Source organism: Jatropha curcas, chromosome 2 (assembly GCF_041381405.1).
Source record: "Jatropha curcas cultivar XTBG-Jc1 chromosome 2, XTBG_Jcur_1.0, whole genome shotgun sequence".
NCBI classification, from domain to species: domain Eukaryota; kingdom Viridiplantae; phylum Streptophyta; class Magnoliopsida; order Malpighiales; family Euphorbiaceae; genus Jatropha; species Jatropha curcas.
Window position 1 is genome coordinate 11,729,826 of NC_143152.1, and position 67,197 is coordinate 11,797,022.

General features: G+C 32.2%; 2 protein-coding genes across 3 annotated transcripts; one reads left to right on the forward strand and one right to left on the reverse strand.

Moving 5' to 3' along the window:
* The first annotated feature begins 28,392 nt into the window (after positions 1-28,392).
* LOC149498247 (putative F-box protein At1g67623) lies at positions 28,393-56,849 on the forward strand. The gene is given in 3 exon segments (XM_089717268.1): positions 28,393-28,470; positions 55,931-56,151; positions 56,153-56,849. Coding segments are annotated over 3 exon segments (681 nt in total). The 3' UTR covers positions 56,535-56,849.
* Positions 56,850-56,865: 16 nt separating this feature from the next.
* On the reverse strand, positions 56,866-59,162 carry SPO11-2 (sporulation 11-2). 2 transcript variants are annotated; one of them, XM_089718202.1, is made up of 11 exons: positions 58,922-59,162; positions 58,737-58,820; positions 58,536-58,665; positions 58,316-58,453; positions 58,147-58,235; positions 57,904-58,032; positions 57,718-57,812; positions 57,536-57,598; positions 57,367-57,443; positions 57,141-57,268; positions 56,866-57,041 (listed from the first exon to the last, which is right to left on the reverse strand). In XM_089718202.1, exons 1-11 carry the CDS (start codon positions 59,000-59,002, stop codon positions 56,907-56,909), a joined length of 1,149 nt encoding a protein of 382 aa, XP_089574328.1. In that variant the 5' UTR covers positions 59,003-59,162; the 3' UTR covers positions 56,866-56,906. The 2 variants fall into 2 exon arrangements, with proteins under 2 accessions (XP_089574328.1, XP_089574329.1); XM_089718203.1 differs by lacking the exon at positions 58,316-58,453 and having other exon boundaries at positions 58,922-59,159.
* Positions 59,163-67,197: the final 8,035 nt, after the last annotated feature.

The following is a 67,197-nucleotide window of genomic DNA, read 5'->3' on the forward strand; positions in this document are numbered from 1 at the left end:
AAAGCATCATAATTCACTATTCACTAATTCTCTAAATGCTCTAAAAATATTCATTACTTACTTTCTACCCATAAAAATCATGCATACATACTCTAAAAATATTAAAGAAAATATTAAACATATATAATAATTTTTTCGGACCAAAATAATACCGACTCCCGGACCGGTAGTACTATTCACAGACCGGTTGTACTATTCATAGACCGGTAAATCACTATCCATTCATAGTTAATTATACTCAATATCTTCCTCGGGTCTAAATAAAATATTATCCCCCTCTCTGTAGCACCATTCATGACCCGATAAAATAATATCATTTTAAGATTTGAAAATTTTGGGGCGTTACAATGGACTTCTAGATTTACAAATTAATTTTTTATTAAGCAAATCTTGGATTTCATGTTTACAATGCTCTATCAATTCAGGATTCATCTGAATTGGTCGGGCTTTTGTTTTAATAGTTCGTTCATCAAAGTTATGTTCATATGGTAAATCAACTACATGCTGTTTACGATTCCAAAATGCATTGGGATGATCAGCACAAAGTTTATTTTCCATATATTCTTTTAAATTTTAAATTTTATTTTTTATAATTTCAGTTGCTAATTGCGTTTTGATTCTGTTTAAACACACATTATTTTTTATATCTTTTAAATTTTCTTCTTTAGATTTTATCAAAGAGTTAATTTCTAATATTTTAATCGAATGGGCTTTTAATAAATTTAGTTGCTTCTTTTTAGGTTTTTCTGTGAATTCTAATATGGCTTTACTATTTCTTATTTTAAATTTAATATAATCTTCTTTAACTGAATATGGTGTTATTAGGTTTATGAAAGGAGTTCCTAATATTACCATATAATTTATTTGAGGTGATAGTAAAAATACTGTATTTATTTCTAAATCTTGATTTACTATCATTGCATCGGTTTTACCAATAATTTCTAATTTAGATTTATTTGCTGTACTTAACTTTTCATTAGTTTTTGACCAATATCTTTTAGGTATTATATCTGATTTTATGCAATTTAAATCTGCACCTGTATCAAACAATGCAATAGCCTCTATAAGAAAATCATTTATTTTAATGTTTATTTTTACCAAATATTTTCGTGAAGTTATTTCCTGCAATAGATTTAGGAAATTACTGTCTATATCTTCATCCAATTGGTTTATTTCCTCTTTTATATCATTTTCTGGTTCTTCAGAAGAGGAACTAGAGACTAGTTGGGATTCTAATAATTTTATGAGTTGATCATGGAGTTGAAATTGTCGTTTTAATTCACTTACTTCATGCTTTAGAGTCTTAACTTCTTTTTGTAATTCTTTATTGGAGATTTCTACTTCTATTTTCTTATTTTTATGTTTATTTAGTATAGTGGTTAAATCATAAGTATTATGTTGAAGTTTAGGAGTTATATCGGCTTTTACTGGTTTTTCTTCTTCGAAGCTCTTGATTAGTTTTTGAAGGAGTTTAGCCTTAGTTTCTTTATCTTCTAAAGTATTTACTATTTCTAGTAAAGTACTTTGATCTTTAGTTAACATATTGATAGAATGTTCAAATGAACTAGTTGTTGAATCTAATTCATCAATTTGATTGTCACTTTCTATAACCTCAGAGTCTGAAGTATCAGAATCAAGATATAGTTCGTGAATTTTATTTAACACTTCATCCTCTAAATGTAGTTCATTCAATTTTTTATTGAATTTACAAAATTTAGATGTATGACCTTTTTTACCACAATTGTAACAAGTTAAATCTTTAAAAGAAGTTTTACTTGAAGATTTATATGGCTGTTTTCTTTTTTGTTTCTTAGTGGGTTGAGATTTTTCTTTATGATAAAATTTATCTTTACTCGGTGTAGACCTATATTGCTTTCTATATTCTTTATTTTTATAATGTTTTTTAGTTTTAGGTGTTCTTGAACACTGTCCATCGCACCTTTGAGAAGTTGTTATACTATAATCAAACTGTTTACAAAATGATCCTAGTTCTTTTTTAGTTTTATGCATTTCATATTTTAATGTTCTTTTTGTATTATACTAATTAACTGTCCATAAGTTAATTTACTATAAGGTATAGGTTGACCATATTGTTGTTTAATATAATTTCTAACTTTTTCACCCAAAAAATAAGGTAAGCCAGCCAAGAACTTTTCTTTCCAAAAGCCTTTATTTGAATCTTCTCTTAACATTAAACGAGTGAGGAAAGTGGTTTTATAATTTTGAAAATCACTTAATTGTTTACATTTAAGATTACTTAATAATTCTGCATTTTTATCTTTTAAATGAGACGGATCTCTTATAAAATGTAATGAAATAGTGAGAATTAAAGATGACACAGCATCCTGAATTACTTCACCATTCTCATCATATATAGGTTCTCCTTCATCATTTACTTGAATTGAATTTAATATCTCTAAATGTTGTTGGTCAGTTAGGTGATAATCCCACCAACCTTTTAATTGGCCTGTGAATCCTGCTATAATAATCTCTGCTATAGCTCTATCTGAAATAATAGATTGAGTTTTATATGCATTAGCAGCCATAGTCATCTGCTGTAGAATACTCAATATATTATATTCAGAAAGTCCATCTATATTCCATTCATATATTGTTGTTGCATTATATTTAAATTGAGATATAGTATTAGGTTTATCAATTATTCCTAGGTCTGGTGCCCTATTTACTATTTCTCTGTGTTATAGGATTTATTTCAAATTTTTTAATATCTTCTGAGTCAGGTTCACTATCCTCAGAATTAGTGTTTTCTTCTAAGAGGTTTATATTGCTTGAAGCTTGAGGGGTGTCTGGAGCTACTTGTTGTGTAGTCTCAGAACGAACCTCAATTTTACTTAACTGATCTTTTAATTTATTTACAAATTCGTTTTTACTAGACTGTGAAATTTGATAAGGTTTAAAGATGTGAGATTTAATCTTCTCTTTACCTTTTACATTTTCCTTTACAATTGATTTATCTTCTAGTATATTCTTAATTCTTTTTAATTGTGTATTTAGACAAATTAGACTAGCATTACTAAAATTATTTTGTTCAATTACTTTTTTATTTGCATCATTTTCTTGAGCAATTTTATATGGTGCACAGATAATTTCATTATCTTGATATTTTAATTTACTAATGGTTTTAGGAGGAAAATCACTTTTTATTGTTTGTTCATTTACTATCCACTCTGGTCTTTTATCTCGAATAGTTATTGGATTTACACTTTTATCAGATTTATTTTCTTTAATTAATTTATACCAATCAAAGAATTTAATATCAGTTTGGGTATTTAATTTATATTCTAAATATTCATATTTCAATTCTTCAAAAGTATATGTTTTTAATATCTTTTTCATTTTAATTAAATTTTTTGTTTTAGATATTTCTTTTATTAAACTTTTTTCAATATCATCTTTACTAAGAACATTTAATTCCCTGTTTATATCACTAATATTTTCAGTTATAGCTGAGGCTGTTGGTGATTCTGGAGATGCATTTACTAAATTGGATTGTTGGTTTAAGTAATTATCAACGGGATTATAAACTGCCTATGGAATAGAATTACTATAATCAACACCTTTCATTTTAAGAGATTGATTTAAATTTGGTATGTCTGAGGTAGAATACCTCGGTTTTACTAAAGTTTGAATGATTGGTTTAGGCTCATTTTCTTTATATTTTGCACAAATAATAGAAGGTATAGATGAAGTAGGTTTATCATTTTCATCTGTGGTTACAGAGGAAGATGATCCTGTATACCTCATACTTTGACTTCTATTGAATTTTAATGTAATTTTACCATCTTCAAATTATTCAATTTTTTGTAAATTTATATTTGGTTTTACTTTTTCTGTTACTGGAGGAGGTACAACCCCTTCCAAAATCCATTCATCGGGTAGTGTGATGTCTTTCCATTGAATGGTTTTAGGTATTACTGTATTGGTTTTAGTTAAGTCGGTTTGAAGAAATCTAGTTTCCCCGATTTTAGGTTGTAATTTATATTTAGTACCAAAAGCTGAATTCATTGCTTTATAATGAATTTTATAAATTAAAGCGATAGGAATTGATCCCTGTTTCATTTTATAATTATGTGTTTTAATTTCCAAAACTATACTTTCTAAAATATTTAGATCATTTAATGAAACTGTCATATCTGGGTATACTTCAAAAGAAATAGGCCCTTCACTAAGACTAGTTTCAACAGATCCTAACAAAGAATCTTGAAAATTTAAAAATCTAGTATCCCTTACTACTGCAAGGATGCTAGTGTTTAATCCTTCTCTTGTTAAAGGTTTTATTCCTACTTGTATTAATCCGATATGAATATATTTATATTTTTTACTTTTATGATGTTGTAACGTTTTAGAAGACAAAAGAGTTATCCTTTCAAAAGGTTTACTTAATTGAAAATCTCGTTCTTCAGTTTTAATTACATAATCAGTTTTAAATAAATTAAATTTTGAAACTTTATAAATCTGTTCTTTATCAACTTTAGGTATTTCCCATTCATCAATTGCTTTACTAAAATCTTGTAAAATTAATTCATTTCTATTTATGAACCTTTTTATTTCTGAAGAATCTGAGTCTTCCGATTTAACAATTACTATTACCTATATTAATAAACGATCTATTTGGACTGCTCATAGATGGTTTTCGGTATGCCTACTGAACCCGTTTGATAGCCGAGTGTTGAAGGCTAAGTTAGGGTATAACCAGGCAGTGGCCGCGACCTGTTGAGATTCTAAAATGGATCCTTTATTATGTAGATCTAATAGTAGTATTAAATATATATATATATATATATATATATATATATATATATATATATATTATGATATGACAAAATTCTAATTAGAATGATATTAAAAGAAAACTTCCTAATTAGAATAAGATTGAATTTGTAATATTAAATTTAATAATTTAATATTAATGATATTAAATTCCTCGTCAACCAATAAAATAAAAGTCTTAAATCGGATAATTTGCTATTTAGAATTAGATTAAACTTCCTAATAGAATTTAAATTCAAATGGTAAATTAACATAACCACTCAAAATTGAACTACCTTTATTTTTCAACCAATTAAAATTAAGCTACCTTTTTTTTTCAACTAATAAAATTCAAGTTTTATAATTAGAATATAACTAAATTATCCTTGATGATATTTTTAACTAACTAATAAAATCAAAAGTCCGTAGGGGCAATTTAGAAACTTAATGTTTCCCCATTTGTACTTTTATTAGCGATGAAATTTTTATTCGTTGCTAAAGTAAATTAACTAACACTGCATATATTAATTGTCAAGATAATACAAATTTCAATTAACTAATACAAACTGTATTTATAAATGTCAATGATGTTTATTCCTATTTTTTTCAAATTAATGAATTTATTTATTCAAAAATAAGTAATCTCTATTTATTTAATCAATAAAATTAAAATTCTTAAAGTTTTATGTTCTTATCATATACATCTTATATAATATATAATTTTATCTAATAGAATGCATATTTAAATAGGAAGTTTATATCCTTAATAATTAAATTAGCTTTATTTTTCAACCAATAAAATTAAAATCTTTAAAATTTTATATTCTTACCATATATATCTTTATATAATATATAAAATAATTTATTATTTTATTCGATAAAATTTATATTTAAATAGGAAATTAAAATCTTTAATAATTGAATTCGCTTTATTTTTCAATCAACAAAATTAAAATATTTAGGATTAGATTAAAATTCCTATAATCGTTAGAACATACTTAATAAATATAAATAAAAATTATTCTATTAATTTGTAAATAGAAAAAGTTAAGATTATACATACCGCAAGAAGAAGACATGATTGCAAACTTAATAATTTCAAATTCGTAAAGTTCGATGTAATAATTCTTAATAGTTAAAAACAACAAATTTGTAATTGAAACATTCTGTAATTTTATTTTTAAAACTTTTAAATTTTAATTAAATAAAAAAATCTAAAATTTTGATTGCATGGGCTGCAAATACCAAACAATTTTAATCCGAGTCCAAATTTGCAATTTGGGCCCAAGCCCAAAGCATATTATCAAAACTCCTAATCGAGAATCTTCTAAACTTCTCAAAGATTAATATTGGACATTAAATATTAAATCAATTATTAAAATTATATATATATACCTACTATTTAAATTAATTATCCTAAACTTAAATATTATTATTATTATTAAGAAAATTGAAGAAATATTATAGAACCTAACTAAAACAATAAAATAAAAAAATAAATCAAACCGATAAATCGATAAGCTTCTAATAATTGAACCAAACCTTTGGGAATAAACCAAATCAGTTAAAGAAAATTAAGGAAGAGAGAGAAAACCAACAGCAAAAAAACACTTCTCTCCTCTCTATTGCTGACAGCCCCTTTCCCTCTCCTTCCCTTTTTCCAGCCAAATGGCCATTGGTGCCGGCGGGTAAAGGCTTTAAACTCAAGAGTGTGACGAGACGAACGCGCTTGTGGCCACATTTCGCGCGATAGAGGCCTGGATCGGGAGGTATAGCGAGTAAGGTTTGTTACCATCGCAGCATCGACTTCCGGTGAGTTTATGCCGTTTTTAGCGACTCCTTGTCGAGAATGATCGCAAACGATTATTGAAATATCCCGAATTTTATTTTCGAAACTTTTGAATTTTTATTAAATTAAAAATCAGAAATTTTGACTGTGTGGGCTGCGAATATAATACAGTCTCGATTCGAGCCCAAATTTGCCAGTTGAGCCCAAGCCTAAAAATATATTATCGAAAATTTCGATTTGAGAACACTTAAAATTTTTGAGAAATAATACGGAACTCCAGCTATTGATGTGTTATAAAAATATATGTGGGTGTAACTACCATATAAATTAATTATCTTAAAATCAAATATCATTATTATTATTGTTTTTATTATTATTGAGTAAAATAACGAAATGGTCTGAAACCTAAGTAAAATAATTAAAATAAATCAAATTGGACCCGAAAATTTATTTTATTTTTTTTCGAAAACCACACGAAAAATTCGAAAACCAAGTAAATTGCGCCAAATCATTGAATTAGACCGAATCGGTTCGAATCGAACCGGAATGGTCTAGAAGCTCCAGATTGTTCCTTCCTTCCTTTTTCTTTTCTTCTCCTTCTTCTTCCTCCAACACGCGCGACAACCTTCTCTTCTCCCTATGCATTGGGTTTCTGACCACCGCACGACGAGCACGAGGTGGCAGACAACTCACCTTGTGCCACTGACTAAGTTTCCAGCCTCCTCTCATGCGAACGGAGCTCCAGCGGCACGATCCGACCTGTTTTCGCAAACCGCACCCTGCTCTTCGATTTTCCGGAGAAATCTCATCGTTCAGTGGATATCAGGCGTCGAGAAAGGACCCAATCGACTCCTAGTCACCTCCAGAACATTTCCCCTTCGTTAATTTTGAAGATGGAGCCCGTGAAGTGGAAGGGGAAATGTTCTGGAGGTGACTAGGAGCCAGTGAAGACGGCGGTGAAGTGGCTGTCTAGCCGCTTTATTCAATTAGAGGGCTAATCTCACTAAACTAACGCCAAAAATAGAATCCTTGGTGAATTTTGAGTCGAATGGTATGACCGTTGCAAATTTCTGGGCAAATTTGATTTTTCCGGCCACTGTGTACGGCGGCGGCGATACTCCGGCGAGGCACCAAGAGACATAATCTTCCTCTCCTCGCGTGGATCCTCGAATCGTCACGCGAATTTCGATCGGTATGTCTTAGGACCTATTTTCTGATTTGTATTATAAACTCCGAAATTAAAACTATTAATTGATTAAATTGAATTTGCATAAATAATTAATCAACTATAATCCTTGCTAGGACTTAGTTAACTGGTATAATGTAGTTGCAAATTAATTTTTAACATTGTTAAATAAATTACATGAATTAATATTATAATTAGGTGATTTGAGGGGGAGATAAATTAGAATTAATTAATTAGTTAATTAGATGATCATTAGTCTAAGACTAGTTGGTTGTACATAAGAAAAGTAAGATGAGTTTTAGTCGGTTAATGGTTAGATGCGAATTTTGATAAATTAAGGTTCGGGAGGCCTAACCACTTTTTATATTGACATAATAATCGAATTTAAATAAGTAGTAGATATAATTAGTTATTGCTAAAGTAAGTTTTAATAGCTTAACAAATTAGTTACCATAAAGCTATTAATTTAGTTCACTTATGATTTATTAAATAATATTATATGGATATTATTGGAATTGGTTTGTAAATTTATTGCTGAAGTTTAAGGAGGATGGGTACTTAAATTGATTGATTACCCGACGGATGGGCTGTGTGAATTGAGTGAATGAGTAGATGAATGAATACTGATTATGGTGGACGGGGTTATATATTTCGGATTTGCCCGAAGGATGGGCTTTGAAAACGTACTGTTGTTGAGGTTTAGTCAAATTTTAGGAAAGGTGTTGCCAAAATTTCGATAGAACCTAAACTAGTCTTAATTAATAACATAATTAATAAGTTTATTTAGATTAATTCTATAACTTGATACATAATAAATAAAGTGCTCTAATTATTTTATTATTATCATTATTATTCAGTTAATTATTCAATTATTTATTTATTTTCATTATTATTGTTTATTATTATTATTATTATTTATTTTATCATTGTTGTTTATTGTTAATACTATTTATTTATTTATTTGCATTTGAGTATGGATGTCTAATTTTGCATTGCATTACGATGTTTAATTGATCAATATGTCTGCATTTAATTGCAATGCTTGATTAGTTGCGATGTGACAATGTTTTTCCATATTTGTGTGGAGTTGGAATGAAGTGGGTTACCATGGGTTTGTGTCACGACCCGTTTCCGTGGGCCGGACCGGCACTAGGGCCCAGGTAAGCTTAAGGCTTCCGAGGCCCGTAGTAAGCCTGAAATACTCAAAATTTCCTATCTCAATAGAATTTTAACATTCAGCCCATATGATTATGAAAAATAAACCTCAAGATTTTATTATTTCTCGGCCCAAGTTTATCTTCTACAACATTCCATAGTTCGGGCCCAAGTCACAATACATCACATTTCTAATATAGGCTTACAGAATTGTTTTGGCTATATTAATACATGCCTAAATATATGTAAGTCCTACAACTGCGGAGTCACTAACTCTTTAGTATACATAGTTTTTATACACATAATTACATAGCAAAATAATTATGGAACTAGGAAAAATTTCTCTATTGCCCTGGGCCGAAGAAGCATAGCCTAAATCGGATTAAAGGAAAAACCTACTTCCTGAAAAATCAAACAAGACATGTGAGTTTTCTAAGGAGTAATAATTTTTGCACCACACACGTAGTCACACAAATGTATACACATATTAATCTAGTCGTCCGACTAGTTTTATGCTCACGCAGCCAGTCACACAAATGGCAAATCACCAGCACTCACAATCATTAACATCTTCATATAATCACATCACGTGGAAATTAGTCAGTGGAGTCACCGAACCCCCGATGAGCCGTCCTCCCACATGGCTCATCCTCTCACATGTGCACCAGGGAGCCGATCCCCCATACTGGCCGACCGGTCTAATCCTCACTTGACCAGCCCTCTCATTGTTTTTCTATCCTCTCTTTTCTTTTTAATACCAACAGGAGGCAACCCGGTCGTCTCCATCAAATCTAGATCATCAGGCGCTCACAACAGGAGGCCACCCTGCGGGCTGCGATCAAATCTAGATTATCAGGTGCGCCCAATAAAGAAGCCAACCTGTGGTTAACAGTAACGGTAACAGTAGGTGCACACGGGGCCACCGATCTCCCATTTACCCGGCTAACAGAAACAGAATCGGGATCCATATAACAGAATCAGAATATAAAAGAAATCAGAATCAGGATCCGTATAACAGAAACAGTCTCACAAACCCATGGTGACCCACTTCATCCTAATTCCACACAAACAAAGCACAGCAATATCACAACACAATTAATCAAGTATTGCAATTAAATGCAAGCATATTAATCAATTAAACATTGTAATGCAATGCAAATAACTAAATTAATAAATAGTTTTAACAATAAACAATAATGGTAAAATAAATAACAATAATAACAATAATAATGGAAATAAATAAATAAATAAATATGTAAATCATTAAATGAGTAATAAAGATAATAAATAATCAGAGCACTATATTTATTATGCACCAAGTTATAGAACTAATCTAACTAAACTTATTAATTATGTTGTTAATTAAAATTAATCTAAGTTCTATCGAAATTTCGGCAGCACCTCCTCTAAAAATTGGACTATCTACCTGCTCAAATATCACAATATTATCATATCTTTATCGATCAATGCACACAGCCCATCCGTCGGGCAATCAAACAAATTTATTTCCCTTCCTCCACCCAAAGCAATCACATTAATATTTAATCGTCAATGCCAAACTTTAACTTGCTATATAATGTTAAGAAAATAATAAAAAAAAAAAGCAAATTAGTGAAAATAGCTATTTGCTTAACATCAATTCTACTAGTTAAAACTATCCAACTGTATACTGTTAACAATCATATACACCGATAACTTATATATTCCTTGTCATAATTAACTGGGGTCTCATGATTCAGTTTATTGACCTGTAAATCATTATCCTCATCAAACAAAACCATATGTACTAACTCATTTAACCGTGTATCAATTATAATTAAAAATTTTTACACATCAAAATAGTAAGAAAATCTTAAAAGTACACTCGTTATATAAATTTGTCCTTCTGAAACAACACAAGATCTCAAGGTAGTTGCTGCCGATATACAAAAATTCAGAGTTCTCCTATACTGAAATCATAGATTACCCACCAATTAACCAATCCCTTGCAAAAATTAAACTTACAACCCCTTATGTACTATATCCAGCAATACTTTATAGGAATAATTAAAAATAGTTGCTGCCATTTCAAGAAAATTCTCATTTTTGTTCTATCTCGATCATTAAACCTTTACATTAACAACAAGTTATGAAAGACATAGTTCTACCACCAAATATGGACTTAACTCAACAAAAACTGTAATCTTCTTTAGCTAAAGGCTGCCACTTTAAATTCAATACTCAATTCTAATCTAAAGCTACATGACTCACTTCAAAACACGCACTAGAATGTGTTTTAATTATAGTTAGTAAATAAAATCAACCTTTTCCTAAAATTTGCATAAATAGAATATATAGGGATTTAATCCTTACTCTAGCTTCGCTAATACATGAAATTCCATATCCTAGCACAAACACAAATGATGCAAAAAGGAAGTTAGAGAATGAACTTACCTAGCTGTAAAACGAGCTGAAAATTGGAATTTTTCGGTTAAAATGACCGAAATTTGCTCTACTACCCAAGATCTGATTCTGCTGGCATTAGCTTGGCTGGAGCTGAAGAGGATCGTGGTCGGTGAGGTCGCTAGAGGGAATGGAAGAGCTCAACCGGTCGATCCTTGGCTGGTTTCGCTGGAGGAGCAGAGAAACGATGAGTCGACTGTCCCAAACGCAGCAAATCGTGATCTTAGCTCATCATTTTACTGCGACAACCGGAAACAGAAGAGAGAATGCGAGAAAGGAAGAGACCGAAGCTTCATCGCTGATCGCTGGTATTGGAGTCGCTAGAAAATCGAGTGAGCTGCGACGTGATTTTCCGATCGGACGAAATCGCATGTTCCCTGCGATAGCTGCACTCGCCAAAGACGAAAGGAGAGAGAGAGGAAGAGAGGCTGGAATCCGCTGTGGCGTGGAGGCAACAGCAAGGCATGGCGCTGGTCTCCGGTGATCGAAAAACGATAGGAGAAGCGGGCCAGGTGAGGTCGCGCGCCGAAGAAGAGGAGGAGAAGAAAAGAAAAAGAAAAAAGAAAAAAAGAAAAAAAGAAACAAAGAGGAGGCGTTTCTAGAGGGTTCAAGGCCATTCCGGTTCGATTCGAACCGGTTTGGTCCAAATCAATGGTTTGACCCGATTTAACTGTTCTCAAATCGAAAATTCCGACAATATACTTAGGCTTGGGCCCAACTCGCAAAATTTTGGACTCAAGTTAAGATTGTTTGGTGTTTATAGCCCAAATAGTTGAGAATCAAGATTTTTTATTTAATAAAAATTCGAAAGTTTCAAAAATAAAAATTCAGGGTGTTTCAGTTTGTGAGGGGGTCTATGAGACCGTTGGTCGTATGGGAGATCGACACTCCCGTGTGCACCTGATGATATGATATGGATAAACCACAAGGTGGCCTCCTGTTGGTATGGAAAAGAAAAGAGAGAATGAAAAAACCATGAGAGGACTGGTCAAGTGAGGATTAGACCGGTTGGCCAGATATGGGGATTGGCTCCTTGGTGCACACGTTATGAGAGGGTGGGCCATGTGTGAGGACGACTCATTGGGGGTTTAGATGATGCCACAGACCAATTTCCACGTGAGGTGATTATGTGAAGATGTTAATAATTGTGAGTGCTGGTAATATGCCATTTGTGTGACTGGCTGCGTGAGCATATAACTAGTCAAATGACTAGATTGATATGTTTACACATTTGTGTGAATGCGTGTGTTGTGCAATAATTATTACTCTTTAGAAAACTCACATGTCTTGTTTGACTTCTCAGGAAGTAATTTTCTCTTTAATTCGATTTAAGCTCGGTTTCTTTGCTGCAGGGCTAGAAAGAAATTTTCTTTGTTCAATAATTATTTTGCTATGTAACCATGTGTGTAAGAATCCATGTATATCTAACAATTAGTGACTCTGCAGTTGTAGAATTTATATACTTTTAGTCGTGTATTAATATAGATGAAATAATTATGAGAGCCCGTATTATAAATGTGATGTATTGTAAATTGGATTCGATCTGTGAAATGTTTAAGATGTTAAATTTGGGCCGAGGTATAAAATAATTATGAGATTTATTTTGCATAGCAATATGGGCTGAATGTTTGAAATTTATATTGAAAAAGTGGAATTTTAGTGATTCAGGCTTACTACGGGCCTCGGGGGCCTTAAGCTTACCTGGGCCCTAGTGCCGGTCCGGCCCATGGAAATGGGTCGTGACAATTACCCATTTCCTTGCGATTATTTTTCCTCCATAAACTCCAGCGATTAGCTCCTTCTCGCGAATACACCATGAACAGCGGCGAGGAAGAGGCTGTCGATACGATTCCAGCCGAAGGGCTTCTTCTTTCTATAAATTCATGCCGGATATGGACTCCAAGAGAAAATTCAAATGATCTGGTGGCCTTTCCGCTGAAACCAGTTTTCGGCCATTGTGCACGATGGTCCGGAGACCAGCCGGCGACGCTCTGGCAAGGTCCCAAGAGACAGAATCTTCCTCTCTTTGTGATGATCACGAATCCTCGATTTGATTTTTAATCTGTAATCCCTAACTTCCTACACTGTATTTTCTTGTAAAAATTCAATTAGAATTGGTTAATTCAAGTTAGTCAAGAATTAGAACTTAGTAAGTTAAATTAGAAAAGATAAAGCATGTTTAAGCAATCTGGATTCAAATTGCTTAATGAATAATAGAGATTTTTATTTAAAAATATGGTTTACAAGCTTGTTAAGTAGAAAGCAGAAATTCTTAAAATTTAAAGTTATTATCTTTTTAACAAAGGAAATTATACGGAGTTAACTTATCAAACTTAATAAAAAAATTAGTTAATTTAAAAGCAATTATAGGATTATGGAATGCGAATACTAATTACCTTAATAGATTTATTAAGTTAATCTAGCTAAACTCTAATTTATTTAGTTTAATCTAACAAAATTAGATGATATAGACTGCCATGTTAACTAGTTGAACTTTAATTACATAATTTACTAATGTATAAGTGTATTACTCGTTGACTCGGATGTCAATACCGAATAAATCGAGAAATAAATTATATACATAAACTGTGGCGAATTGGGGCATTGATAGTGAAGTGAATATTATGATTAAAGTCTATGGGTGTGAATTGATAAGTGATATATAAATATATACACCTAAATTTACAAGTGTATATATATATAAAATTGAATATGCATAATTTTGATGTCACTGTAATTAACAAATGACAAACATGAGATTGTTTGATGTTGTAATGATGGAGGATCGGCTTATTGAGTTATTTTGCCCGATGGATGGGCTGTGTAAATTGAATAAATAATATTGAATGTTGCTATTATTTGAACAAGTGGATAACCCTATTTTAGGGGGGATTTTCGGTAGCAGAAACCTAAAGGATGAGTTCATACAGCTTTATTTTAAGTAATTAGAATTTATGAGAATTGCTTAGCAAAAGACTTAAAATGAACTTAGATTAGCTTATATAACATATGAATTAGGATAGGGGATTTAGGATTAAGAAAATCAAAGTAAGAGACTTATGATAATCTTGAATGTCCAGATTAAACGATCAGGAAGATATAGATACAATATTATTAAAAGAAAATTTAAAATCTATATATAATTGTTGGACTTCATTAATGATAAAGTTCATTCTAATTCTTTCTTTAGATATGATTACAGGTCCCAAGGAACCAAGTGTCAGATGGTAAGATACCGGAGAAGGAACATAACCTCTTGCTAAGCTATAAGATGTGAGTAGTGTTAGATAATTCACATCATCCACTTGCATTTGCATCCATGCATACACGGCTAAATGCTAGACATTCATTACTTATTAAATTGTTATTTTGTGTTGCATTATTTGTTACTATTGGAAATGGTTTGATTAGTTGTGATGTGCTTCATGTCTGCTTTACTTATATGGAATTAGAATGAAGTGGGTCACCACAGGTTTGTGAGGGCGGCCTTCGATGCCGTCGGCCATATATGGGGAGATCAGTGCGCCCCGTATGCATCTGATGATATATGATATGGAAAACCACAGGGTGGCCTCCTGTTGGTATGGAAAAGAAAAGAGGGTGTAAAAAAAATGAGAGGGCTGGTCAAGTGAGGATTAGACCGGTCGGCCATGTATGGAGGATCGACTCCCTGGTGCACACATTTGAGAGGGCGGGCCATGTGGGAGGACATCTTGTCGAGGGTTTCAGTGACACCACTGACTAATTTCCACATGATGTAACTATGTGAAGGTGTTAATATTTGTGGTTGTTGTTATTCTGTCATTTGTGTGATTGACTGCATGATCATATAACTAGCCAGACGACTAGATTGATTTATTTATGCATTTGTGTGATTGTGTGGGGTGAGAGGGTTAACTAACCTACTCACTGATTTTAGGCAGTCATCCCTACCTTAATATTTTCTTTTTCCAAGTTACAAGTCTTCTAGTATCTCGTGATTCTTTGCCACCCGAAAATTATAGGAAATGTTAAAAACGAAATCTTGATTAATTTTTTTTAGTGTATTGAAGCAAAATCTTAAATTCTTAGATTGTTCCGCAATTATGATAGTCATGCATAATAAAATTTAAAAATTTTTGATATATGACTTATTAAAGTTTCTATCATATGATACGAGCCAAGCGAGCCTAAGACTTACGATATTTTGAATGTTGATGATATTAGGCCTGAGGCCATTTCTATTGAATAAGAAGTTTGTTGGGTATACTTTTGGCTTACTACAGGCTTTCGTGGCTTTGAGCCTACCCAGATCCTAGTTCCGGTCCGGCTCAAGGTAACGAGTCATGACAAAGATGGTATCAAAGCAAAAGTAGGGCCTTAGTACGTAATTGCAGAGCATAGGGCTTTCTTCTCGTCTAGCACATTTTTCCTTCTACTTCTAAGCTAGCATTAAGGTCTAGAAGGATTAAGATTTTGTAGTTGGCTAACCCCTCCTAATGTTGGGATCGGCCGTAACTAACAACGGAGGAGTACCTTAGGTCAAATTCTATTTTGTTGCTGGTAGACTCACCATGCACTAAAACGATTACGAATCTATAATCGTATAGAAATGAGGAAAGGTAATGGTAAAACTTAAGTGTTTTTATAAATAAATAATATCTAAGGTTCCCCCATAAAGCTTTGAAAACACAGGAAAAATATGAAGGAAGTGTAGTGGCCTGATCAATTTGTGCACCCTCTTTCCAATGGTGACTGTGTCTTTAGCTTAGCAAATTTGCAAAAAAAAAAAGGGATGATGTGAACAAAAGTCCTTCCATGAAATAAATAACACAAGAGTTATTACCATTAGATAGGGGGAGAGAACAAATGTGTATGCGAATGATAGGGATTTTCATAAACTATTGAATATGTCCTTAATTTTATAATAAACAGTTAGAACTAGATTACTTAAAGTTCCATATGATGATGCAAAAATTTAAAAAAAAAAAAAAGGAACCAGTGAATAGATTGATGTTTTAAAGAATTTAGACTTTATCGTATGAGTATAAACCTAACATTCTAAAACAGTGTCTCTTTCGCTCATCGAATTCCTACAGTTGGATGTGCTCCAAATCTTAGTCTAATGGACATAATACTTTTAAATTATGAATTATTTGACTATTTGACATCTTTATGATCTTTAATGATACTTGGTTTGATTTTTAAATTAAATTTATATGCATTTACAAATTTTATATTACTATTGTAGTGTTTGGGTCAAATTCTTTTGGATTTGACTCTTGTGGTATATCTAATGCTTTAAAGTATAAATAGAAAAACTTTAGACTTTGTGAACTGGCTTTTAATTTTGCAATATAGCATTATATCACAATTTCATTTTATTATTTTAAAATCCAATACTTGATTTAAAAATATGCAAGACCAATTTTATAAAATTTTTAGAAAATAGGTTTTGATATTCGAAGCAATTGTTATTTCTTGACTTTTTAAATGACTGATAATTGAAAAAGGGATTTTTAAAATGTTAAAAATATCTTTGAGTGATTTAAAACTGATGTGTCTACCTATTTAAAAATCTTTATGATTCCTTGGGTTAAAAGTTTTACAAAATCTAGTTTCTTTTAATAAAAATATCATGCTTTTGAAATTATAAAATAATTTAAGCATTTAAAATTACGATTGCGTTTGTTTCAATTAAAAAAAAGAAAAAAAAAAGAAAGAAAAAAAGTTTTGATGACAATTGCTTTCTTGAGTACATGTTAAATTAAAATAAATTTGGAATAGAGGAACAACTTTAATATATCGAAAAATCTGTACATATAATATTATAACCATATTCTTATCTTATTTTAACTACCTGATTTTAATAATGTTATAGCTCGACATTACTCTTTTTATTTTTATTTCGAAGGCACACCAAACGTAGGAAATATTGAAGAGCTAGAGGGCAAATAAAAAGTCAAGGTCACGAAAGGGAAGATTGATAATAGTCAATGAATATCAATAGTTATAGAATAGTAAATTGTTAGGGATTAATGGGATATACAGATGAGTGGTAAGATAGGAAGAAAATACCTAGTCCTAAGGATATCTAGGAACACAAAATGGTGTCAGGTAAAAGAATGGTAAGTTGGGTAATTAAGTTGAATCGTCAATAGAATTATGGAACTAGTGCATACAATCAAAGGATAGTTGGCATAATCGAAGAATTAATAAGGTGAAAGTTTAGTATGTAGTAAGTGTATTAGACAAGATAGAATTAAGATACTAGTACATGTAGAATGTTTAATTAATAGGCCAGGCTAAGTTCATGGATCTAGTATAATAAGATGAATGTTGAAGATGATGAATAACCTTAAATCATAGATGGAGAATGAATTAATGAACATATGGAAAATGAATTTTGATTAGATAACTGTGGTTCCTTTTGGCTGGTAGCAATAGATTAGAGAAACTCCTTAAGTTTTGCTTGAATGGAACTTGTATTGATGTTGTAAATAGGTTCTCTTCATTTGGCAACAATTATGTTATAATTTAAGTTAGAACAGGTTGTGAACAGACAGTCTACTCCAATTATTTGCCAACTCTCATAAATTAGTTGATTTTATGTAATGAAGAATTTAGGGTGAATAAAATGATTATAGTTTGGAAATCGATGTGATACGATTGTGATAGTAGCTAGCTTTAATCTAAGGTACCGTTTATATGCAAATTTGAGAAAAATCTTTGATTTAAATTGTTAACCTTAAGTACAACTAAAATTGATAAGTATGTTTAGTTATTTCAGTTTTCATTGAGAAATTAGACTAATTTCGATATAGCAGCAGCTAATCTAATCATTTGTTAAAAATTAATGCATTGATCTGAGATATATGAGAAGGTAAATTAAATTTTTGTTAGTAAATGAATTAACTAGTGTGTATAGTATGGAATTGAATTAAGAATCTTGATTTTCTGAGGTTGGCAGCAACCATTTTAATTGATTATTGAATTATAGCTTATTGTCACGTAGATAGGTTTTTCCTTTGCCTATCCGCGCGGCACTCAATCACCTTTGAGACTTTAGGATGCACTAAGTAAGCCTTAGAGTCGTGTTGGAGCGAAAATGTAAGCTAAGTAGAGAGGAGAACACAAGAGAGCTTGTAAGAGCTTTGTTGTAGATCTCTTATTACTCAAATGCTTGGATGATTTACAAATGAGGGGAGGTGAGGTATTTATAGGAATTTCCACCTCCTTAACATGTGGTTACAATTCTTTACAAGAAATGTGTGGTGGAGGTTTAGTGGATCATTCTAGATTTAGAGATATTTTACCATCCACCTTACACTTGTGTAGAATAATCTAGAATATTATAGATTATACACCTAAATACCTTGTGGGCTAGAGTTTTCTTCATGGATCCAGAAGCTTCTTGAACTTGGTAGCTCTTTCTTGGCCTTGCTAGACTAATCCAGAAGCTAGACTCGAGCTTCCTTTCCCACGAATTCTAATGGTTTCCAGAACCTTCCGCGTAACACTCTCCCCCACTCAATCTCGCGATGCCCTTGTCGCGTTATACTCCTTTATCTTTTCGCTGAACTGCCAAAGAATATCTTCATGCTCCCAACTAGCTTCAGACTCGAGCAAGTTCTTCCACTTGATCAAGTACTCACGATAGTTTAGCACTCCGCATCGCCGTACTACTCGTGAATTGAGAATGCTATCAACCTCTTTGTCAAATTCGATAACGACAGCAGTTTGTGCTCGAGTAGACTCACCCCTACTTGGATCCTCATCATCCGCATGATAAGGTTTTAACATGCTAACATGGAAGACATTATGAATCTTTCACTTGGGAGGCAGTTGAACTTGATAAGCAACCTTCCCTACTCGTTTGATGATGGGGAATGGTCCCTCGTACTTCCTCACTAACCCTTTATGCACCTTGCACAATGATTTGAATTGGTTAGGAAGGAGTTTGATCAGCACCTTGTCTCCCTCGGCATACTCTTTTGGTCGCCGCTTAGTGTCGGCCCATTTCTTCATTCATCGAGCAACCTTATCGAGACAAGCACGAGTCTCGTCAGCTTCTTCATGCCATTCCCTCGCAAACTTGTGAGCTATTGGATTTGTGCCGGCATATGAAGCTGCGATTGCATTGGGAATGAGGGACTGCTGTCCCATAATGATCTCAAAGGGACTTTTACCCGTGGATTCACTTCTTTAGAGATTATATGAGAATTGAGCAATGTCAAGTAACTTAGCCCAATCTTGCTAATGGGCACTGACATAATGTCGAAGGTATAACTCCAACAACGTGTTAATACGCTCTGTTTGCCCATCACTTTGGGGATGGAAGCTAATTGAGAAGTTTAAGTCTGTCCCCATCAGCTTGAACAACTCTCGCCAGAACTTGCCAGTCAAGTGGGGGTCTTGATCACTTACGATATTCTAAGGAAGTCCCTATAACGGTCTTAAAGAACATACGGGCTGCTTCATCAATCTTACAATCGGCTGATACGGGAATAAAGGTATTATACTTGCTAAATTGATCAACAACCACCATGATGCTACCATATCCCTCAGACTTTGGTAGTGCGACGATGAAATCCATCGAGACACTCTCCCAAGGTCGCTTCGCTATGGGAAGTGGTTTAAGTAGACTCGTGGGAGGTTGCTGTTCTACCTTGTCTTGTTGACAGACAAGGCAAGTCTTGACATATGTCTCGACGTCATCTTGCATCCTCAGCCAGTAGTAGTGAGCTCTTACTAAGGCTAAAGTATGAGTCTCACCTAGATGTCCAGTCGATTTTGAATCGTGGGATTCCTTAAGAGTTTCTTTATGAAGATTCTCCCATTTCGGCATAAAGACTCGATTACCATAGGAATAAAGTACTCCATCCTATTTCCAAAATCTTCGAGTCTTGCCTTCTTTTGCTAGTTTGAGCAAGTTCCTGGCAAAGGTGTCGTGCTGCATGCCTTCTCAGATACGCTCCAGGAAGTCACTTTGTGGGGTGCTAGCACTAATGTTGGCTAACTTTTCCTTGCGACTCATCAACAACGTCGGCCTTCGCTGGCTTGTACTTAAGCCAATAATCGAACTCTGCCAAGAAGTCTTGCCATCGAGCTTGCTTGGGACTCAACTTCTTTTGAGTTTGAAAGTAGCTGGTAGCTACGTTGTCCGTCTTGACCACAAACTTACTGCCAAGCAAGTAGTGTCACCATGTTCATAGGCAATGAACTATGACCGTCATTTCTTTCTCTTGGACGGTATACCGACATTCAGTATCATTCAACTTTCGACTTTCATAGGCAATGGGATGGCCTTCTTGCATTAGTACCTCGCCGATAGCATAATCTGAGGCATCAGTGTGTACCTCCAAAGGCTTTGTGTAATTGGGCAACACCATGATGGGCTCTTCGGACACTATCTGCTTTAATTTTTCGAAGGCATCTTGGCACTGTGATGCCCAATGCCATGAACAATTCTTCTTGAGTAAATTTATTAAGGGTGCCGCGATGGCTGAATATCCTTTTATGAAGCGGCGATAGTAGTTTACCAGGCCTAAGAAGGATCTTAGCTCAGGGACGTTTGATGGAGGTTGCCATTCTTGAATAGCCTTCACCTTTGCTGGATCCATCATTAGCTTGCCTTCCTTGATCCGATGCCCAAGAAATTCCACTTCTTATTGAGCAAAGCAACACTTTTCCACCTTTACATAGAGTTCGTTTTCCTGGAGAACTTGGAAGACTTGTTTGAGATGTTGCACGTGCTCTTTAAGGGTAGTACTGTATACCACAATATTGTCCAAGTATACCACCACGAACTTATCAAGGAATGGGTGGAACAGCTTGTTCATGAGAATGCAGAATGTTGCTGGGGCATTGGTTAGACCGAAAGACATCACCATGAACTCAAATACACCATATCGAGTTACGCAAGTCGTCTTTGGCTCATCTCCTGCCGCTATGTGTACTTGTTAGTAACCCGACCGCAGGTCCATCTTTGAGAACCATCTTGCATTCCCCAATTGATCAAAGAGATCAGCTATCAAGGTATCGGGTATTTGTTTTTGATAGTGATCTTGTTCAAGGCTCGATAATCTATGCACATTCGTAAAGAGCCATCCTTCTTCTTTTGGAAGAGGACTGGTGCGCCATAAGGAGCTTTAGAGGGATGGATGTACCCTAAATCAATGAGGTCTTAGAGTTTTTTTCTTAGTTCTTCCAACTCCGGAGGAGACATGCGATAAGGATCCATGGCTGGTGGCTTGGCCCCAGGCTCGAGCTCAATTTGTTGATCAATCTCCCTTCTAGGAGGGAGCTTTTTCGGCAACTGGGGAGGCATGACACCCTTGTACTCATCCAAAACCATTTACACACATTCAGGCAAAGACTGTTTAGGATTTGTTACTTCTTCACCCTCATTTAGTTCCCTTATTGATGCTATAAATTTTTTGGCTTTGCTTAAGCCCCGCTTAAATTACATAGCCAAGATTGTAGATGGTGATTTCTCTATGCACTTCAATGGGACAATGCACGGCTTCTCTCCTTCAAGTATAATTAGGGAACTTGAGTAAGGGAAAAGGAGTGTGCATACCTTTTGGAAGAATGTTAGTCCTAATACTATGTCAAAATCGTCCATGGGCATGACAGTGAAGTCTAGCTTACCACACCATGAGCCAATTTTAACTGTTACAACCTTTGCAAATCCGGCAATTGGCTTCACTTTGGAATTTACACTCTTGATTGTGCCACTGCCTCCAATGATATCCAGGCCTAGTCGCTTGGCCTCCTCGATATCAATAAAGTTGTGCGTAGCCCCTGTGTCTAGCATGATGCTAGCTGATTTTTCATTAACGACTACATCGGTATGTAGCAGTCCCTTCATCTTGGGGATGCTAGGAGGAAGGGTTCTTATTATGGAGCTCAAGTATTGCAGGAATCCCAAGTTGGCTTGGGTTTCTTCTGCCTCTTACTTTTTATATTCGACATGCATCACATTTATTGCCTTCTTATTGGGGCAATCTTTTGTCCAATGCGTCCCATCACAGATGAAGCAAGGTTTCGGAGGTTTGGAATCATACCTCTTGGACAGCTTATCATATTTTCCGCTGGAAGATTTGGATGAACCGTCCTCCTTGTGACTCTGATCCTTTTTCTGACTATGCTTCTCTCCCCCACTCTTACCAGGATTGGGCTTCTTATTCTTGATTTGGGTGGAGTAGTCGGTTAAAGTTTCAGCCATGGCAATGGCATCGTTAAGTGTTTGCATGTCATGCGGTTCTAACTCTACCTTTGCCCAATCTCTTAGCCCATCCTTAAAGTAGAAGAGAGCGTCTTTGTCGGATAGATCGTCGATCTCCAACATAAGGGTAGTAAACTCCTTGATGTAATAGGAGATGCTACCACTTTGTCGTAGATGACGTAGTCTATCCCTTGATTCACTTTCTGCATTGTGAGGTACGAAGTGCTTTTGAAATTCTGCCTTGAATTGCTCCCACATATTGATAGCACAAATGCCTTTCTCATGCTCCGCATGCTTCCTTCACCATCATAGTTGAGCAGCATCCTGAAGGAACATGGGGGCATTGCCAATCTTGGCAGCATCATCCAATTCCCCCATGGCCTCAAAGTACTGGTCACGGCCAAAGAGAAAGTGCTCCACCATCGAGGTGCTATGAGTACCGTTGTACGTCGCAAGCTTGGGCACCTTCAAACCAGGTACCGAAGCACCGGTGGTAACACTGGTTGAGGCAGGACTACTCATACGATGGTGCACCCGACATTCGGAATGGATAGCATCTACTTCACTACGTAGGGCACTAATTTCAGATCTGGTGAATGTTCGTACCTCGGTCATCCTACCAACAAGGGCTTGAAGTTCCTCTCGTAGGGCTCTGCCAAGCTCGGTAATCATGCCTTTGGCGGCCTGAGTGATCTATTCATTCTCCTGAACAATATTGTCAATTTGTTCGGAGAGTTCTCCCACAATAGCTTCTTGAGTCGACAAGGATCGCTCAAGAGCTACAATTTTCTGCTCCACAGGATCTGTAACAGACTGATTTTTCTTTTAGTGTCGGTAATAGTGATTTACCGGTCTGTGAATAGTACCATCAGTCCGGGACTTGGTATTATTTTAGTCCGGAAAAATTACTATGCTTAGTTAATATTTTATTTACTATTTTTGGAGCATGTTTACATGATTTAGGTGGGTAGAAAATATTTAATGAATATTTTTGGAGAGTTTATGTATTAAATGCATAATATTTCTAGTGTAGTATATTAAGAAATAAATGAGGAATTATTTTAGTAGAGTTAATTTAATTAATTGGTGGAGTTAAATAAGAAGTAGAAGAGAATTATTTGAGGAATATTTAGAGCCATTGGATGAGATTACTTAGGACTTGATCTTAGCCACACATTTTGCATGATTTTAGGAAGTCAAATTTGACTTTGGCACTTAAAGTAAACACCACAACATTTTTGTCTTTCTTCTCTTCTCTTCTCCATGCCATTTCCATTTTCTTCCTTCTTCTTTCATTTTCTTCATTTTCTTACCTCCAAATTTACCACCAAACTACCTAATTAAACCATAGAATAGGACTTAATGCTTAAGAATTTAGGAGTAGAAGTTGAGATTTGTGATTAAAAGCAAAGAGAAGTGAAGTTATCATTGAAGCAAGTAAGTTGTGGTTTTTGAGTTTTGTGAATTGTTAAGTAGAATTCATGGTTTAAACATGTTATTGATGCATTAAATCATGCTCCAACTATTTCTTTTGTCAAGTTTTGCTTGTAATGTTGATTTTTTATGCTTTGAAGAGGTTGGAGAACCATCCTCAAAGGGGAAAGAGAAAGCCAAGGAGTAAGGCTTTCCAAGCTTATTCAAGCTTGTTAATAAGGTTAGTGCAATCATAATTTCACTTGTTTAAGTTGTTTTACATGGTTAGGGTTTTGAATATATTTTGGGAACTTTGTATGTTTTGTTGAAATTGCTGAATTTTAATGTGAGATGTGTTCTGCCGTGGGATTGGAACTCATTTTTGACCCCTTTATACTTCCCATTTGTTTCTGACTTCTTCATGAAAGTTGTATCTCTATTTCTCAGCTTTCCAAAACATATTCTTATGTCTAATTCCAATACTTGTAGCTCAACTTATGATTGAAATACCAAAACTGGTTCTGTTATGATGTCTTACCTGTATATCCGAAATTATTGTCCATTTTGACCACTCAAATGGCAAAATAACGTTTTATGTTCTTCATAAAAGTTATAGCTTTACTTCTTATCTTTCCAACCCATCCTCTTGTGTCCAAATTGGATATACATAGCTCAACTTATGGCTGAAACACCCAAACTGACTCTGTTGTGTCGGGCCACATGCATTACTAAATTGAGTGCCCATTTTGACCACTATAATGATACGATTAGGTTCTGAGTTCTTCATAAACGTTGTTTCCCTGTGTCTTGAGAATTCTCTAGTTCTAGATTGGTTTCATTTGAGTGTTTGGTGAAGTAGGAATTCAAGAAACATTGGACTTGGTTCTACTGAATCAGGTCTGATCTGTTGGTCTGTGTTCTGAGCTTTTGTTTGTTATCTTACTCTGTGATCTGGGCTGTGGTCCCTTCTGAACATTTGTAGCATTTTGTCTTATCTTTCTAATGAATCTAATTTCATTCAATTTGGAGACCCATAACTCAAATTATGTGTTAAAAACGCAGCAGAGGTCAAGTTTTGGAAATGCTGAAAAGTTCTTGATTTATGTACTTTTATACCATATTAAGTATATATACATTTATAGTGTTTTGAGTAAAACTTTTGAACTGATGAGTACTAAATGAAGAGGTTTCGATTAAGAATTATTGCTTTTGTGAAAGAATGATTTTGATTTGGGCTCTACTATGCATGATTGAGACGTGGTATGATGAGATGGATTTTCTTATTGTAAAGCTATGATCATATGCTAGGGTTATCAGCCCTTATAAATAGGCGGACATGCTTATTTGTGTGATGGGGTGGTGCTTTCATAGGCCACGGTGGTACTTTCATAGGCCACGATTGTGTGATGGGGGTGGTGCTTTTATAGGCCACGGTGGTGCTTTCATAAGTCACGAGTATGTGATGGGGGTGGCGCTAATATAGGCCACGATCAAATCTGCTTATGTTCATTCTGCATGAGTACAAGCCTCAACAAAAAATGAAATTTTATTGTTGCTATAAAAGAATGAAGACATATTTGTATTCATAATCTTCTCATTGATTTCAAAGTATTTGAATTAAATGAATGCGATTTCGGTATTTATATAGTTGAGTAATTTCAGATTTGACTTGGCTTTTCTATTTAATTTAATTGCTTGGTTATTTAGCACCACTGAGTCTTCCACTCAACGCGTTGATTTTTATCACGCGCAGGTTAGGAGCGGAGGGTGTTCTTCAAGACCAGAGGACAAGCATCAGAGTAGAGATCACATTTTGGGTAGGATATTTTGTAAATGGTGATTTTTGGCATGTATATAAAGATTGTATTATGGAGGTTGTATATAATAAGTTTATAATGTATTAAGAGTTATGATTATTGAAGGAAATAACATTTTATTATATTTTTGGTGTATGATGATTATATATTCCTTGAAAAGAATGTGTTTAGACTATGATGCATATGTTGATGGATATTTAGAAGTGCTTGTGGTATGTTATGTTGAATTGGAGTTTTGGGGTTTGGAGAAAATTGGAAGTGTGTATATTTTCTCTGTGTGGCAAGTTAATTTTTAGGGGAAACTCTTGCAAAATTTTCGTAGGAATTTCCTTAAATATTATTTTCGTTAACAAAAAAAAAAACAAAACAAAATGTTAATTACTTGCCTCCTTATGAAAATTTAACCACTTCTAATTTGTGATCTAGCTTTAATAAGTGACATAAGATGGTGCTCTGGCACCGATTGTGGCATCCGCCGTCTAGTTCTCCGGGATTGGCCGGTGGGTGTTACAGGATCCATGGGAGGGGTTCGTGCCTTTGACTTCCCCCGCTTAGGACGAGCACGCACCTGCTCAGTGCCTTGAATGGCTTCAGCTTGCTTGGGTTGTTGTTCTTCAGTAACAACCACTTGAGCTTCCTCACTTGCCACAGGTTGAGATAAAAGGTTTGGTACCTAGGATGAAACCTGCTCTGATACCACCTGTCACGTAGATAGGTTTTTCCTTTGCCTATCCGCGCGGCACTCAATCACCCTTGAGACTTTAGGATGCACTAAGTAAGCCTTGGAGTTGTGTTGGAGCAAAATGTAAGCTAAGTAGAGAGGAGAACACAAGAGAGCTTGTAAGAGCTTTGTTGTAGATCTCTTATTACTCAAATGCTTGGATGATTTACAAATGAGGAGGGTGAGGTATTTAGGAATTTCCACCTCCTTAACATGTGGTTATAATTCTTTATAAGAAATGTGTGGTGGAGGTTTAGTGGATCATTCTAGATTTAGAGATATTTTACCATCCACCTTACACAAGTATAGAATAATCTAGAATATTATAGATTATACACCTAAATACCTTGTGGGCTAGAGTTTTTTCATGGATCTAGAAGCTTCTTGAACTTGGTAGCTCTTTTTTGGCCTTGCTAGACCTTTCCCACGAATTCTAGTGGCTTCCAGAACCTTCTGCGTAACATTATGGTATGAATATATGATATTATGAATCAAGTTTTGGTTGGAAAAGGAGTTACTGGGCAAGAAATGTATGGGTTTTGATTAGAAAATTCAAATTTCTTAGCTTGATAGCATCTAGTTAGAAAAAAAATTTTTATGAGATATATCAATTGAATCTATATATTGAGTCTATAGATGTATTATGTGCAAGTGACAAGTATTATTGATAATAATAACTAAGGATGAGAATTGATAAAAATCATGGGATATAGCTTAAGATGACAAAGAATGTGAATAAATGTAATTTTTTGATGTAAAGCAATTAAAATAAGAAAATTTTATTATTTAGTGCATTTTTTGCAAGTTACTTATTTTATTGGATAGAAAATGAATGTTATATTTATGTCCTTAGTAGAACATAAAGGTATTTGGGGTATTTTATTTGTTAATAAGCTAGCTGGGCTTTAATTTACTGTTCATTTGGAATTTTAGCGAAATCTTATTTAATCTTACTATATGAGAAGTGCAGTAGTTGTATGGGAATCTCCATGGCTTTTATTTAAGTAAGTTAAGAAATAAAATTATAAATCAATTTCTTGTAAGATAAGAAAGGAAGTGATACTTTTATTGCTAGATTTGGTTTGAGATTTGAGGTTTGTTGGTGCGAGGTAATAGCTAGGTTGGAGAATTTCATAAATTTTTTCTTGGGTTGAATTAATAATACTGCTGTAAACTCATTCCCTTCATTTGGTAGCAATCTTAGTATTGTTTAATGATGGATTTTCCAGACTTAATGGGCTTGATAACATAGTATTTATGCCTAAGTACCTCATTTACCCCATCAAGATTTCCACTTTTCCTTATTCTACCTAAAGATGAAGGAGCAATTAACCTATCTCCAAACCTTTTTTTGTCGACTGAGCTAGTGTAGTGGCAGCAATGTCGTCTCAAGAACTTTGAAGTTGCTTAATACTAGTAGTATCTAAGTAGTGTTTAGACATGTAGAGTAGAATTTGTTACAAACATAGATGGAATGTAATTATGAACTAAGCTAGTAGTGTATGGGCATTGACGGGATATAGAGAACTTAAGTAATTTAATGAGGAGTTTGAGCAAATATTGCCTCGTTAAGCTATATAGTATTTAATCGGGTGGTATTATGAATTGAACTGATTTATGTATATATATAACCCTATTATTAGAAATCTTGATTGTTTGCTTCTAAGCACTTGGCATAGATAGATGCAAAATAGTCAAGTTATAAAGTTTTAAGTTTAGAAAATTCTTAAATATTAAGCTCTCTTAGTGTAGGATAAGAGAAAATACTTTCAAAGATTAAGTCAGGTCTCATTCCACTTGGTCCAAACCCTTTTTCTTGGTTTAAAAAATTAGAAATATTTGCCTCAAATGGCATTCCTGTTTCATTGTAAGATTAGTGTTTTCGTTAATATGTATGCATTAAATGTTTTGGGATATAAGTTAAAGGAGAAATGTAAACAAGGTCTTAGGGAGCTATTAGAATGGAAGGTATAGGTTAAACGGAAAGCCTTGTAGACTGAATCGATCAAAGAAAATTGTTTTAGAACGGTTGGTTTGAAGTATAATTGTCCTCTCAAGGTCATTAGAGGAAGCTTCCATAGAAAAGAAACATGATGGTTGGTGATAAAAAACAATTAGAATACCACACCTCCTCCCTTCGCTCAGTCTATATTATTTACTCTTGAGCCATCTCTTTTATATATGAAGTATCTCTTATTATAATCTTAGGATCACCTATGTCTCCGTTCTTATTCCTCTTTATTGGATTTCAATCCGAGGACGAATTGTCTTAAGGGGGGAGACTGAAACATCCCGTAATTTTATTTTCAAAACTTTTGAATTTTAATTAAATAAAAAATCTAGAATTTCAATTGCATGGGCTGCAAATACCAAACAATTTTAATCCGAATCCAAATTTGCAAGTTAGGCCCAAGCCCAAAGCATATTATCGAAACTCCTAACCAAGAATCTTCTAAACTTCTAAAAGATTAATATTGGACATTAAATATTAAATGAGTTACTAATATATATATATATATATATATATATATATACCTACAATTTAAATTAATTATCCTAAACTCAAATATTATTATTATTATTATTATTATTAAGTAAATCGAAGAAATATTCGAGAACCTAACTAAACCAATAAAATAATCAAACCAGTAAACCTAGAAGCTTCTAATAATTGAACCAAACCTTTGGGAATGAACCAAATCAGTTAAAGAAAATTAAGAGAGAGAAAACCAACAAAAAAAAAACACTTCTCTCCTCGCCATCGCCGACAACCCCTTTCCGTCTCCTTCCCTTTTTTCGGCCAAATGGCCATTGTTGCCTGCGAGTAAAGGCTCTAAATTCAAGAGCTCGACAAGACAAACGCGCTTGTCGCCACATTTCATGCAATAGAGGCCTGGATCAGGAGATATAGCGAGCAAGGTCTGGTACCGTCTTGTAAAAATTCAATTAGAATTGGTTAATTCAAGTTAGTCAAGAATTAGAACTTAGTAAGTTAAATTAGAAAAGATAAAGCATGTTTAAGCAATCCAAATTCAAAGTGCTTAATGAATAATAGAGATTTTTATTTTAAAAAAATATGGTTTACAAGCTTATTATGTAGAAAGCAGAAATTCTTAAAATTTAAAGTTATTATCTATTTAATGTAGGAAATTATACAGAGTTAACTTCTCGAACTTAATCAAGAAATTAGTTAATTTAAAAGCAATTATAGGATTATGGAATGCGAATACTAATTACCTTAATAGATTTATTAAGTTAATCTAGCTAAACTCTAATTTAGTTTAGTTTAATCTAACCAAATTAGATGATATAGACTGCCATGTTAACTAGTTGAACTTTAATGACATAATTTACTAATGTATAAGTGTATTACTCGTTGACTCGGATGTCAATACTGAATAAATCGAGAAATAAATTATATATGTAAACTGTGGCGAACTGGGGCATTGATGGTGAAGTGAATATTAGGATTCAAGTCTATGGGTGTGAATTGATAAGTGATATATAAATATATACACCTAAATTTACAAGTATACATATATATGTGTATATATATTAAATATGCATAATTTTGATGTGACTGTAATTAACAAATGACAAATGTGAGATTGTTTGATGTTGTAATGATGGAGGATGGGCTTATTGAGTTATTTTGCCTGATGGATGGGCTGTGTAAATTGAATAAATAATATTAAATGTTGCTATTGTTTGAACAGGTAGATAACTCTATTTTAGGGGGGATTTTCTGTAGCAGAAACCTAAAGGATGAGTTCATATAGCCTTATTATCAATAATTAGAATTTATGAGAATTGCTTAGCAAAAGACTTATAATGAACTTAGATTAGCTTATATAACACATGAATTAGGATAGGTGATTTAGGATTAGAAAAATCAAAATAAGAGACCTATGATAATCTTGAATGTCCAGATTAAATGATCAGGAAGACATAGGTACAATACCATTAAAAGATAAATTTAAAATCTATATATAATAGTTGGAATTCATTAATGATAAAGTTCATTTTAATTCTTTCTTTAGATATGATTACGGGTCCCAAGGAACATAATCTCTTGCTAAGCTATAAGCTGCTAGTAGTGTTAGATAATTCGCATCATCCACCTACATTTGCATCCATGCATACACGGCTAAATGCTAGACATGCATTATTTATTAAATTGTTATTTTGGGTTGCATTATTTATTACTATTGGAAATAATTTGATTAGTTGTGATGTGCTTCATGTATGTTTTGCTTGTGTGGAATTAGAATGAAGTAGTTACCAGGGTTTGTGAGGGCAGTCTTCGATACTGTCAACCATGCATGGGGAGATCGGTGCCCCCATGTGCATCTGATGAGATATGATATGGAAAACCATAAGGTAACCTCCTGTTGGTATGGAAAAGAAAAGATGATGTAAAAAAATGAGAGGGCTGGTCAAGTGAGGATTAAACCAGTTGGCCATGTATGGGGATCGACTCCCTAGTGCACACTTTTGAAAGGGCAAGCCATGTGGGAGGACGGCTCGTTGGTGACGCCACAGACCAATTTTCATGTGATGTGACTATTTGAATGTGTTAATATTTGTGATTACTGTTGTTCTGTCATTTGTGTGATTGACTACATGATCATATAACTAGTTGAGCGACTAGATTGATTTATTTATGCATTTGTGTGATTGTGTGGGGTGAGAGGGTTAACTAACCTACTCACTGAGTTTATGCGCTCATCCTTGCCTTAATATTTTCTTTTTTCAGGTTACAAGTCTTCCAGCATCTCGTGATTCTTTTCCACTCGACATCTAGAGGAAATGTTAAAAACGAAATCTTGATTAATTTTATTTAATATATTGAAGCGAAATCTTAAATTCTTAGATTGTTCTGCAATTATAATTGTCATATATATTAAAATTTAAAAAATTTTGATGTATTAATTATTAAAGTTTCTATCAGGTAATATATGATACAGGTCAAGCTTGCCCAAGACTTATGATATTTTGAATGTTGATGATATTAGGCCTAAGACCATTTCTATTGAACATAAAATTTGCTAGGTATACTTTTGACTTACTACAGGCTTTGGTGGCTCTAAGCCTATCCAGCTCCTAGTGCCGGTCCGACCCAAGGTAACGGGTCGTGACAGTGATAGTCAATAGTAACAAATTCTTAATAATCTAAACTCAAAAGAAATTAGAACCAAACGTACATATAGTGGTATGATAAGACAAAATCCTTAGAATAGCATTAAAGGAAAAATTCCTAATTAGAGTGAGATTAAATTTATAATATTAATATAATAAAAATAATAAATTCATATCATAATCAGAATAGGATTAAAGTCAAATTCCTAATTAGAATGAGATTAAATTTATAATATTAATAAAAATAGCTACCAATAAAGGATTAATAAATTTAATATGTTATATTATAATATATTTAATTATAAGATATTAAATCATAGTATTTTTATATATATAGGAATTTCAAAAATTTTCTAATTAGAATATGACTAAATTATTTCTAATGATATTTTTAATCAATCAACTAACAAAATTAAGAGTATTATAATTAGAGTAAGAATAAATTATTCTTTAATCAACTAATAAAATTAAAAGTCTGCAGGGGCGTTTGCAACCCAATATTCACCCCTCATTCGCATATATATATATATATATATATATAATTTGAAATTCCTATACATGCAAAAAAAATTATGATTTATTATATTATAATTTGAATATTGAAATTCTCATGACTATCTTACTTCCATCAAAATACTTGAAACTAAAAAAATAAAAAATATTATCTTAACAAATATTAATCTTACGATCCAAATAAAAATTTAAAGTTTTATTAATAAAATATAAAATAAAAGGGAGGAAGAAAAGAAAAAAAGAAGTGCAAGCATACCAAAGGATGTGACGGAGAAGTGGTATGTAGAGAAAATAGGTTCTAAATTTTGGTTACAATTTTAGCAACGGACAAAAATTCCATTGACTAATCTGTTGTAGAGCCTAACTCTCAGCAACCGTGAAAAGTCAATTTATGATGTAACTTTAGAAGCAGAATAAAATTCTGTTGCTGACACATTTGTAGAACCCTTTCTCAACTCTTAGATAATGAAAAAATAATGAAAAAAGATTTGTTAATTAATAAAAATAATATGATTAAGTGAATTAATATAATCAGAACTATAAGTAAAAAATATTATATTAATTTGTAAATTGAGAGAGAGTTAAGGTTATATTTACTGCGATTGCAAACTCAATAATTTTCAAATTAGCAAAAACTTGATATAACAATTCTTGATAGCCAAAAGCAATAAATTCTTTATAGTCAAAAGTAATTAAAACTAAACATATATATAGTGGTATAATAGGACGAATTCCTAATTAGAATATGATTAAATTTTTAATATTAATATAATAAAAATAACATTTTGATATCATAATTAGAATAGGATTAGTAACGATATTTTTATCAATTTATAAACTTAGTAGGGGCATTTTTGAAACTCAATGTTTCCGCCTTATTCTTACTTTTATATATATCATAGAGATTATAGATGTGTGGGAAAAAAGTGGAATAATGGAATTTTTGATGGCTCCTTTAATAAAATTTCAATATCCTAAAATAATGTTAAATTATATTTTAGTGGTTGATTGGATATAATTTATTAAATTATTTTTTAAATAAATATATATAGATAATTAAGCATTTCAAAATTTTAAGTTTTATCTTTTTTAGAAATTTTATTTTTTAATAAATATGTTGTGGGTCCCGTATATGTATGGCACAACCCAAGAGGGGGTGAATTGGGTTTTTTTAAAAAATAAAATAAAATTTAACTTTTAAAACAAAACTTAGAATTCTAAGTGCAGCGGAAAAATTAATGAACTTATGAAAAATAAGTTATAATTTAAAACTTCCTCACAATGTTCTATTCAGGAAAAATAGAAAGACTATGCAGAGTGCAGCTATTAGTTAGAACTGCTTCACAATGTCTTATTCAATATCAGAACTGCTTTATGATGGAAAGCTATTGTAATTAGAACTTTCTCATAAAGTTTAGCAAATCAGAAACGACTATGTGAGAGACAATTATTGAAATCAGAACTGCTTCACAAAGCTTTTAATCAAGTTTAGAAGACTGATTAGAAATCCAAATAGTGAAATATACTGAAAATAGAAGAATTGTTTAGAACTTGGTATATTCACTTCAGCAAAATTCTAGAGTTCTAATGTTCAGAGAAGATAAGACTTATTTCAGTTTTCGAACATCATACCATAAACAACTTTAGCATTTCTAGAGTATAAGTAGAAGTGTGAGTAAAATAGTATCAAGCAAAACTTCAGAAATTAAAAAGATCAACACGGTGATTTATAGTGGTTCGGCACTAACTCGCCTACATCCACTCCCCAAGACTCATATTGAAATCCTCAACTATGTTATCTCTTTTCAAGGGTAAGAGACAAACCAACAGTACAAGGCAATAGATCAACAATTAGATCTACCCTTTATCCCACTAGATTTTCCAAAGGTTCCAGCTAACCTCAACCCTTTATGTTTTTGGCAGAGTACAGAAACTCAATTCAAAACATTAGAATCTCTCTCAAGAAGAAGGTCGCTTGATAATCTCTTTCACAATAGCTTCTCACCTAAGCTATTACACAAATGTTTATCAAATAGAAACCTATCTACTAAAGATTACAGAACCTAAATAGACAGACAAAAATGCAAATATAAGCACAGGAAAAACATTTTTTCAGATTAGAAAATTGTTTAGAAAATAAAACTGTTTTTCAAAAGAAGTTGTTATAAAAATTCTTTTCTCTTTTAAAGATAAAAACGTAAAGTATAAAGATGAAAAGAAATAAGGGTATAGAGAGTAAGTTTTGAGAGATAAAAGATATGATCACATACTCTTAAAACGAAAACTCTTTTTTCCACGTTTTTCAAAAATGAAAATGCCTTTTTATAGAGAGGTCTATGACTCTCATTTTTAGAAAGTGAAGATATCTTTTTGAAATCAGAATATTGAATTTCCTTATTTAGAAGCTACGTATATCTTTGTTACCAAAAATTTTAAGCCAACATTCTATCTTTTTGGTAAGAAAATAAGAGACAATCTCTCTTTCCTTAAAATAAAGATTTTCGAAAATAAATACTTGAATAAATCTTTTTCAAAGGATTTATTTACCAAAAACAAATTAAGATATAATCTTCCTTCGTTTAGGTAAGAAAATAAAATCAAGATTTTTGGATCTTTCAAAAAGGTTTTGTTTCCGAAAATGAAGTGCATAAGATCTTTATTCGATTTATTCTTATTACCAAAATTGCTAGAGATAAAGTCTCTTTAATTTAAGTAATTCAAATATTTCAAATCTTAAGAGAATTCGAAAAATAGTTTTTAACGTAAAATCAAGGAACGAAAATATTTATTTTGAAGAACTATTTTCGAAAAATAATTTTGATGAGAGAAAATTGGTTTTTGTGCTTATAATTGAATGCTCTCTCTATCCTACAATGAATTCTAAAAAAAATCTAACCACTAGGGTCTTCGAATGTCTTCATAATCTTTGGATTTGTAGGACTTGCCTTGTTCATTTACTTTCTATAAGTATGCTGCATAAAATATTATTAGCACAAATAATATAATTTAAATTTATTTGTTTTATTTTAATCATCAAAATTTCGAGATTAGAATTTGACCCTTGAGCCAACAATCTCCCCCTTTTTGATGATGACAAAACCAATAAATTTAGCAAATATAAAACATGTGCTCGCCCTAAAATTTTATGCATAGAAAAATATAAGTTCTAAGTTTCCCAAAGGATCTTAATATGAAGCGAATTTAGAACATGTATTATGCTCCCCCTGAATAGATGCAATATAAGTATTTATGAAATTTAGAGCAAGGAAAACATTTTAGAAACTGATATTAGAACTAGCAAAAAAATAGACAAGATATTCTAAGTTCTAATAATCCGAGCATATGGTCAGAGCATAAGAATATAATAGAAACTGATATTAGGAATAAAACAAAAGATCTTATGTCTAACTTGCAGAGCAGACGTTAGAATAAGAATCTAAGTTCTAAAACATTCAGTTCATCATGTAAAATATATAGTCTACCAAAATAGAACATATATAGAATATATATATATAACACAAATTAGAAAATAGTAAGCAATAGGATATAAGTACTAAGGTTACCACACATCAGCAGAGTACGTACTTAATCATCAAAGTATCTTGTGTTCTCCCCCTTTTTGTCATCATACAAAAGGGTTAGTAAAGATCAGAGCATAAAGAAAATAAACAGAATTCAAACGATATAACCTACAAAGACAAAGAAAAAAAAATATTGTTCACAACACAAAAAATCAGAGAGGCTTGGGGTCAGTTCTAAGTCTCTTAGAACTTCTTAGATTCTGGGCAGGAGTGGTTTCAGTAGAGCTTTTTGGTCGTTTAGAAGAAGGGTGAAATGGAGGCTTTCATCCATGAGCCTTATGTTTACCCGCAGTGTGCTTGACTTTCTTTGGTTTCTCTGAGGCAAGAGTGTAAGGTGTTCCCTTAACTTTCAGAGTAGCTAGCTTCCTTTCATTAACATCTTTCATTCTTTCCAAGGACTCAATGAGAGACTGATTATGGTCAATTATAGTCTTGCAATGTTTTATTGCCTCATCAAGTTCCTTATTATGCTCTTCTATAAGCTCTTTTTCCATTCTTCCTAGCATAGCTTCTCTACTCCTTTGAGCTGATAAGAACTCAGATTCTTTTTTAATTTTGACCTCAGTTGATCTGTCTTCATCACTCAATTCCAGTTTTTCTGTCTCAGCATTACTAGTTTCTTCTATTTTCTTTCCTTTCTCTACCTTTTCAGACTCCTTTTTCTTTTCTGTTTCTCCCCCTTTTTTTGATTCTACTTTCTCTTCAGCTATTTTCTCTTTTTCTGTCTCTTCCTTCTTTTTCTCAACCTCTTCTTTTTCTTTCTTTCCTTTCTTAGCTTCTTCTTTTTCTTTCTTTTCTTTCTCAGCTTCTTCTTTTTCTTTTTCTTCTTCTCCTTCTTCATCTTTCATTTTTAACGACCCACTGTCTAGCTTTGAAACATTGCAACAAAAACTTTCATTTAAATCAACATCCAGAAATTCAAACACTGGTGTAAGTATCATTCCATAGGGCAGTTTCTTAGGGTTATTCTACATTTTGTCAAAGATGGTATGACACAGGTTGAAAGGTTTCTTCTCAACTATGTGCCACATAATGCACAGTTTAACCTGATTCACATATGTAAGTGAAGCACTTTTGGGATAAATACAATGCACAATCAGTTTGTATAGCCATTTCATGCTATCCGTCAAATTTGAGCATTCAATAGTGCCCTGTTTGTCTACAGAACCCCTCTTGACAATTTTCTTCACAAACTCTTCCTTTTTGTACTCACTAACCCTAGAAATATCCTTAATCTTTGTTACCCTAGACCCAGTATTTGGCAAATTAAAAATTTTGCTCAAGTCAGCGTAAGAGAACGCTTTGATTTCAGCCTCAAGTTTTACAGAGATCGACTCTGTTCCACTAACCTTAAGAGAACCGTAAAACTCTTTGACTAAACTCTCATAACATAGTCTGTTTAACGACAGAAAATCCATCCAACCTTGAAACTCAAAGAGTTCCTTGAAATTAAACTCAGCACTCCCAAAAAATTTCCAGTCAATGACATATGAACGCATGAGAGGATATGGTGAAAGAACAGATTTACCTTTGTCGCAAGCCCTAGCTACTTGTTTCTTTGAAGTAGCAGTTTCCGCTTTTTCTTCCTTTGGTTCCTCATCTGGCTTTTTCTATTTTGACTCCTTTTGCTCATATTTCTTTGATAGTCTTTTTAGGAGTTGGAGTTCTTGTTCAGTTAAAGAGTCGGACGAGGAGGTGAAACTAGATTCGGCCATTGTTGAGGTTTTTGACACAAAGAACAACTTAGGGTTTCGTTAACAAGAGAGCAAAAGGGAAATATAGAGCAGTTAATAGAGAGATAGGAACGTTTAAGTAGCGAAATAGATTTTAGGGAAAAATAAAACGAAAATAAAAGACAGTTTTTAAAGAAATTCAAATCAACAAATAAAATAAAATAAAACCGCCAAAAACTAAGGACACAAAACATAATAAAACAAACACACACAATAAATTGACTGTTTTTGAAATTTGGTCTAAAGCAAGATTCTGATAGTGACATTAGAAAGTCATATCAGAGCAATATGCATTTCTTTTTAGACAAAAACATTTTTCACACATGTACAGAATAAAGTATTAGAACATAGCAGGTCTTTCATTTTTGAATATAGAAAGCAGTTTAGAACATACTTACAGAGTTCTAAAGTTAAGAGTTTAGAACTAGCATACCGAGTTCTCTTCTAATTAAGCAGAATTGAATTTCATTCAAAGGTTTAGTAAAGATATCTGCCAATTGTTTTTCTTTAGGAATGAACTCAATCACTCTGTCACCTTTTTGTACTTGATCACTTATGAAGTGATGTCTGAGTTCTATGTGCTTGGTTCTAGAATGCTGAACTGGATTTTTAGATAAATTGATGGCGCTGATGTTGTCACACTTTATTGGCACTGTTTCTAATTTCAGTCCATAGTCTGCCAGTTGTTGTTTGATCCATAAAACTTGTGCAACACAGCTTCCAGCAGCAACGTATTATGCTTCTGCAGTAGAAAGAGCAACAGATGTTTGTTTCTTACTAAACCATGACACAAGGGCGCTACCCAGAAATTGGCAAGTTCCAGACATGCTTTTTCTATCTATTCTACTTCCTGCAAAATCAAAATCACTGTACCCAACAAGATCAAATGTATCGCCTTTACTTTAGAATACCACAGACCCATATTAGAAGTTCCACAAAGATATCTTAAAATCCTTTTTACAACAATTAAATGAGATTCTTTGGGACATGATTGAAATCTAGCACATAGACAAACACTAAAGTGTATGTCTGGTCTGCTTGCCGTTAAATATAATAAAAAACCAATCATACTTCTAAATAACTTGATATCCACATCCTTACATTTTTTCATCTTTTTCTAATTTTGAGGATGGACTCATTGGTGTACTACATACCTTGGCATTTTCCATTTTGAATCGTTTCAACAATTCTCTAGTATATTTTTCTTGATTTATGAAAATTCCATTTTCACATAGTTTGATTTGAAGTCCAAGGAAGAAGTTTAATTCTCCCATCATACTCATTTAGAACTCACCCTGCATAATCTTAGAAAATTCCTTACAAAGGAGATTATTAGTAGATCCAAAGATTATGTCTTCAACATAAATTTGTACAACTAGAACGTCATGTGCTTTATTTTTGATAAATAGTGTTGCATCAACCTTTCCTCTTGAAAAACCATTTTCTAATAGAAACTTACTTAATCTTTCATACCAAGCTCTAAGAGCTTGCTTCAAACCATAAAGAGCTTTAATAAGTTTGTAAACATGATTAGGTTTATCGAAAATTTCAAAACCAGGAGGTTGTTCTACATACACTTCTTCATTTAGAAAACCATTTAGAAAAGCACTTTTCACATCCATTTGATACAACATGAAGTTTTTAAAACATGCAAATGCACAAAGCATTCTAATGGCCTCAAGTCTAGCAACCGAGGCAAAGGTCTCATCAAAATCGATGCCTTCCTCTTGGTTATACCCTTGACCCACTAATCTTGCTTTATTTCTCACAACATTACCTTGTTCATCAAGCTTATTTCTAAACACCCATTTTGTTCCAATAACAGAATGGTTTTTAGGTCTAGAAACAAGTTTCCAAACTTGGTTTATCTCAAATTGATTTAGCTCTTCTTGCATAGCAAGAATCCAACTTTCATCATTTTGAGCATCTTTTAAATTTTTAGGTTCTAATTGAGAAACGAAAGCAACATTAACAAAATATCTTTTATATTGAGCTATAGTCATCATCCTTTCTGAAGGATTATCCATAATATCTTCTTGGGGATGATACTTATGGAATCGCCATTCTTTTGGTAATTGAGAATCTTCGTTTTCTATTTCTGGAATTTGATTTTCAACAATATTCTAATCTTCATGTTCAACTTCTGGTTCAGCCTGATTATCAGTATTCTGCTCACTTTCTAGCTGTTCTAGTTGTTCTGATTGTTCATTCTGCTTTTCATGATTAGAATCTACAGCATCATCACTTTCTAAAATTCTAAATGTAGAGTCAGATTCATCAAACCCAACACGAGTAGATTCTTCTACAACTAGAGTCTTTTTATTAAACACTCTATATGCTTTACTACTACTAGAATATCCTAGAAAAATACCTTCATAAGATTTAGCATCAAATTTAGCAAGATCATTTTTCTTGTTATCTAGAATAAAGCATTTGCACCCAAAAATGTGAAAATAACCAATATTTGGTTTTCTACCTTTGTATAGCTCATATGGAGTCTTTTTAAGTTTAGATCTTACCAAAAGGCCTGTTTAGAATATAACAGACAGTGTTAACTGCTTCTGCCCAGAAATACTTTGGTAGTCTAGAATCACTTAGCATGGTTCTGGCCATTTCTTGAAGTGTTCTATTCTTGCGTTTCACTACTCAATTTTTTTGAGGTGTTCTAGGTGCTGAGAAGTATGGAAGATTCCTGACTCATTGCAAAAAGCATTGAATTTCTGATTTTCAAATTCTCCTCCATGATCACTTCTAATTACTGAGATGTTGTATCCTTTCTCATTTTGTATTCTCTTACAAAGATGAACAAACACGTCATATGACTCATCCTTATTTCTAAAGAAGAGTGTCCAGGTGAATCTAGAGTAATCATCTACAATAGCAAATGCATAGAATTTTCCTCCAAGACTAAAAGGGGTAATTGGATCGAATGGATCAAAGTGTAGCAATTCTAAAGGTCTAGAAGTAGAAACCATTCCCTTGGATTTAAAAGATGTTCTGGTCTGTTTGCCCATTTGACAAGTATCACAAATATGATCTTTTTCAAATTTCAATTTTGGCAGACCTCGAACCAAATCTTTCTTAGATAGTTTAGAAATGAGGTGCATGCTTGCATGACCAAGTCTTCTATGCCATAACCAACTAGAATTATCAATAGAAACTAAATAGATATCTTGGTTGTGCATATTAGAGAGATCTACTAGGTATATATTTCCAAACCTTTTTCCAACAAATAAAGTTCTATTATCATGCATGTTCTGAACTTCACAATGAGAAGGTTCAAAGATCACTCGTCTATTTTTATCACAAATCTGACTAACACTTAACAAGTTATAATCTACTAAGCATACATCTTCTATTGAAGGATTAGAACCTACGACACCAATACCAACGATTTTACCTTTTGCTTTGTCTCCAAAACTTACTGTACCTCCCTTTTTCTTTTCTAATCTGGTGAACTTCTTTCTATCACCAGTCATATGCCTAGAGCAAGCGCTGTCCATGTACCACATTTCTGTTTCAGCTCACTCCATAGGCACACTTGAAAAGATCAGGCAGATTTAGGTACCCAACTCATATTGGGTCCTGGAGGGTTAGTGGTAACAGGTGCATTTAGCTTATTATGATTTTTCTTTCTGTTAAGACTTTGATGTTCTAAAGTCACAACATTAGAAATAGCATTTTTCTTATTAGAAACATGATTCAGTTTAGAAATGCCATCATAGCTAGAACTTGTCTTTTCTTTAGAAAATGATTCTGAAATTGATTTTAGAATTCTAATCTCAGTTTTTAAAGATTCATTTTCAGAATTCAGATTTTTACATTTTTCTTCAAGATGTGTCAGATTTTCAGAAAATCTATTATTACAATTTTTAAGATCTTTAATCTCTGTGATAAGATCTTTACATGTAACTTCTTGATAAAAAGCATCTTTCAAATGATTACTTTCATATTTTAATTTTCAGATATCTTTCTTTAGAACTTTATGCTTTCTAATAAGCTTTTCAAACTCATTGCAAAGATTATTGTAAGTATCTAGAAGATCATTTTCTGATTCAGGTTCAGAAATACTTACAGTGCTTTCTTCATGCTTCTGGACCGTTGCATCTGCTTGATTTCAACTTTCTGTGGTGAAGTTAAAGTGTTGATTTCTTTGGAGTCAGAATCAATAGTAGCCATTAAGCAAATATTAGCTATTTCTTCTTGATCACTTTGGCTATCAGAATTAGAATTGTCTGAATCACTCCAAGCAGCTACAAATGCCTACTTCAGCTTCTCTTTCGTTGACTTCTTTTTCAGTTTAGGACAATTGGGTTTGATATGTCCAGCTTTGTTGCATTCATAACAAACCACTTCAGAAGGTTCTTTCTTAGGTAAGTTACTATTTTTAGGTGGAAAATTCTTTTTCATAAACTTTTTCTGTGGCCTTCCACTCTTTCTATAGAACTTCTTGAATCTTTTAGCAACAAGTGCTAAATCATCACTATCAAGATCAGAAGAACTTTCTTCACTAGAAATACTTTCAAAGCTAGTCCTTTCTTTTTCTTATCTTCTATAGTCACAGAAGATTTCATTTCTTCTGAAACAAGAGCTCCTATAAGGTAATCATAAGTGACAAGAGTCTCTTTGTAATTCATAACAGTTCCTATAGAATCCCATTTTTTAGGTAGAATTCTAAGGATTTTTTTAACAAGCTCATCTTCTGAAATTTCCTTTACGAGAGTTCTCAAAGGATTAATTATATTAGTAAATCTAGAATTTAACTCTGCAATAGTTTCTCCTTCCTTCATACTAAACATTTCATATTCTCTCCAAAGGATATTTATTCTGGATTCCTTTACTCTATCTGTACCCTCATAGGTAACTCTAAGTTTTTCCCAAACTTCTGTAGCAGATTTACATCCAAACACTTTGTTGTATTCTATTGCGTCTAAAGCACAATGAAGAATATTAATAGCTTTTGCATTTATAGCAATATCATTCCAATCAGTATCTGTATATTTTTCTTCTGTTTTTCTAATACTCTCATTTTCTACAATTTTCATGGGAATACGAGGACCAATAATAACATTACTCCAGTAGTTTATATCAACTGATTTCATGAAATTTTCCATTCTGGTTTTCCAATAAGAGTAATTAGTTACATTGAACAAAGGAGGTCTAGAAACAATTGACCTTCTAACAAAGTAAAAGGAAGTGGGGTTGCCATGGGATCTTATCTCTTAAGCTGTTAAGCTTCGGTAAGTCAAGAGCCAAAGCTCTGATACCAGATTGTGGGTCCTGTATATGTATGGCACAACCCAAGAGGGGGGCTGAATTGGGTTTTCAAAAAAAAAAATAAAATTTAACTTTTAAAACAAAACTCAGAATTCTAAGTGCAACTGAAAAATTAATGAACTTGTGAAAAATAAGTTATAGTTTAGAACTTCCTCACAATGTTCTATTGAGGAAAAATAGAAAGACTATGCAGAGTGTAGCTATTAGTTAGAACTACTTCACAATGTCTTATTCAATATTAGAACTGCTTTATGACGAAAAGCTATTGTAATTAGAACTTTCTCATAAAGTTTAGCAAATCAGAAACGACTATGTGAGAGACAGTTATTAAAATCAGAACTGCTTCACAAAGCTTTTAATCAAGTTTAGAAGACTGATTAGAAATCCAAATAGTGAAATATACTGAAAATAGAAGAACTGTTTAGAACTTGGTATATTCACTTCAGCAGAATTCTAGAGTTCTAATGTTCAGAGAAAATAAGACTTGGTTCAGTTTTCGAACATCAAAACCATAAACAACTTTAACATTTCTAGAGTATAAATAGAAGTGTGAGTAAAATAATATCAAGCAAAACTTCAGAAATTAAAAAGATCAACACAGTGATTTATAGTGGTTCGGCACTAACTCGCCTACATCCATTCCCCAAGACTCATTTTGAGATCCTCAACTATGTTATCTCTTTTCAAGGGTAAGAGACAAACCAACAGTACAAGGCAATAGATCAACACCTAGATCTACCCTTTATCCCACTAGATTTTTCAAAGGTTCTAGCTAACCTCAACCCTTTCTGTTTTTAGCAGAGTACAGAAACTCAATTCAAGACATTAGAATCTCTCTCACGGAGAAGGTCACTTGATAACCTCTTTCACAATAGCTTCTCACCTATGCTATTACACAAATGTTTATCAAATAGAAATCTGTCTACTAAAGATTACATAATCTAAATAGAAAGACAGAAATACAAATATAAGCACAGGAAAAACAGTTTTTCAGATTAGAAAATCGTTTAGAAAACAGAACTGTTTTTCAAAAGAAGTTGTTATAAAAAAAAAATTCTTTTCTCTTTTAAAGATAAAAACGTAAAGTATAAAGATGAAAAGAAATAAGGGGGTAGAGAGTAAGTTTTGAGAGATAAAAGATATGATCAATAGGTGAATACTCTTAAAACGAAAACTCTTTCTTCCATGTTTTTTCAAGAATGAAAACGCCTTTTTATAGAGAGGTCTATGACTCTCGTTTTTAGAAAGTGAATATCTCTTTTTGAAATCAGAATATTGATTTTCCTTATTTAGAAGATACGAAAATCTTTATTACCAAAAATTTTAAGCCAACATTCTATCTTTTTGGTAAGAAATAAGAGACAATCTCTCTTTCCTTAAAATAAAGATTTTCGAAAATAAATACTTGAATAAATATTTTTTGAAGGATTTATTTACTAAAAACGAATTAAGATATAATCTTCCTTCGTTTAGGTAAGAAAATAAAATTAAAATTTTTGAATCTTTCAAAAAGGTTTTGTTTTCGAAAATGAAGTGCATAAGATCTTTATTCGATTTATTCTTATTACTAAAATTGCTAGAGACAAAGTCTCTTTAATTTAAGTAATTCAAATATTTCAAATCTTAAGAGAATTCGAAAATTAGTTTTTAACGTAAAATCAAGGAACGAAAATATTTATTTTGAAGAACTATTTTCGAAAAATAATTTTGATGAGAGAAAATTGGTTTTTGTGCTTATAATTGAATGCTCTCTCTATCCTACAATGAATCCTAAAAAAAATCTAACCACTAGGGTCTTCGAATGTCTTCATAATCTTTGGATTTGTAGGACTTGCCTTGTTCATTATTTACTTTCCATATGTATTCTGCATAAAATATTATTAGCACAAATAATATAATTTAAATTTATTTGTTTTGTTTTAATCATCAAAATTCCGAGATTAGAATTTGACCCTTGAGCCAACATATGTATGATAATGAGACATTTAAAAATTTTTATATTTTATTTTTCAAATTTATTGTTTAAATATTTGATTCTGTTTTATGCTTAATTTAATATATTTTATTTAGGAGAGAGATAAAAAAGAAAAAAAAATTTATAATATTCTATTTTATGTTTGTATGATTTGATTGGATATATATTTTAAATAATAATTTTTTTAAATAGAATATATATTTGTATAAGGCTTTTAAAATAGAATATATATTTGTATAAGGCTTTTAAAATTTTAAAATTTTTTACTTTTTAAAATTAATTTTTAAATAAAGTGAACATATGTTTGTGTGGGATAACGAACATGAGTTTTGGATATACTTTTGGATATCCTTAGTAAAATTTTAGAAATCCTAAAATATACTTTTGGATAATTAATAATAATTTGAATTTATTAAATAACATGAGTTTTTAATAATTGATAAATTATGATATTAAATTATTAATCAATTAACTTTTTTTAATAATTTTTATTAATTGATTTAAAAAGTTCATATTCGAGTAAATCTTGGTTACATCGATTAGTTCTCAATTTGATAATAAATTAATTACCAAATCAATTAACAATCGTAACTTTTTTTTTTAAAACTTTAATTTCTATAATACATGTAATTATTTATTTTATCGTAATACTGGAGTATGTCACTATTTTTTTTTTTTAACATTTGTGTGAACAAAATTATTATATAAAATAATGTAAATATTTCAACTATATAAGAAAAAACTATAAAAAATAATGTAAGAATTTTTAATATCAAAGTAAATTTATTTTCTCAAAAAATGTAACGTGGTTAAATTATTAACATATGATATTTTCTTTTAAAAGAAAAGCAGTACGAACATATTATTTTTTGATAGATATTGAGATATTGAAAATTTTTATATTTTATTTTATAATTTTTTTTAAATATTTAATTTTATTTTTATTATGATTTAAAATATTTTAATTAGGAGAAAGATTAAAAAAAAATAAAAAAGTATATCTTTTATAACACATTTTCAAATGAATATAAGTCTTTCAAAATTTTTAAATTTTGACTTTTAAAATTTTTTTTAAATAAGATGAACAAATGTGTGCAGGATGACGAACAGTTGAAAATTTTAATTTTAAAAATATATTTAATATTTTATTATTATATCTATGTATCTATATATATTAAAACATATTTATTAGGTGATATTGTATTATAATGAATCTATCTATCTATCTATATATAAAAGCAGAGCAGTTTGCATTATATGGAAGCTAAGTGTAACCCTCTGAAATTACCAAGTATGAAGAGGACAATAATTATTTAGCACGGTTGTAAGAAGATAATGTGTAATGACAGTAACTGTAAGAAAATAAATTGTTTTATATTTTTAGATAATGTCTTTATCATGTTAATATCTATTAGTTACATCACATCAACATAATGCATTACATTAAAATTTAATTAAAATACAAATAACCCAAGCCATAAAATAAGAAATACTTAATTTATACCAGGAGGTAGATTGCATGGACATAGGACACGAGATACAGAACGTACGAGATATATGATAATAAATAAACAATCATTTATAATAAATAAAAAATAAAAATAAAAAAAATACTTAATTTTTTATTTTAATATAATTTGTTTAAATTAAAATTAAATTAAAATATATATAACCCAAACTATAAAATAAAAAATCTTTAATTTCTTATTTTAATGATTACCTTGATGTATGAGGTAGTATTATATACAGAAGCTAGGTTGCACAAACATGGGATACGAGATATGTGACATCCTACCCCGAGTCGAGTCTTAGCATAGAGTTGAGTAGTCGAGTTGAGTCGAGTTGAACCAAACCCGGTTGGGGTAGAATGAGATTATAAGTGGACTTAATTGATTGAGAGAAAAAGATAAAGCACATGGGTGAGGATTGATTTGCATTAAAAGATTGAGCTTGGGTATTAAGTTGTAGCCTGTTTACAATTGAGGTACCATTTAGGAAGTTTTCCATAAAATCCTTTGATTTTTGATGGCCTACCCGTAATACTCATTTTCACTTTCCCATTTTCATGTTTATCTTCATCTTCTTCCTTTCCTCTTCCACCTTACTTTCAATTTTCATGGTAGTTAAGCCTTAACTTCAACTTTTCTTCTATCCAAGTAAGTAAACCTTCTTGAAGTTCATAGTTGAATCATTTGGTGCTGTTATATTAGAATTCATAAGAATTCTTATTTATAGGTGAAGGGAGTTCTAAGAGGGTAGAGAAAAGAAGTTAAAGAGGAGCTCAAGCTTTTGGAGTAAAGGTTTGATATCTCTTGTTATTTTTCATTTTCTTTGTATGAGATTTGTGTGGTGTGTTGCTATTGAGACAATCTTGCTTTATGTTGAGTGGGAGGACTGGTAATGGTGAGAAAACAGGGGAAAACAGGGGAAGTATTGAATAAATGAAGTAAATAGTGAGTTATGTTGAAACAGGTTTTGCTGGAAATTTTATCAGTAACTTCATCTTGATTTTGACCCCATTTAATGATGGAATTAGGAAGTGTCATAGAAGAGTTATTTGTTCCTCTATGTGTTAGGTTTACATGGGTTTTTGAATCATCCAAATTGGAGTTGTATATTGAGAGATATGACCAAAAGAGTACAGATAGTGCAGGCTGGAAGCGCGCGCGAATTGCATGACGAGTTCGCGTTGCCTTCTCGCGCTCGCGAATTTGAACTACGCGCTCGCGACTTTCACCTGAAACTCTCTGACTCTTATTTGGCACATCTCGTGCTCGCGACTTTGAAGTACGCGCTCGCGACTTGTGCTCGCAAACTCTCTGACTTTCATTTGGCACATCTCGCGCTCGCGACTGTGAAGTGCGCGCTCGCGTACTTGGCCTTTGGCCTGTAAGCGCTCGCGACCTTCATCGCGCGCTCGCGAATTTGGCCTGGGAACTCACTGTCTCTCATTTGGCACTTCTTGCGCTCGCGACTTTCAAGTACGCGGTCGCGACTTGTGCCCGATAACTCACTGTCTCTCATTTTGCATTCTACGCGCTCGCGACTTTGAAGTACGCGCTCGCGACTTGTGTTTTCATGCATTTTTGGACTTCTTTTTCAATGCAATTGTATTCCTTTGCTTCACTTATATGCCTCCAATCATTTTAACATCAAATGCAACATTAGAACATGTATCAAAACAACATGCAAGCATGCAAATGATGTGAAATCAAATATACATTATGAATTATGAAGTTATGAACTATTAATGTGATGTTGTGTTATATTATTGACATACCAACATTATGCTCCATTGAGGTTAGGTAGAAACCATGTAGATAAGGCTATGTCGCGACATAGGATAGCAGATCTGCACCCCATACAGTTTGATACTCCGGCTACAGGCCGTTGAGTGGATATGATTATATATGGGCCATAGCAGCCAAGCATACAGTATTCATCCAGTTTCATACAGTTTTTCTTATCACTTCGGTTTCACTATAACCTTATGGAGCCATACAGATATCTTGACATAACATTCCATGAATCATACATTATTACAAACAGTACAAAAGATAATTAAGGTATCATGAAAGTATCATGATGTGTGTGCTTATATGTGCCATATGTGTTTACATGGTTCTTTCTATACATGTATGTGCTAAATTGTTTCTTTAATTGTTGAGATATCCACTGAGCATTATTTGCTCAGCGAGTTACCTGTTTAACTCGCAGGTTTTGAGATTGGACCATAGAGAGTCGGCTTACATCTACTGCAGTTCATCTGTAGAAGACTCAGTCTTCAGGGTAGCTACTCATTTTAATATGTATCTTTGTCTACCCTTTTTATGGCATGTACAGGGCACTCAGTTGGGCCCATTTCATTTTATAAACTAGTATCATGTTTTGTAAATATAAATTACATTCTTATTGTAAACAACATCAGCATGATATTATATTCAATATACATTATAATTTCAGCATGTCAGGCCATACAGTCAACCAGTTTGTAGCGTCTCGGTTCGGTTCATTCGGGTTTACGGGTGGACCGGGAAGGGATGTTACAAGATACGGAAACATACGAGATATGATAATAAATAAACGATCATTTATAATAAATAATAAACATAAAATAAAAAATACTTAATTTCTTATTTCAATATAATTAGTTAAATTCTCAAAATTAATATCACTGTTGAAAAATCTATATCTATCATCTATATAATATATAAAAGCATGGTAGTTTGCTTTATATGGAAGCCATGTGTAAGTAACACAGTTTGCCACTTAAACGGGACACGAGATACAGAACGTACGGGATACGATAATTTTTAAAAAAGGTAGGATATTTACTTGCTTAAAACACACTATACTAAATAAGTACTGCATTAACATTTCAAATAAATAAATAATCATTTATAATAAACATAAAATAAAAAAACCCTAAATTTCTTATTTCAATGACATAAAAGCAAGTTAAAAAAACACTTCTTTTTTATTGGTAATAAAAAAATCTTAGTTGATTAGCTTGGTGTATGGAGTAGTCTCATATACCCAAGAGCTAGGTTGCACAAACACAGGACACGAGATGTGACATCCCGACTTAGCAAAGCTATCCTAAGAGGCCGGGTAGAGCGAAGCTCCTGGCTAGCTTCTAGGGTGGCAGGCTAGCTAAGATAGTGGAATGTGGGACATAGGAATGAATCGAATCATATATCGAAAAGGGGGAAACTAATCATAAGAGGCGCCTTTTGGTGGCATGGCTGGAGAGTTGGAAGAACTCCAGGGTTAAGCGTGCTCGCTTAACGGAAATCCTAGGATGGGTGACCTCCTGGGAAGTTTCTCATTTCACCTGCGGGACAAAACAGTGTGGGTCTTGCCAATCTTGTATGGGGGATTTGGCTTGATCCAAAGCGGACAATTCCTCTGGTGATTAGAGTCGGGCGTGACACAAGATACAAGAACGTACAAGATACAATAATTTTTTAAAAATGTAGGACATCCACACGCTTATGACACATTACAGATTCGTTAATATTTCAAATAAATAAACAATCATTTATAATAAACATAAAATAAAAATACTAAATTTCTTATTTCAATAGTTAATAGTATTCACAATGTGTGTGTGCATTTTTTGCTTGAGTTCATACTAGAGCTGTCATTAATAGTATGTGTGCATTTTTTTATGCAAATCATACTAGAGGTGTCAAAATGGGTCACGACATGCGAACACAATTCACCTAATACGCGAAATAAATGAGTAAGGATTGAGGTCAAATGAGTTCAATTCATAAATGAGTCACTGACTCATTTATGACACAAATATAAACATGTTGTGTCGCGGGTTAACTTCACGGGTTAAACGAGTGACCCGTTTATTTGAGAATAAAGAAGTAATTTTAGTGTTAGTTATAAATACTCCAACTAAAACCTATTTAAATTTTATTGTTGAATTGCTTTTTTATTTTAATTATAAATCTTGAAGAATTTATGCATTTTACGTGTGAAAATTTATTTTTAAATATGATTGGAGTTAAATAGGTTAAAAGTTAATAATACTATAAGTAGGTTAAATGAGTCGTGTATAGGTCAGTATATTCACTTAACATATTTATGATATTAAGTAGATTACACGAGTTGTATATGAGTCAACACGACCCACTTAACCTGTTTATGATATTAAGCGGGTTATGTGACATCCTACTGAGTCGAGTCATTTCATAGAGGTGAGTTGAGTCGGGCTGAACCAAACCCGGTTGGGGTAGAATGGGATTAGAAGTGGATTTATTTGCACGAAGTAAAAAGATCAAAGTTTAGGACTTGCTTGCATCAAAATATAAAGCTTGGGTATTAAGTTGTAACCTGTTGACAATTGAGGTACCATTTGGTAAGTTTCACATAAAATGCATTGATATTTTGATGGCCTACCCGTGATTACCATTTCACTTTCCCATTTTCATCTTTATCTTCATCTTCTTCATCTCCTTCCTTTCCCTTCCTTTCTCCATCCATTTTCATGGTAGTTAAGCATTAAGGCAACCTCAATTTTCTCCAAGTAAGTAGAATTTCTTGAAGCTCTATGTTATTCAACCTCTAATTGAGTTATATTGTAGATAATTCATAAGAATTCTTATGTATAGGAGAAGTGAGCTCAAAGGTAGCAGAAAAAGGAAGCTAAGAAGAGCTCAAGCTTTTTGGAGTGAAGGTTTCATATCTCTTGTCATTTACCATTTTCTTTGCATGAGAACTTGTGTGGTGTGTTGCTAATGAGACAATATGTTGCTTAATGTTGAGTGAGAGGACTGGAAATGGTGAGAAAGCATGGGATGAACTGAATAAATGAAGTAGATAGTAAGTTTATGCTGAAATAGGTTTTGCTGGAAAATTTACCAGTAACTTCCCCTTGATTTTGACCATACTTAACAATGGAATTAGGAAGTAGCATAGAAGAGTTATTTGTTCCTCTATGTGTTAGCTTTCCATGGGTTTTTGAATCACCCAAATCGGAGTTATAGATTGAGAGATATGACCAAAAGAGTACAGACTGCGCAGGCTGGAAAACACGAGCAGGCTCGCGAATTTCATTGCGCACTTGCGAATTGTGCCTGTAAACTCTCTGACTCTCATTTTACACTTCTCGCGCTCACGAATTTCATTGCGCGCTCGCGAATTTGGCCTGTAAACTCACTGACTCTCATGTGTGCTTCTCGCGCTCGCGACTTTTCATGGCGCGCTCGCGACTTGTGTTTTTATGCTCTTTTGGACTTCATTTTCTATGCAATTGTATTCCTTTGCTCAACTTGTATGCCTCCAATCATTTTAAAACAAAAAGACAACATGAGAACATGTATCAAAACAATATGCAAGCATGCAAATGATGTGAAACAAGGTAAATAATATGGTTCATGAAGTTATGAAAATGTTAATATGCTTTTGTTTTATACTATTGACATACCGATATTATGCTCCATTGAGGTTAGGTAGAAACCACGTAGATAAGGCTATGTCGCAACATAGGATAGCAGATCTGCACCCCATACAATTTGGTACTCCGGCTATAGGCCGTTGAGTGGATATGATTATATATGGGCCATAGCAGCCAAGTCATACAATATTCATCCAGTTTCATACAATTTTTCTTATCACTTTAGTTTCACTATAACCTTATGGAGCCATGCAAATATCTTGACTTAACATTGCATGAATCATACAGTATAATAAACAGCAAGAAAGATCATCAAGGTAGAGTGAAAGTATCATGATATGTGTGCTTATCTGTGCCATATGTGTTTACATGTTTAAGTATCCATATGTGTTTACATGGTTCTTTCTACATATGTATGTGCTTAATTGTTTCTTTATATGTTGAGATATCCACTGAGCTTTATTTGCTCAGCGAGTTACTTGTTTAACTCGTAGGTTTTGGGACTGGATCGTAGAGAGTCAGCTTACAACTGCTGCAGTTCATCTTTGGAAGACCCAGTCTTCAGGGTAGCTACTCATTTTGATATTTTGATTCTGTATATCCTTATCATGGCATGTACAGGGCACACAGTTGGGCCCATTTCATTTTGCAAACTAGTATAATGTCTTGTAAATATTAATTACATTAATACTGTAAATAGCATCAGCATGATATAATAGTCAGTATCCATTATGATATCAGCATGACAGGCCATAAAGTCAACCAGTTTGTAGCGTCTCGGTTCGGTTCATTCGGGTTAACGGGTGGACCGGGAAGGGATGTTACAGGTTAAACGTGTCGTGTTTGTAGCGCTGGTTCTAGCACTAGTACTATATATAAATGTGGGAATATAAAGGAATAATGAGATTTCCAACAGTGCCTTGATGAAGTTTAGGATATCTTAAAATAACCTTAATCATAGTCAATTAGAAAATTACATTTTCTTAGTTGATTGGATATATTTATAAAAATTATTTTTTAAGCCAATCATATATGGTCTGATTGTCTTCTCACTTACGTGAGAAATGAGAGAGCTCGAGTTCGATTCCTCTCAACCACAAATATTCTTACTAATTTGGTGAATCTAGAGGAGGGTTATTTCTTGTTATATAACCTGCAATGTTATTTCGGCCTATCAGGCCTCCTAATAAATAAAAAAAATTATTTTTTAAATAAATATTATAGACAATTAAGCATTTCAAAATTTTAAGTTTTATCTTTACTAAATTTATTTTTTAATACATATATATGCTAATGTGACATTTGAAACTATACTTGGCTTTTAATGTTGTCCTATCATATTAAAATTAGTTTAAGAAAAATATTATTTCCTTATAATATGAATATTATTTAAATAGAGTTAAATTTTAATTTAATGTTGTTATACATAAAATCATATCTTAACATTATATAAATATCTAGAGAATAGAAGAAAAAAATTTTAATCATATTTAATACTGTATAAGAATAAATTAATTAATATAAAAAACGAGTTATACCGAATAATAACGTGCAACGCACGTCACAAAAAACACTAATTTATATAAAAGCTGAAATAAATAGAAAGTTTACTGCGTTCTCTTTGTTCATTATTCTATTTTTATTTTTTTATGGAATTTTGAAATATTTTATCTATTTTTCTATAATTTGATTGGATATTTTATTTAAACATTATTAATATCTATCTATCTATATATTTATATAATTTATATAATTCTGAAGTAAAAAATATATTTACAAATCTGGCTATTTACAAATCTGACTTGACACTCTCTCAATATCAAGATAGATTTAACCAGTATATACTTACAAATAATTATTATTCAAAAAATTTCTAATCTCTAATTAATCGGATGTTTTGAAGTAAAGAGAACGAAGCCAGGTTGATCTTTAATAACACTTCACTTTTATTTTGGTTTGCAACTTTTTTGTGTTTATTGTGCCAACCAAAAATTAAATTCTTTCCTTGGACGGTTTGCATGCATCCGTTACCAATAAAATTGAAACTTGCCCAACGAATTTATGTATTTTTGTCAATTTTTTTTTAAAATATTTCTTATACATCTTGCAGTGTTATTTCAGGTGATTGCGGCTAAAACTCCAGCACTACTTCCAGCGTTGTTGCAGTGCTGCTTTTCCTTCTTCAGATAATGGGTTCTTATTTTGGATTTTAATAATGTGTTTCCTTTTTTATTTTTTAATTTTTGATTATTATATTATAGAATCAGAGGCCGAAGAGTTGATTTTGGGTTTTGATTGGAGCTGGTGATTGATTTTGGAGTTTGAACTAGACAATATGTGTGGGTCAAATGAAGAAGGCAGGTTCATCACTTCTCTTTGAAAATGCATAGAGAAAAGGCAGAGTTTATGTAAGTTCTTTTTCTTTTTTTTCCCCCTGAATTGAGATACAAGTATAACTTGATCCTCACATATATTTTTCTATGAACTAAGCAAAAAAGGTGATTATTATTAACCAATTAAATTAATTAATATATTTTATTTTGCATGCAATCTTAAAAATCCTTTGAGAGGACTTTGCTGCGGCGGAGTTTGAGAAACAAACATTTTCTCATCTTCAGGTTTGATAAAAAAAGTAAATTTTATTTAAGGCTTTGTTTGATTATTATTACTATTTTAGTGTTATATATATTTTTGAATTTCCTTTTTTGTATGTTCTCGGGTTTTATGCCGATCAAAATTGAAAAATTTACTTAAAGGATTGAGAGTTAATTTTATAAATCTAAAGCATCAAACTATTTGATTTTGAAATAGAAAGGAGTAGAGTGTGAATTAGATTGAACCATGCTCAAATTAGAATAAAGTCTGGGATTTGCAACTTGTAGTTGCTTCTAGAACATGAAAACGGGGATGGAACGAAACTGGAATTGACCATCAGTCCCTCTACCCATATAACTGTAACCAGCTCATCTGTGGGTCAGTTTAGCTTCTATTTTTATTTTTTTTATTGATTAGGTTATTATTAGAATTTAAGAGGAGATATTTTTTATATCAATTTCGTCCAATAAAATGCCAATGATAGTTTTTCTGGCGAGCTTCAAAAATGTGGATTAGAGGCATCCAAAAGTTATAAGTATACCGCAAATTGAGGCCTATGATACAAGTCATATGTTTACTTTCAATGTAATTATACGTGTGTTTATTTATTATGTTATTCCTTTTTTGATCGTGTAAGAATGAATGGAACTCGAAAATCTTGTAAGAAATCGTAGATGTTAATTGAAGTCTAATTTTATCATTTTCAAAAATTTGAAGTTTAATCTTATAAACAATAATAATTTTTCATTTTATCATCTATAATTATTTCATTAAATATACTTTACTTTCAATGTTGTCCTATCATATTAAAATTAGTTTAAATATAATATTATTTGATTTAATATGAATATTATTTAGATAGAGACAAATTTTAATTTAAAGTTGTTACACGTAAAATCAAGCTTTAACATTGTAAATATCTAGAGAATATAAGAGAAGAATTATAATCATTCTTAATTTATAATTTATACTATATATAAATATAGATATAGGGGAAAAAATAATGAGATTTTCAATAGTATCATTAGTGAAATTTAAAATATTATAAATAACCTAATCATAGTCAATTAATAAATTTTATCTTCAAAAAATATTTATAATATTTAATTGTAAGTTTAAATATTTTGATTAGGAGAGAGACAAGGATAAGGAAAAAATATTAAAAAAGATAAAATATTTGATTGTAATTTAAAATATTTTGATTGGGACTGACTTTTCAATTTTTATTAATTTTTTACAATTTGATAGGAATTTTCAGAAATTTATTTTAAAATTTACATATACACATAATTAAGCCTTTGAAAATTTTTAATTTTTAATTTATTTTTAAAATAATTTTTTTTTTAAATTTCTATATTTTTTATTTTTCTACAATTTGATTTATATAAAATTAGATTTACGGGATGAATTAAACTTTATTTTAAGACCACTTTATTATATAAAATAGAATTAAGTATATAGAATTAGCATTAATAGTTTTTAGTGAAAAGTATAATGTATGGATTTTAGCTACGTTGTTTATTAGTTTTACATTATTATTATTATTATTATTATTAGATTTTTAATTAATTCTGCGAATCCTTGCAGGACCAGGACTAGGCAAAACAAATCCTTAATGGAGATGGAAAACAACATAACCCTATATATTCATGGAACTTAAATAGCTCCAAACATTGTCTGACTCCAGTTCTGTTTTTCTATTTAGACCAATGGATGTTTTGAAGAAGAAGAAGAGAGAACTAGAACCAAACGGAGAAGAAAGATCGATTATTACAGATTAAAGTATATTCCGAAAGAAATACTTACTGAAATTCTTCTTCAGGTAGCCTCTGCATCATTGATTGATCTCGTCAATGCAAAAATAAGTTCCAAAAAATTCCTGGAAGCATCAACAGAAGATTACTTCTACAAGTATGTGTCTCTCATTGGAAGATTGGTGTCTATCTTTTTTAGGTAAGTGCAAGAAAATTGGAAACCCAGAAGCATTGTTTAGACAAGCCACGATTGATTATTTTGGGAAATTGAAACCTGCAGATTCTGGTCTTGAGTTGCTGAAAAACGCTACAGATAAAGGACATGTAGAAGCTAATTATGTATATGATGTAATACTGGTATGCTATGGCGGTGAATGGAGAAAAATGGGTTTAAATCTACTTTCTAATAAATTTAAAAGATCAAATTTAAGTTTGGTTATTACCGAATGTAGAAAGAACGTGAAAACCATTTTTCCATATTTTTGGGTGAAAACTTATAATGTTAGACTGGATTTGGGAAGAAGGATTAAAAACGAAGGCTGGACTTATTTGTAAGAAAAAGGCATTGGGTTCTTTCTCTACTGTGTGAAGATCAGGATGGACAATGGATGATGATGAGTTTGAAGATAACACTGCTTTATCCGATTCTTGTTTATGGTACGTTGAAGCAATTCAGATTTGTAATATGTTAATGAATGGAGGTTATTATCGCCCTAGGTTGTATGCCATAGATTGAAGAAAGTTAGTCTCAGGATATCTTAATAATAATAATAAAAAAAATAATAATGGTTATTATTTTAATTTCTTTTGCATCTTTTAGTTTTTTTTTTTAAAATTATCCTTTGAATTTTTTTTATTTAATTTAATAACTCAATGCACATGGAACTGGATCGAAAGGGCTGCTGGGTGCTTTTTCTTATATTGGTCTTAGATGTAGTTGGCTTGCACAATTTTCTTAGCAATGTACTTTCCCAAATAATCATATCCGTGGAAGAATAGAGCCTCAATTTCTGCTCTTTTTCCACTTTCAACCATTAATGCTACTTCTTCTCTGTAGTTCTCCTGTCAAGAAACAGACGGACATGTTAAGATGTTCCTTTCTTTTTTGGCAATCCAAACAAAATTAGATGTAAGATGATAAAGATATAAGTAAAATTGTACCGGTAAAATTTCCGACGACATCAAGCTTTTAGCAATCTGCAGATCCCGAGCCTTCAATGGGACTAGAGCTTCTTCAGGCATTAACGCTAGATCATCCCTTCGAAGTCCCAGCCACTTAACCTTACATGCTGAGAGGAAGAAGCAGTTTTAGCATAAATGAGAAGTCCTAGCCTCCTAAACAGGGAAAGAAAGGTTAAAATTTTGAATCACAGTAGCCAAAAAGCACCATATCTGTATGCCTCCAAACCCATCCCTATGCTTCCAAACTTGAAGGTGCATACTATAGCTAACCCTGCTGGGTTCCTGTAAAATATTTCAAGAAATTCTCTCTAAAATTGACAATCTGTTGTATAAAAGTAGAGCAATTAAAAAGAGATGAAGGTCATCATCAGTACCAGTCAACCACTGCAAAAATGGGCAGTTCAGGGAACAAGCGACTGATTCGGTGAAGAAGAAACCTATACATATAGCAATTTAAACATCAAACGAAGCAAACTAAAACTAATAGGTCATACTAGCTTTTTCTTTGCTGTTTCAAATATTGTCAAGTGCTCATGAGATAGAGACATAGAGATACCTTGTGGCAATATCAGGGTAACCTTTAGCTGTAATGAGAATGCTTGGAATCTGATTGAAGATGCGATCCTCAGCCAACCGCTGGAAGATTGCATGCTGCAAAACACAAGAATTAAGATTGCTATAATTTAAAAACTGGTATTCCATCTTATGCTTGATCATTGAAAAACTGCGACAAGTTTAATACCTTCTCTACTACAATGATGTACCGCGCATCAGTTCTCATAACCAATTTGTCTAACAAATTCAAGTCACCAGAAATGGCATACCCGGAAGATCCACATTCAGTACAATCCACAACCTCTTGGTTTGGCTCCTATAAGATATTTAATAAGTAAACAAAAACAAAAACATGCAGCTATGGCTTCCATAACATTTTGATGAAATTAGCTAAAAGCAGAATGGCGAAGACAAAATTAGGTGCCTCCACCTGCAGCAACAAGCGCCCAGAAACAATTCCTCTGCTAGATGCCATGATTCCAAGACTGTAACGGCTGCACCTAAGCAATCCTACAACATCTGTGGCATATACAGTATAATATAATTATGACTATTCTAAAAAATTGAGAAAGAACAATCTAGGAGACAAGAAAGAGGACCTTGGATTGTCCTATTAACCTGCAACTGAGATGAGAAATAATCAGGTGAAACACAAAGCAATTTGTAAAAGAGCTCTCTCTGAGTAACTCTCTTTTCTTGAATCAAAATCTGAAAGCACATCTCCATCACCTTCCATACTAAATGTTTTTTTAAAAATGCCATTAATTAGAAAAAGAAAAATCAGTTCAAAAAGAAAAATCTGGTGATTTTGATAATTACCTCTAACAAATGCTTTAGCTGCATTGGCTCTCCTTAAAGACCTTGTGCAGAACGAGTGAGAGAGAAAAATACATGAAAGATCAGTCATCAAACCTCGACTTACTCTGCTGTTACTTGACTTCCTTTTTATCTGTTTCATTTCATAAATTAGAATCAGAAAAAAGCTCGTTTAATCTTCAATAACCGAATTGTAAATGGTACCAGAGGAAGATCAGAGATTGCAGGATGAGGAGAAGTTAAGATCCTGAGAAAATTCAGCACTGCAACTTCTATCCTAGCTCGAACCTGGTTTTTTTTTTTTTTCAAAAGGGGGAAAACAAATTACTGATTCAAACAGTTTTGAATAGAGAGAGAGAGAGGCCGAAAATAATAATCGTGACGTTTACCTCAGATGGAGAGAGGATATCGGCGTAGCAGAGTTGTTGATCGGAGAAAAACTTCAAAGACGATCTTCTCAGATCTTCCATTATCTGATTTGTGGACTTGGCGCGAAGGATTTGTTTTTAAACGCTATTAAGCGGCAATGGGAAAGGGTGGTTTTTGACGCTGAGACTTAAAAAAAAAGATGGGCGAGAAAGTAGGAGCAGCCTGTTCATGGGTCGGGTCCGAATTTGAATAATATCAAAATTTTCAAATGTTGGGCCCGTAGGTTACTATTTTTCATAAATTAAAATCCTAATCCATACCAAGTAACCCGGCCCTATGAGCCTATTAATTATCATGAACATTTATAAACGTAATAGTAAAATTGTGTTATTATATAAGAGAATATAATATTACATAATAAAAGTTGATATAGATAATTCACATTTACTGACTTCATTCGTAATACTTCAACTTTATACATAATATTATGAATATTTTATTAAATTATCATATACACATAATTATATAAAAAAATATAATAATATCTATACAGTTTGGTAATGCTACTTTTACTACAGTTTTGTCCAAATATTTATTAGGAAAAATACGATATTGTCCCTAAAAAATATTGAAATTAACTTGTGTATCCTTGCATATTGAAAAAAACATTAATTATTCTTGATTTTTATTTTCGCGAGATTATTTGGTCATTCCGTCCATATTTTGTGACTTTTCCGTTAAATACTTGAGAAAAAGACAAAAAAATCTTTAATTAATAAATAAATTATACCAAATATCATCTCTTCCTCTTTTTTATTTTAGAAAATAAATTAATAGCAAAATAACACAATAATAGAACTTGTTATATACATGTATGAGGAAAGCAACGTCGGACAGCTCTCCACCTCTCAACGCCACAAGAAAACATGTGTAGACGCTCAATTTTTGCCCCAAAAGGACTCGTGATGATAACTTTTTTGTGATAAAATGAATTTTAGATATCCGATGAACTGGATTCTCGGACCAATAATTCGAGTTTAACAAATAGGACCCATTGGACCATTTTTACGTTTTCGGATTTTCAATGGTTCCGTATCAAAATAGGGCTTGAGAAGTGTCTCGGGTGCGCCCATAAAGCATCACGGTGCACTGTCTCATTTTGTGTGCTGTCGGGACTGATTTTGCAAAAATTGGGCTCGCCCATTTTGGAGTCCAGCAGTGGCCCATGCCACATAGATGCCAAAACTAGGGCCACCAAGCCACTCATTTGCCTATAAATAAATCAAGGGTCTAGGCAAATGGGGAGGAGAATTGGTTGCCTAATAAAATTCTTACATTTTTATTTCTCAAACCTCTAAATCTAAATCTGTAATAAGTTTTATAGATTTATTTTAAGAGAGAATATATTTCTATCAAAACTATTGTGGGTTTTGCAATCAATCCTTCTCTAAACACCAATCGATTAACTAAACCTCGAATCATTGTTCAAAGAGCAAGATCATTGTGTTATTCATTGTCAATTTCAATCCAATCTTAAGTTTTTCTTCAAAACAAGGTAAACTGAGAGTTTAAACCTTATTTTCAATCTTTTTTCTTTTCTTTGGTAATCTAAATCATCTTTTTTAAGCCTGGTTGTGAAGAAAAACCTGTGATAAATCAAAATGGGTCTGTCTGTGTGGAAGTGGCGTAAGCCACTACGTGTGGCTCACGCCACAAGCAGTGGGTCAAGTCGTTCAAAGAACGGAATCCAGTCCAAAGTGATGCCTGCCTTGTCTCACCAAGACAAAGCAAATCACAACAACCACCAAGTAAGTATTTCTTACTTGCGTCTCTCCTTTACACTTAATGAAAGTTTGCTTAAAAAGCAAAATATCATTAAATTGAAGGCAAAGTATATACGCTCAATTTTTACCATAAAAGGACTCAGTGATGATAACCTTTTTTTGTAATAATGAGTTTTAGATATCTAATGAACTTGATTCTCAAACCAATGATCTGAGTTTAAAAAATGTGACCTGTTGGACTATTTTCACTTTTCAGTTTTCTAGTGGTTCCGCATCGAAACAGGGCTCGAGGAGCGTCTCAGGTGAGCCCATAATGCACCCCAGTGCACTTTCTTATTTTACATGCTGCCCGGGTTGTTTTCGCAAAAATTGAGCCCGGCCTGTTTCGAGGCCATCAGTGGCCCATGCCACATGGGCCCCAAAACTAGGGCTACCTAGCCACTGATTTGCTTATAAATAGACCAAAGGTCTAGGCAAATGGGGGAGGACATCTGGTTGCCTAACAAAACACTTGCATTTTTATTTTTCAAACCTCTAAATCTAAATCTATAACAAGTTTATAGATTTATTTTAAGAGAGAATAGATTTCTATCAAAACTACAGTGGTTTGCAATCAATCCTTCTCTAAACACTAATCAATCAACTAAATGTCGAATCATTGTTCAAAGAGCAAGATGATTATGTACTCATTGCTAATTTCAATCCAATCTTGAGTTTTTTTTTTTTTCAAAATAAGGTAAATTGAGAGTCTAAACCTTCTTCTCCATCTTTTTTCTTTTCTTTGGTGATCTAAATCACCTTTCTTAAGTCTGGTTGTGAGGAAAACTTGTGATTAACCAAAAAGAGTCTATCTGTGCAGAAGTGGCGCAAGCCACTACGTGTGGCTCAAGCCACTTCCTCACAGTCAGACACTCTAAGGCTTCATTTTTTGGATTCTGATAAGGGCAAGGTCCACACGCCACTACATGTGGCACACGCCCCTAGTAGTGATGCACAGACCTTCATTTCAGAATCTCATCGACAATAAATCAATAACTCAGTTTTGATTCCAAAGTCCAATCAAGTTAAGTACTAAGCATCTTTGCTTAGACTGCGAATAAAAATCATTTCTAGCCCGGATAAACAAATAAAATGAGAAATGGGTTGTGATAGTCATAGTTATTCATCATTCATGATGAACAACAAATTTTTGAATTGAAATCCCATTCTGAATCAAGGAAACACTATTTTATCATTCTGTTATTTACTTTCTTGTTCTTTAAATTCCAGTCATTTACTTTTCAAGCATTTTACGTTCATGCCTTTTATTTATTGTAGTTCTAATCATTCTAACTGTCACACCTTACCCCACTGTAAGATATGGCATGTCGCTCGTCATATGCCTATTAGACACTTATTTATTATAAGAACTCAATAAACATACTATAAGGGACTTAAATAAAACAATTATGAAAACACATCTTTATTTATAAATCTATTTAAGAAATACATTACTTAGAAGCAAGTTCAAAAACTCTTTTCATTTCAATTATATACATTTATATATATATATAGGAAAGGTAATTAAAACATCACAAAATTTTGAATTTTACATTTATGCATCTTCATTCAATGCAAATGATTCCATAACCCATAAGCCTCATTAATGTAGTTACATACTCGATTGATCTCATTTTCATAAATAAGTAATAATAAAGGCATGTATATATATATATAGCTTGTACTATATACTGGGTTGAGAGTTATATAAATTTGATTACATATGTCTGCTCACATATATGACGGTTCTGTTAGTGCTTTTATACATCATACAAAATCTCAAAAAGAAACTATACATGATAGCTACAATAGTAGCTCCTTTACCTATGATACACACAAAAGGACTTCCATAACTAGCAGGACTCACTCTCCTGTTTTCTCCTGTCCTTTCTCTACGATAATACATAAAACACTATCGCTAAGCAAAACTGCTTAGTAGTGCATACATATAAAATTATATGTAAATTCACATTTTTTCCAATATTGACAATAATTATAAATAATGTTTTGTATGAAAACACTTTTTCATATACTCTTACTTTAAAATCAAGTTCTCTTAAAGCCCAATAAAGAGTTTTAGAAGAAGGCACATTAACAATAACAATAGAAATTCTTTACTGAAAATTAAGTAGTTGCGTTGTATAAAAATAAATAATCGAAAAGCATCAATTCAATTTCCAGGAAACATCCATTTAAGAAACTTCACAATATCCAATTTAGTCTCAACAGCTTATATAGACTCAATCCGAAGGGCCATCAGTGTTTAATGTGCACTTCTAGACTTACTATCTACTACCTCAATTTGTGATATGATTTCAACAGGAGAGGGAGCAATCTACAACCTCAACATGGAGGGAAAATTTCATATTAATGATATATCATTCAATAATGATATCCATATTCAATCGATCGTAATATCATTTTCAACAAATGAAGTGATATTTGGGGTAATAATTACGTCTATATTAAGCGATAAGACTTTCAAGTCATTTCATTCATGGAATAGTATCAATATCACAGTGGACAACATTTCCTTTATAGTATCAATATCACAGTGGACAACATTTCCTTTTTCACAAACACTGCTAAAAATATTTGATCATGGCCACCCTTCATACTACAAATAATAATTGGCCAACATTCTCCTTTTCATATTTTCAATTTAACTTTTAAATAAATCATTAAAAATCATAAGGTATCAAATCATGCTTCATTCCTTTCAAACTCAAAACGTTTATTTCAATATATCCCTTTTTATCATAAATCACCTCATGAAATTAAATGTGAAATCAAATACATTTTGACTTTAGACAAGTAAGCAAATGAGTATTGTACTAACCTGAATTGGAAGGCTCTCCCTAGCCTTTCTTCTCTATATAGACTCGTAAACCATTTCTTTGGTTTATCTCAACCTATAATCAAATTACACAATGCATTTTAATTCTTTGTTTCCAGCTCTTTATTGATATTTAAATTCTTATTATTTTTATTTTTAATTTACATTTATATCTCATTTCATCCATACCATAAAATTATATTCTTAAAGAGACTAACCAATTTAAATCTTTATAATTTCATTTATTACTCGAAATCCTTATTTCTTCACGCACGCACGCACACATATATATATATTTAAATTCATTTATTTTCTTTAACAACTAAAGAATTCATTAGGTGTACTTAAATATATTGATTAAAATCATTTGGCTACTTTACTTTCTTTAAGAAATCATATTTTACAAACCATTTGACTAAACTTGATTTTATCTAAGAAATAATATTTTATTTCTCAATTAAATTTGATAGTTCGTTAGGCTTACTTAAATATATTGATTAAAATCATTTTGCTACTTTACTTTCTTTAAGAAATCATACTTTACAAACCATTTGACTAAGCTTGATTTTATCTAAGAAATTATATTTTATTTCTCAATTAAATTTGATAGTTTCTTTTTCAATTCCATTAAAATAAATGCTTAGCTTATTTATTAAAATCAATTATATATATATATATATATATATATATATATATATATATATATATATATACACATACATATGTCTATTTATTTTATCAAATAATAAATAAATAGAGATCAAGTGATATTTTAAGAAAAAGCAAGGTAAAGAGATCAAGGATTTTTATTGTAAAACCTTGTTACATTTATTTGATAAAATAAATAGACATATGTATGTGTATATATATATATATATATATATATATATATATATATATATATATATATATATACACATACATATGTCTATTTATTTTATCAAATAAATGTAACAAGGTTTTACAATAAAAATCCTTGATCTCTTTACCTTGCTTTTTCTTAAAATATCACTTAAAATTCCATTTTCAAATACTTTATTAAATTTAATCAAATAAAAATACAAATTTTGCATTTTATTTAAGTGTCTTACTCTTTCATTAATTTATTTCCTTCCTTAATAACGCAATTTTTATTTTATACAATAAATTTAATTCTTGAATAAACCTTTCTTTTAGTCAAAAAATCAGACAGCATTTTATTTATAATTTGATCTGTCTGAATTTCACATATCACAATAATAACACAGTCCATCCTCCGGGTACTTCACAAGAATTTTCCATCCGCCATTCTCAATATTTCTCAAACCACATTTTCAACATTTCTTTCTGTTTTTGATTAACTCATTGATACACCTAATTGTCTTTAGTTTCAATTTCACACATTTTACAAATTCTTGCCATCTTCAATCGATAATTTATAATCTGTTAATTTCTTTTCATCACTAGAAATTAATTACTCCATTAATTTCACACCACTAACTTAGTTATTTTAATCGATACTAATAAATTTTCAATTTACGATTTACACTGAAATTATTAAATTAAACTTTAAAGTATACCAATTGCGATTCGGAGTTCGGATTCAGAACTAGCACGAGGAGAGGGTGATTGTACTCCTGAGGTCTTGCCGAACGCCGGAGACTTGCCGGCTGGTGACTGGACTGCTGCCGTGCACTGTGGCCGAGAAGTCACGTTTTTGCCAAAAATTCACGAGGTTTACACCAAAACGCTCAAAATTTTGTGAGCCTGAATATATTATCGATTTGAGCTGGATGTGTCTCATTTGGCCAGAAATCGACCCAAAACATTCGGTCAGCCGCCCCTCTTTGGGGCTTTTTCGATTCAGGGCACAACACTCAAGATTGAAGTCGTAAAACAAAAGAAGGGGAGGAGAAGATGCCAGCCGCACCTGTCTCATGGCTTAGAGTCGCCAAAAACGGCATGGTTCACCTGAAAATGGAATCACAGGGGTGCCGATTCCTATAGATCAAGTTTCCTCTCGATCTGTACCCTTATCTCGCGAACCAAAGCTGCCAGATCATTCATCTCGTTAAGCTCTTGAATATGATGTGCTCCCTCTGTCGGAATCGGATGCCGGAGACCGAAAATCGGAACAGAAGAGGTTGTCGGGGAGAGAGCGAGAGCGAGAGAGGGTTTGCCTTCTCTTTCTTCCTTTTTTTTTTTTTTTTTATTTTTTTATTTTTTTATTCTTTGTTCCTTTCTCTTATTTCATTTCTTCTTTTCATTCCTTTAAATCACTTGTATGTACATATTTTACATATAACGTAAAGATAAATTATTATTATAGATTTATACTTTGACAATGAATATTAGAAATTGTTAAATAATTCTAATAGTCTTTATAAATTCTTATTTTGACCATTCATATATATATATATATATATATAAACATAAGCAAAATGTTATCAACATTATAAATTTGTATTCTTAATAATCAAATATATTACTAATTATTAATATGCACTATTTGACATAGCCCAATAGTCAATGCTTAAGACGTAAAATCGCATTAAATTAGGAAAATATTTCATAATAAAAAATATTTTATGAACTCTTTCAGTTTTCAAAAAAAATTCGGATATTACACTAACTTTTGATTTGATTGCTTAATCTTCTAACATTTAAATGAATTTGTGTTGATAACTATTGATTGTTGTTGTGGATTGTATGAACTATTGAACTATTGTTGTTGTGCATTGATGTGTTTGCTAATTGTTGACTTTATATGCTTGTTTGGTCCTTTCATTTATTGCATTTTTATTAATGAGCATTATGTAAAGGACCTTAATGGGTCCTATCAAATTACTTATTTGTAATAATTAATGGGTTGAGAAATTTTAATAGGTTAAATGGTAGATTGTATAATGAGGTGGTGAGTTGTATTCTTTTCTCCTCCCTCCCTTTCTTTATTTGGTTAATATATTTTGGTTGGTTATTAATATGCTTGATTGCCATGTTTTCAAAAATTGCAGAAAAATATTTTACACCTCAGTTAAAGTTAATAATATTATCAAAATTGTGAATGAATGGATAATAAAGAATGTCGGTTTTTAATCAGGCAGTTCGAGTATCTAACACCTTCTCGAGATCATGCCTAACTCGCTTACTCAGTCTATGGTTAAAACTGAGTTAATTATTTCCAAAGAAATAATCAATTCGTGATGTTTTCTTTAAAGAGGGTGGCAACTCTAAATAAAATCTCTTACCAAAGTAAGAGCTGTTTTACAAAAACCCAATTTTCAAAAGGGTCGCCTTTCTGAGGATCAATAAATGGGTCTAAAAATGAAAACCAATTTAATAAGATAAAATGAACCAAGCTCGTCTTTAGCTTTCAAATCATCAAAAACTCAAATTACATCCTCAATTTAGCGACTCTACTAGAGATTAAACCTAGAATCTCTGGCTTTTTGATTTTGGGTTCTTGTAAGGAGTTGACTCCGATGTTGTCCTATTATTCACACTTGTTGATAACATTATTAACTTAAAATTGAGTTTACATTTTCTGGCATTCATGCATAATTCTCTTCTTAATCTCTTTTCTACCTAAAACCCTAAAGGTGATATTGGGGGATGTGGTCCTTTCATTCTACTCTATTGTTGGGATCCGCTACTAATA

What these genes read in the sequence shown, in the direction of transcription:
- SPO11-2 (XM_089718202.1), bottom strand. Translation starts at nt 59,002, where the DNA reads ATGGAAGATCTGAGAAGATCGTCTTTGAAGTTTTTCTCCGATCAACAA. An exon ending in AGCTAAAGCATTTGTTAGAG is followed by an intron (nt 58,454 to 58,535) that starts GTAATTATCAAA and finishes AAAAACATTTAG; the next exon opens with TATGGAAGGTGATGGAGATG. An exon ending in CTGGGCGCTTGTTGCTGCAG is followed by an intron (nt 58,033 to 58,146) that starts GTGGAGGCACCT and finishes AATATCTTATAG; the next exon opens with GAGCCAAACCAAGAGGTTGT.